At 52.6% G+C, this 68,961-nt stretch overlaps 3 protein-coding genes across 3 annotated transcripts; 2 read left to right on the forward strand and 1 right to left on the reverse strand.

Annotated features, from left to right (window-relative positions):
- Positions 1 to 16,394: 16,394 nt before the first annotated feature.
- On the forward strand, positions 16,395 to 17,028 carry LOC116890230 (dynein light chain roadblock-type 1). The gene has a single exon (XM_032890961.1). The coding sequence runs from the start codon at positions 16,421 to 16,423 to the stop codon at positions 16,709 to 16,711; it is 291 nt and encodes a 96-aa protein (XP_032746852.1). The 5' UTR covers positions 16,395 to 16,420; the 3' UTR covers positions 16,712 to 17,028.
- Positions 17,029 to 18,629: 1,601 nt separating this feature from the next.
- Tmem106c (transmembrane protein 106C) lies at positions 18,630 to 24,420 on the forward strand. Its single transcript, XM_032885746.1, has 8 exons — positions 18,630 to 18,737; positions 19,240 to 19,430; positions 20,652 to 20,715; positions 21,298 to 21,457; positions 21,548 to 21,688; positions 22,071 to 22,120; positions 22,521 to 22,574; positions 23,751 to 24,420. Exons 2-8 carry the CDS (start codon positions 19,250 to 19,252, stop codon positions 23,881 to 23,883), a joined length of 783 nt encoding a protein of 260 aa, XP_032741637.1. The 5' UTR covers positions 18,630 to 18,737; positions 19,240 to 19,249; the 3' UTR covers positions 23,884 to 24,420.
- Positions 24,421 to 28,665: 4,245 nt separating this feature from the next.
- Positions 28,666 to 57,735, reverse strand: Col2a1 (collagen type II alpha 1 chain). Its single transcript, XM_032885757.1, has 54 exons — positions 57,651 to 57,735; positions 53,670 to 53,873; positions 52,320 to 52,336; positions 51,901 to 51,933; positions 51,742 to 51,774; positions 51,588 to 51,641; positions 51,352 to 51,456; positions 50,388 to 50,465; positions 49,723 to 49,767; positions 49,564 to 49,617; positions 49,139 to 49,192; positions 48,383 to 48,436; positions 48,022 to 48,075; positions 47,842 to 47,895; positions 47,522 to 47,566; positions 46,987 to 47,040; positions 44,221 to 44,265; positions 43,780 to 43,833; positions 42,308 to 42,406; positions 42,006 to 42,050; positions 41,816 to 41,914; positions 41,615 to 41,668; positions 41,162 to 41,269; positions 40,750 to 40,803; positions 40,567 to 40,665; positions 40,387 to 40,440; positions 39,683 to 39,781; positions 39,287 to 39,340; positions 38,847 to 38,900; positions 38,501 to 38,554; positions 38,222 to 38,275; positions 37,953 to 37,997; positions 37,710 to 37,808; positions 37,343 to 37,450; positions 36,905 to 36,958; positions 36,589 to 36,642; positions 36,174 to 36,227; positions 35,818 to 35,871; positions 35,427 to 35,534; positions 34,892 to 34,945; positions 34,425 to 34,478; positions 33,586 to 33,747; positions 33,306 to 33,413; positions 32,975 to 33,082; positions 32,707 to 32,760; positions 32,460 to 32,567; positions 32,222 to 32,275; positions 32,002 to 32,109; positions 31,709 to 31,762; positions 31,187 to 31,294; positions 30,597 to 30,885; positions 30,225 to 30,412; positions 29,687 to 29,929; positions 28,666 to 29,248 (listed from the first exon to the last, which is right to left on the reverse strand). Exons 1-54 carry the CDS (start codon positions 57,733 to 57,735, stop codon positions 29,102 to 29,104), a joined length of 4,464 nt encoding a protein of 1,487 aa, XP_032741648.1. The 3' UTR covers positions 28,666 to 29,101.
- Positions 57,736 to 68,961: the final 11,226 nt, after the last annotated feature.

Genomic DNA, 68,961 nt, shown 5'->3' on the forward strand with positions numbered 1-68,961 from the left:
CAGTGGTAGAGCGCTTGCCTAGCGAGCGCAAGGCCCTGGGTTTGGTCCCCAGCTCCGAAAAAAAGAATAGAAAAAAAAAAAGTGTTGCTGTGGTCATGGTGTCTCTTCACTGAAATAGAACACTAAGACTCTCTCTCTCTCTCTCTTTCTCTCTCTCTCTCTCTCTCTCTCTCTGTGTTTGTGTGTGTGTGTGTGTCTGTGTGTGTGTGTGTGTGTGTGTGTTAAAATGGGAATTTATTACATTGGCTTTACACAATCCAATAATGGCTGCCTTACACTGGAAAGGTTGAGAGTCCAGTAGTTGTTCGATTCACGAAGCTGGATGTCTCAGCAGTACTACTCTGGTGCTGATGACATGGAGAGCTGCTGGCCTTCAGTCTCTGTAGAAGGCTGAGAGAGCTGTGTCTAACATCAATAAAAGATGCTGCACTAACAGAATAGATGAACTTGCCTGCAAGAGTGAGGGCAAGCAGGCAAAACTCAAAGTTTCCGCCTTCCCTATCCTTTCATCCCGGCTGCCATCACAGCTGCATTTAGGGTAAGTGAAGTGGAAACTTCTGGTTACTTTGGAAAGTCAGTTGTGTCAGGACGGTGTTTTGCTGGTGCAAACACATGAAAGAGTGTTTTCCTGAAGTGGACACAGGTGAAAAGATCCTTTGCTAAAACAGACACGTGAGCAGACACAGGTGAAAGGATGTTTCGCTAAAGCAAGCACTGAAAGGACACGCGATGGAGGATTCTTCCTGACATGCATGTATTGGTTCACCTTACATGCATTGTTGAGCTCTGTTTGTCAGGACTCCATAGAGAAAAATGCACCCAAAAATCTTCTGGTGCTGGGCTGTGGCTTCTTGCCACTTCCGTGGACTCAGGCTGATTGGCTGAGTCAGCTGAGACAGGTACACATGACGAGACAAGACACATGCTAAGGCAAGAGCATGCATGATATTTAAAGGGAGTATAAAAAAGACTTGACAGTGACGAGGTCTGAACTTGGCTTGCTTATAAAACTAACTATACAAAGCTTGTTGGTCCTATGTCTTCGCTGATCTTCACTTTGCTAAGAGAGTCACAGCCAAAAACCTTTCCTGGTGTTCCTGTTGGCCCGGTCCCTCCTGTTGACTTGTGCTAAGGCTGAGGCCTGGCTATCTGTACTAGGTCATGCCACCGCTGCTGATTTGTGTTTGGTATCCAACTCTACCAAACTGGACTGAGTGTGTATTCGTAAAATATTTACAGATAGATTGAGCTGCTGTTACGGACCCATAAACTGAACTGCTGATTTCCACACAACACAGATAGGAGTTGCTCCAAAGAACCTTTCTAAACAGGTCCACTCCCCCAGTATCCTTTCTTTCCCACTATCTCTGGTGGGTGGTGGGCTAGAAGGGAGGTTAAACCATTTAAGAACCATTATTAAAAATAGGGTTTTTTAAAAATTAAAATTACGGGAGGCAGAAGGACAGAGCCAGAGGGCGTAAGGGCTGCTAAGGCAGAGGCTTTCTCCTCCAGGCCCAGAAGCCTCCAGGCAACCTCCAGGTACCCAACTTAGTGTCTGGGGGGTCATGGGGTCAGTGGTGTTTTCCCTCCAAGGTGGGATCGTGTCCAGAGCTCCCACACTAACACTTGAGGACAGGGGCAAGTATCACCCATCTTTCTACCGTGGGACATCGCCCTGTTGTGGGGCATCTGATAAGCCTGCATGGAAATGAACCACATTCACTGAAAAATCATGGAGAGGAAGGCATCTGTCTGGCTTCCTCGGTGACCTTTGAAGGACAGGGATCTTGGTGCCACGCCAGCACCAGGATCAAGCTCCCTGATTCATACCCAGGACTGTGACTCTCAGACTTCTCTTGTATTAGTCCTTTTGCTAGGACCAAGTACCAGTAAGAAGAAGCTTAACCACTGGTTCTCATGCTGTGGGTCGTGACCCCTTTGGGAATCACAGGAGTGGGGGGGGTAGGATGAGGGTGGGGGTCGAAGGTTGCGTATGAGATAACATGCCTATCAAATATTTACATTCCGATTCATAGCAGTAGCAAAGTTACAGTTAGGAAGTAGCAAGGACAATGTTATGGTTGGGGAGTCACCACAGCAAGAGGAACTGTATTAAAGGGTTGCAGCATTAGGAAGGTTGAGAACCTCTGAGCTTAGGAAGGCAGCCTTTCTTTTGCCCCAAAGTTGGAGAAGACAGACTCCAGCATGGAGGGAAGGCGAGGACTAGGAAGCCGCTAGTCACCTGACTTCAATCGGGAAGCAGTGGAGAGAGATGAATGTTAGTGCTCAGCTGACTTTCTTCTCTTTACTCCCTCTAGGACCTCAGCCTATAGGATGGTACCACTTCCCCTCTACAGTTAAACCTCTGGGCCACCATCTTCACAAACACACCCAGAGGTCCAGTCAAGTTGTCAAAGATGGACCGTCACATTTCCCTCGTGTGTCACAGGTTAGACATACCCCGAGAGGGCCACATGGAAACTGGAGTGGCGAGCCAGGGGTGGAGGGGCCTCAGGACGGACGATGGTTTGGAGCTGCTGAGAAGGCTCAGGTGAGGCAGAGAAGTATTCTTGGGGCAGATGAACTTAATTCAAACAGCGTGGTGGGGTTTTGGTGTGGTTCCTGGGAACAGAATCCAGCACAGATCGTGGAAGATGGCGGTCTGGCAAGATGGCGGTCAGGCAAGATGGCGGTCTGGCAAGATGGCGGTCAGGAAAGATGGCAGTGAACAAGCAGAATAGCGAAGGTCCTCTCCATGGGGAAGAGCCTTGAAGGGGGAATGATTTCGCAAACAAGAAGTAGAGCTTTCTGCCTGCTGCTTGGGGAAGGCTTGGGAGATAACAGGGATTGGTGACATAAAAGATAACAGAGCTAACCTTGTCCTTCGCATGCCCTGTTCACTTTGGACCTGGACTAGGACCCCGCCCTTAGTCCCCGCCAAGGGAGGGGAAGCACCAGGAGGTGGAACCTGCCTTTGCTCTGGAAATAGAAAGTTGAGGCTGTAACTGAGTAACTTCTGCAGAGGAGGAGAAGGCACCGGCAGGAGTTGCAGCCATGAAGATATTCTGTCCTGCTTGGGGAGAGAGGTATCAGATTCGAGGGGTAGAGGCCTAGTGTGCTAGGCCAAGCAGGGTGATTCTAGGCTTGCCTTTCCACTGGCCAACAGTCATGGTGTGTCACACTGTCCTGGAAAAGCCAGCACTTAGAACCACAGACCTGGGTGTGACGCAGGGAATCCTGGGGCTGTTGTGGCACTAGGGTCCCTGTCCTTCTAAGGTCACCGAGGAAGCCAGCCAGATGCCTTTCTCTCTACAGCCTTTTTTTGAATGTGGTTCATTTCCATGCAGGCATATCAGATGCCTCACAACAGGGTCATGTGCTACAGTAGAAATATAAATGATACTTTTCACTGTCCTCAAGTGGTCAGTGTTGGAGCTCTGGACATGATCACACCTTGGAGGGAAAACACTAACCACAGGCCACCAAGATCCATCTCTTCTTATAGTTACATCTGCAGCCAAGCCCACAATGCATAGACAGGTGGGTGGCAGACCGGGTCCTCACCTTGCCCCAGAGAGATAGCACAGGCCTATGAACTGGCATCTAGAGGGAATCCCCAACTCCTGGACTTCCTTCCCCACCCTGACTATACCTGTCAGACCAGCTCCCTCATTTCCATCCCTGGACATCAGGCCCTGACTACCTGGCTTCTCTAGCCTTCCTCTCCCAAGGTTTGCCGGCTTGAAGCACACCTGCTCCAATGCATGAGCACACACACACACACACACACACACACACACACACACACACACACTGTGCCTTAGATTACAAGTCCCTCCTCCCCAAAATGTCAGTTTTCTTTTAGAACTTTTTAAAATATATTTATTTTATCCCGTGAATCATTGTTGCATGTAGACAGAGCCTACATGGGAAGGTCAGAGAACCACTTACAGGAAGTGACTCTCTCGGCCTCCACCCCGAGCAACGGTTCCAGGAATCAAACTCAGGTTGTCAACCTTGCCTGCAAACACCTTTGACCAGAGAGCTATCTCAAGTGACCTGAAAAGTCAGTTTTCTCACGTAACTTAGAGTCTGATCCATCGAACAACTTCTTAACTATGTGTGCGGTGGGTGCCAGGGAAGTGATTGAACCTAACGTCTATTTGCGGCAAGGAATCTGTCTCTACCACTTAGCCACATTCTTTTTAACTTTGTACTTCAAGACAACGTCTCGCTAAGTTGCTCAGGAGCCTTGAACTAGCTCTACGGCTCCTCCTGGCCTTGAAGCCTGGGGCAATGCTTGCTTCAGCCTCCAAAGCAGCTCACAGATGTCAGGAACAGAGGTGTTCTTCTCTTCAGCAAGTCTTTCCAGGTAACGCCAGGAGGGACAGCAGGCCCTGCTCTGTGTTCAACCTGAGCTGCCCTCCTCCCTAGCAGGATGGTGAGGGAAAGAAGGTGCCAGCCCAGGGGAGGGGCATTAGCCTTCCCTTCCTGCCCAGGAAGGGAAGGTGAGAGCCACTGACCCAAGAAGTTTCCATGAAAGCTGACCATGAAGGAGAAAACAGGCGCAAGGCAGAGGGAGCCAGTACCCTCGCAAAGTGGCTTCCTAGCCATAAACTCCTAACTGAATCCATGGTAAACAGAAGCCAGAACTGCCCACAGGGAGGAGAAGGGCTGGGTATCCATTGTCACCACAGGTGTTAGAGGGATAGGCGGCAGCCAGCCCGGTAACTGGGGGGTCAATCCAGGGCAAGAGGAGCCAGTTTGCCGAGGAAGTGCAGCCAGGGCCAGACCGGTCCCATCCCTGCTCCCGGGGCCTCTGGCACAGAAGCGCAGACTGTTGGTGGGTGAACGGCCTGAGTGTAGATGTTTGAGAGAGAAGGGGTCATGTTGGTCCAAGGAAGTACCAAGTTCCTCCTCCAGCTGCTGACTCAGCCTCCTCCCTCCCTCCTTCTCTCCCTCCCCCTTCCCTCCTCCCTCCCTCCTTACCTCCCTCCTCCTTCCCTCCTCCCTCTGGAGCTGATGGGAACAAAGATGCCGAGAAAGTTTCCAGTTGTAAAAATCGGAGAGGAACAATCAAGAACAAAGATCAAGGCTTCAGATTTTCCATGACATTGGCACAGGGGCAGGGGCATCATACCTACCTGGCACCATCCCCGTTCCTAGTGCCCCTGGGAAGCAGGAAATTAACATCTGGGCATGGTGATCCCTGCCTCCCCTTGGTCGGCGGAGAAGGTGTGCTCCCTGGACTCAGAGCATAGCTTCCGAACTCAGAGTCATTCAGCCCCAATTCCTACTGTCTCTTTGAAGTCGGGACCCATGAGACAGGGAGGCCACCCAGAAGACCCCAGACAGGCAACAGGATTCAGAGGTCAAAGTGCAAGAGGTGAGAGGGTAGGGAACAGAAGACCCAGAACAGGTGGAGTTGTTTGGTTATTTAGCACAGCAGAGCAGGAATCTCTGGAAAAGGTTAAAGGGTAGCTAGGCCATAGCTGCTTCTGGTGTGGGGTTCACACTCTGAAGTCAGTTTTCATCTTCCAGGCCCCTTGCCTGCCACACTCACCTACTGGGAAGCTAGGGTAGCTCCAGCACAGGGAGGAGGCATGTGCTCCCCACAGATAGCTCACGAGGCACCCATTGACGACGCTCTCCTGCTGTTCAGCGTGAGACAAACCCTCTCCTCCTTAGGAGAGTCAGCACGGTCTAACCCATAGGACACACTGAGAACTGATGTGTAAACTGTTGTATCTATTTCTTAAAAAATAATAATAACCCAGCTAAGCGTGGTGGTGCACGCCTTTGAAGTCACCCCTCAGGAGGCAGAGGCGGGGAAAACTATGTGAGTGTGAGGCTAGCCTGGTCTACAGACCGAGTTTTAGGATGGCCAGGGCTACAGAGAATCTCTGTCTCCAAAAGCACAATAAATAAATAAATAAATAAATAAATAAATAAATAAATAAATAATAAATACCCTGATAACATTACATTTGGATATGCATGCCCAAGTAATGTAAAGAGCTCTGATGTAGATGCTCATGGTCCTGGGTGCTCAGTGCATGCCCACAGTACTGGTTGCTCAGTGCATGCCCACAGTACTGGGTGCTCAGTGCATGCCCACAGTACTGGGTGCTCAGTGCATGCCCACAGTACTGGGTGCTCAGTGCATGCCCACAGTACTGGGTGCTCAGTGCATGCACACAGTCTGGGGCATTCTCAGATGTGTCCACCCAGACCCAAAGTTCCATTCCATTCCTGACCAACCCCTACTCCTTCTTCCTAAACCCCACCTCATCTTCCCTAGACTTCCATCCTTTATCACTAGGTGCCCACAAAACAGGAGAGTTGGAAGTTTTAGGTGGGCTAAGGGCGCCTGTGTTCAAGTTTCCTGTAGACTCTTGTCTCACCTAGGACAGGCTCCGAGACCAGCCAGTGCTGGCTGTGACTTGCTCCTGACACTTGTTAGCTGGCCTAGGGCTAGTTATTTAAATCTCTCTAAGCCTCAGTGTCCTCATCTGTAAGATGGGAATAATAAGGCCATTGTGAAAGCCGAAGATGATAATATCTAAGAAACTCTAAATGTTTTGGAAGATAAACAAGGAAATGACGGTCTCAAGTCAGAATACCAGAGGGTGGGATAAGACCAAGGGAAGACCTCTGGTGTGAGGCCATGGCTGATCTTGGCCTGGATGGTAGAACATAGGGATTCGTTTGTGATGCTTCATTACACTGTACATAGAGTTTTAACACACGTGTGTGCTGTTTCAAAGAAGAAAGTGTGAAGTAGAAATGCAGGTTAGCATCAGGAAGCGTGTGGTCCCCTGTCTGTTCCCCACAGGGAGCCTCTAGGATGTTTAACTTTTACCCAGCTTCCTAGGGCAGAGAGCAGCGGGGCTGTGGCCTGAACCACTGGCAGGGCGGTAAGTACAGAGCTGTTACAAAGTCAAAGGCTGCTGTTTCCCTTACAGGGGTTTACCTCAGGATGCAGTAGGCCCTGAGGCTGTAGATCACTCAGGAGAAGGGCCAAGGAAGGCTGCTAATCCCCTCAAATTACTGTCACTTTCCCCACAGACTGCCCCAGGGGAGACTGCTGGCATGGCAAGCCCTCTTGCTATGGAAGCCTGGCTTGCTAAATTGAGGTTGTCCTACAGCCTGCTGCCTGACCTGGGCACCATCTTTGTCACACACACCTGCCACCACCCCAGACTCTCCAGTGCTGTCACTCACCTCCCCATTCCCCCACCCCACCCCACCCCACCCCCATCCTCAGCACCAGCGCTTCTGGCTTCCCTCTTGCTTGCCAGGGGTGCCCAGATGAAGATTCCCAGACTCCTCCTAGAGCCAGCGTTCTCCTACTAGGCTCCCCCGGACTGTGAGGAGCTCACCTTTCACAGCTTAAGGCTCCTAAAGCTAGGCTTGCATAAAAGCTACACGCTGGCCAACAGACTCTCCCCAGCCAAGTGGAGGCAGCCCCTAGAATAACCAAACGGTGGAGGGCAGGCCCTCCTGCCACCCTGGCCCAAGACCCCATGCTAGGGCCCCCACACTGGCACCAGGGAGCCCTCAGGGCCGAGCCCACCCTGCCATCAGAGGCCACAGGAATGTCTATGTGGGCCAGCCAGGGCCTGCTTAGTGACTGTCCACTCCCTCCTCCAAGGCTGACTTTCCCTCTGTTTCTCTCTGACTCGGCTTCTGTTTAACTCTGTGATTTAATTCCTCTCCCGTCCTGGGTTTTCTGTGGGGCTCTGTCTCTGCAGTCCATCCCAGCCGTCAAAGGGCAGCGGGCCTACCCTCTTCCTGTAGAGTGGCCAGAGCTTCTGATCCAGGCCCTTGGCCTGTGTCGTTGCCTGCTCAGGAAGTTTGCCTCTGAGAAGCAACTGAGGAGGTTTCCTCAGACAACCCCAAAGTCCAGGGCTGCAGCGGGAAGCAGGGTAAAGAGCGAAGAAGAAGCAGGTAAAGCTGAGGGTGGGAGGATGGGGAGGAAGGGAAGGGCTTATGTTATTAGGTGTATGAAGAGTCACTGGGCTGGGGTCAGCTTGTCTGGGGCATTACAGAGTGCAGGTGCAGAAGGAAGTTGAGTTCTGAAGAAAGACAGGGGCTTGGGTAAAACACCCCTGGTTTGAGGACTTCATTCTGACAGTCAGAAGTTCTCCCTGGTGTTTAACCTCAGTCTCATCTACTTTTCTCTTGTGTGTGAATTTCTCACATACTCAAGATTCAAGCCCGTGGTGAAAGCATCCCCACAAAGCACTTGTAGGGGCCACAGAGTATTTCCCCTGGCTGTTGAAGCCACCAGCGTCCCTTCCCTTAGCCACCAGAGACCAAGCTGTGGGCAGGAGCAGCTCAAGTCATGCAGACAATCTTCCTTTCACACGCTCATGCATTATTCCCTCCCCATCTCGCCATCCCTTCCCCACCAGCTGCTTAAAATATTTCTCAAACAGAAAAACCTAACCACAGCTGGAAGCAAACCCTAAAGTTAGTCTGGAACGTGGGAGCTGCCAAGGAAAGTTGCAGATGGGCTTCGGCTGTCTGTGGGGGGACGAGCCTCTGCCTTGGGGACAGGCCTCCTGCAGGGCTGTACAGGAAGCACCCATGCCAGGGGAGTGGACGAGAGATCCATCCCCACTTCCACAGGTAGCCAGGAAAGATGCCATGTCCCCAGCCCTGTACCAGACCTCGGAGGACAAGCCGACTGAGTGAAAGAGTAATGGGCTTAACAAAATGTTAGACTTGGTTGCAGAGTCGTTAAGGACAGCAGCATGCATTAAGGAGTGTTCCCAGCCCAGGGGATGACCTTGGCCTAGGCATTTCTAAATATAATGGTTCATTTTAACCCCTAGTGTGGCAGAGACAGGCAAATCCTTGGAGTTCGCTGGCCAGCTAGTCCAGTCAACCAGTGAGCTACAAGTTCAGTGGAGATGCTGTCTCTAAAAGTGACATGGAGAATGGAGGGGGAAGATCCTCCGTCATTCACAAACACACCCACCCATGTGCGTGGACACCAACGCACAACACGGGAGCAAAACCTTGTCTCTGGCTGGCTGGGTCCCCAGGCCTTCTGAAACTGAGGACCAATCACATTTGAAACCAAGTTCTTGTTATTATTCCCCAAACAATACAGTGTAACAATCACTTATATTGCATTATATATTATATACCCTATAGAGATAGTTACCAGTGCACGGGATGTGCATGGGCTATTTGCCACAACCACATCATTTTACACAAAGGACAGGGGCATCCATCGGTCTTGCCATCTGCAATCCTGACCCCAATCCCCGAGCATACAGAGGCCCCACTGTGTAAGCAACCTGAGATTTCAGAGTCAGATGGTCCCCGGTAGAGGGTCAGCATCTTTCCCTAGGACTTCGCGGAGGAAACAGCAATGCCATCTGGAGGCACAGTGAGCTTTTTGACCTCTACTCACAGGCAGACTTAGAAAGAGGAAGCGGAGACAGAACCAGACATAGGGCTAACATCCGATGCATGGCGCCCAGCACTAGAAACCCTCCCAGAAGTGCAGAGCCAGTAGGTGACACTCATCCGAGGAAGATGCTCAGGTAGGAAGTACCCAGCCAGGGCAGTACAGCCCTGGGATTTAACCCCTTCCTGCCGTGTCCTGGACTCTTCTCATCTCCTAAAGCCTCAACTTGTCTTGTTTACGATGGTTGGGCCAGCAGGATAGCCACACAGTTCTAAGCCTCAGGACTTGGGAGAGTGTCCTGGGCCAGGGGACTAGAGACTTTCCCTCTCTGCCTTCCTCTTCTGACTCCGTGACCTTTCTGGCATCCCTAGCACCTCTGGACATCATCCCCTTTCAGATCTGAGTGGACAGGAGCTCAGCATGAACAGTGCCCTTTTGCACACTTGAGAGCTAGCCGCAAATGCCCTGCTAAACAGATGCCCAAGACTAACGCCAAAATGAAAGCAGAAACATCAAGACACTAACCTGTTCGCTTCCTGAGTACTTTTAGACGAAAGCTTCAAAGGGCCCGTTGGCGGAAGCTTGGCAGAGGGAAAATAATTAACCTTTATTTAACGTTCGCTGAATGACAGGCGTTGCCCCAAAAGGTTTCTGTGGATTAACTTATGATTTCAACAATGCTCCTAAGAGCATACGGAGACATGGAAAGGGTTAAGGACAGTGAGGGCCATACAGTTGCTGGGGTTTTCTGGGCCAGCATTCATGTCTACACCTCCAAGCTCTTGAGCGTGCCCTTCTAACGCTGGCAGAGTTTTGTCTGTTGCCTTTTGAGTGAAATGCCTGGAGGGCAAGGATGTGTGTGGTGCCTCACTGTGTCCCGGGGCCTAACACAAGGCTGGGTACAGGTGGTACTCAGCGTGAGAGCCAGGGTTCCCAGGCCCCTGGCAGGCAGGGTTGGCCGTGACTAGCTCAAGGTAGAAGGTGTGTGTGTGGTAGGGGTGGATTTAGAGTCCAAGGCTTTGTGTGAATAACCTCTCCATGGCTCATGACCTCATGGGTAAAGGAATTCAAGCCCTTTCCCGGCCCTGGGCTGACTAGACCCCAGCAGTAGCCTGTTTCAAGGTGGCTTTGTCAGAGCACAAAAATGCCTTCCTTCCCCACTGTGCCAGAACACATCAGTCCAGCCCCTGACCTGCTGCTGCAGGAGAGTCTGTGTTGTGTCTCTCCCTGCCTATGCTGCTTCCCCAAACCCTTCTGAGGAGGGGTACACTGCCAGTCCTCTTGATGGTTTTGAGAAAAGAGTCTGTGTCTCCAGGCGCTGTCTGCTAGCCTCCTGCGCCCTCTGGTGGACAGAATGGGGAACGGCGTGTGCTCCTTTGCACTGCAAGCAGTCTTGAGTTCCACCTTCCAGGATTCTTTGCTTCCCTTCTCAGTTTGGCTACCTTTCATTCAGTTCCTGTTCAGTGGCTCCCAGGAACATGACGTGTGACAGGGACGCTGTGTGTGTGACACTGTCCGTGTTCCAAGGTGCTCTCTCTCTCTCTCTCTCTCTCTCTCTCTCTCTCTCTCTCTCTCTCTCTCAATGTGCACTGACTGACTTATTCATTCCTACTCTCTGGTAAACTCTTCTGGAGGTTTCAGGGGAATCATCCCTGGCCTCAAAGAGTTTCTAGCCCAACAGGACACACAGCCTGGCTGGTTAACCAACTGACACAAAAGCGAGCGGGTCCAACAACAGGCGGGCCAGACGTCACAGCAGCAACACTTAACTGAGCAGCAGTGTCTGGTGTGAGCACAGGGGCATGTGTGTTTCTATGTGTGCTCTCTGTGTGCATGTGTGCAGATGTGTGTGTGTGTGTGTGTGTATGTGGAAGAGAGCAGGGGATACATTTGGACACCACAGGGGCTTTGCTTTGACAGCTGTGGGGGAATGTGGAGTGTGGGGTCTATAGGGAAATTAGGTAGTTAGGTGAGGTAGGGTGACTGGGAGGAGAGAATATTTGGTCCCAAGCATGTTTAGGAATGTGCTGCAGTGTGTGGTGAGTGGGAAGAGGGCAATGGGGGAGAGGAAACTGCCTCAGGCTCTGTAGGGTTAGGATTCACGTTGAGGCTGGGAGGAGCCACCGAAGGCTTTAATACAGAGAAAAAGGAGATGACCACACTTCCAGGTTACGAAAGGACACTAGACCAGACCACCAGACCCACTGGACGAGGGGGGAGGACTGAAATCGTGCTGGAGAATCTGCAGTCCTTATATGACAGTTGTGGGTGCTTGAGGGGCCTCATCGCTCTGGGAGCCATAGGTACAGGGTCTGTCAGATGGGGAGAGGACGCCCAGCCTGAAAAGCTGGGAAGACGAAACAAGATGACATGCTGGAGCGCCTTGTCTCAGTGCCTGACCCGTAATGGCCACTAAATTAGCATAGCTAGCCAAGTCAGAGATTGAGCCAAGAAGGCTCTGACGCTTGCCCAGGGACTAGGCAAAGGATGAAAAGGACCTGACGGCCACCACACACTGTGCAATGAAGGGGCGGAGTGGGGGACACCTGAGCATGAGACAGGGACTCTACAGACCTCCTGCAGGTCACCACTGCCCTCATCCTCCAGCTCCTGCACCTCAGTAACCCTCCTGGGTTTGCCACAGCTGCCTCCTCCTCTGTCCACTTTCTCAGAGCGTATCTGTTAATCATTTGCCCTGCTGCTCTCAGGAAAAGGTGGTTGGAGTAGAGGGGAGGGGGCTGGTGAGAGCTTTGCTGACTGAGCCTGAAAGTTCACTGTCCTGGATAGAGGTCTACACAGTTAGGAGTTTACGGCAGGTTTCGGGTGACTCTCAGATAGGCTTCTAGTACTATGTCTGTCCCCAACAGTGAGAAAAGGGATTCTGGGATGGGGAAGACTGACTAGGAAAATGAGCTAACAAACACCTGTCTTTTTACACTCTCTGGAGAGGTGAAATCCAGGGAGCCCGCTTCTGGCCCTCAGGCACAGTTCCCCTAATTCCCCGGTTCAGACAGCCCTTCTTTCTACTCCTTCCTCAGAGGGCCGGCTGTGAAGACGGCTCACACTGGGGAATCTAGTCTAGCAGCCCTGGGAGGAGTGGAAGGGAAGTAAGTTAAGGTCATGGGATTAGTTTGCTCACTATTCTCCTTAGAGAGTGTGGTCCTCAGATTGCCAGCAATGAGAGGTCCTAAAGCTAGGACCCTCCCCACAAGCTCCACCTAGTGACGGCACCTTCCTCACCCTGGGTATAGCTCCCGTTTATAGATTGGCTAATTGTCCCTCGGTCAACTAGCAAGAAAGTCATAAGGTGTTACGGCTTGGGGCTTGCCAGCCCTTTGGGTTTCTTTGATTAGTCTAAGGTAGAGTTTCAGGTTCTTGGTCCAATCCCTTAAAACGTTTTCCATGAATGTTTGTTAGCAGATTAAAGGCCACGGACGGTATCCTGTGCTCCTGGATGCTACTAAGGTGCCGAAGCAAAGCAAGGGGAGATGGAGTCTTGGTAGCCAAGGCTAGACATCAGGTGTGTAAAGAAGGGTGTAGCCTCAGCACCGCTGTGGTAAGGGGGCAGGGCTTCCCAGGGGAGGGACTGTACCACACTAGACATCAGGCGCTCATCAGACCCCAGCGACAGCTCTGCCTGCCCGGGCAAAGATCCTTGGGCTCCGAATAGAGGGACTTGTGGGATGCTGGAAAGGAAGTTCAGTGTACCACAGAAAACACAAGAGGGGTCCTTCTTTGACCTGCCCCCTGGGCTCTAAAGAACATACCCCAGAATCTGAGGGACCTTGGGAAGGGAGAGATGACCTCAAGTAATCAAGGAGTTTAAACCCCAGGCTAGCCACTTGGAGATGGCTCTGAATTGGACATTTATTTAAATAGGATTTCTTCTGGGTCCCCGAGGTTGTGGAAGAATCTATAACACCCGCTTGCAGCTCGGCTACTCAAGGTACACCCCTGAGCTGGGGCTGTGACAGCACACACAACTGGGGCCTCCTTCCCAGTCCAGTACTCAGCTCTGCCCGTGCCACTCAAGTGGCTGAGGATCCTGGTTTGGCAGACTGACTTGGCACTCGGCTTGGGTGGGTTGAGGGGCCTGGAAAGTGTCTTCTGTTCCTTGACAGTTCTCTGTTCCTGCCAGCACAGCTGAGGCCATCGGCTTCCCCGGGTCTTGTTTACTTCCCCAGGGAAAATGGACAGAACAGATGCTTCTACTCTGGGTTCTATGACTGCAGAGTTCCTAGTGTAGAGGATTCTCTCCTTTCTCCCTCCCTTGCCCCTACCTGCTTCCCCTTCCCCCCCTCACTCCCTCCTCCTTCCTTCCTTTCTCCTCTCCCTCCTCTTTCCTCCTTCCTCCCTCTCCTCTCCCTCCCCCTACCTCCTTTCTCCCACCTCCCTCTCTCCCACCTCCTCCTTTCTCCCTCCCTCCTTCTCTGCTTTTTCCCTTCCCTTAAAGAACTGCCCTTTGGCCTTCACTTTGGAGACACCGGAGCTGAGGGCTGCGAGATCTCAGGTGCACATGAGAAAATGACAGTACAAACAATAGAAAAGGATTTTGTGCTCCTTCAGCCTACAACGGCATCAGCACAGGGCGGGGATGGGGGTGGGAGCTAAGGCTCTGCTCTCTGATCTTTCTGTAACGGCCACCAACCAATGGGGAAGCAGTGATCCAGGTGTTTTACGCTTGCTGTGTGTCATTTAGTCTTACCTAGGTTTCTCATCTATGGATAAACAGGGGCAGAATGAAGTGCCCTGAAGAGCCTTTCTAAGTTCAGGCCCTTAGTTCCCATCTTAGAAATTGGGCTGGAGAGATGGCTCAGTGGTTAAGAGCACTGACTGCTCTTCCAGAGGTCCTGAGTTCAATTCCCAGCAACCACGTGGTGGCTCACAACCATCAGTAATGGGATCTGATGCCCTCTTCCGGTGTGCCTGAAGACAGCTACAGTGTACCTATATATAATAAATAAATCTTTAAAAAAAAAAAAAAAGCTTAGAATTCTACAGCATCCCTTGTGAGTAGTGGGGGAGATTCTGTGATGAGCAGGGCTCCTCCCTGACCTCTAGGGTCTCTAGAATGAGCAGTGCTCTCAGGGCTCCACTATCCTCATCTGCGAGGCTAGGACCCATGACAGCTCTGGAGAACCTGAGGAGGATAGGAGTGCAGAGATGCTGGGGTAGCCCCACTCTGTCCTGGCCACCCTGGGAGCCCCAGTGAGCTCACATCTACAGTAACCCCAGTGCTAATAGCTGGGGTACTAAGACAAACCTGCAAGTTAGACCCTGGTGAGTAATGATGGCTGTCTCCTCAGGAATGTGCTAGCCAATTAAGACTCTCTCTATCTCTCTCAGGTGGCTCAGGAAGATGCTGGGAGTACTCCCCGAGGCTGCGCTGGCCAGCCTCCAGCCTGGGTAGTTGTGAAAGTACTTACTAAGGGTCCGCTCCATGCCTGGCTTCCAGGTGCGAGCCAGCATTGACCCAGGTGTGTGGTCTAGCCATCCAAGCCACATTTTCAAAAGCAGACAGTCAAGAGCCTCAGGGGTCTACTGGTGATGTTCCAGGCTCCCTTTCTTGGCCCACCAACCCATCCCCTCCCTCTTCCTGACCATAGGCTTTGTGCTCCCAGGCTTGAAGAAATCCCCAGTCCTTGGTATTCTAGGCTATTCTTCCTGTAAATGAGTTAGAAGTCTTAGCTAACCCGTATAAAAGATACACAATCCAGGTATTTTATTTGAGAGCTGCAAGTCTACACTGGGCAGGTTTGGGGCTATTCTAACTCACATCCCAGCCATACGTGCCTTGTTCCTTGCTGTTTCTCCTGGCCACGTGCTCATGGTCCATGTCCTCTCGTGGTGGCTTCCTCCCCTCTCCATGTCCTTCCTTGTCTTTCTCCCATCTCTACCTGAGACCCCCAGCCAGGTAACTGAAAGCCAGCACACCTCTCTCTATCTACTGTCCAGTCACAGGCTTTAGCCTTTCAGTGTAGTGGGTTGGCCCAATGCAGCTTATATTCTGATGCTAATTTGGGCCCCCAAAACTGGTTGCCCAGATAGGAGAGAGTGACCCCTGCCCCCAGCTAATTGTGATTGGTCAATGAAGTTGCCAACAGCCAATAGCTGGGCAGAAGAGAGATAGGTGGGGTTTAGGTTTCTGGCTTGAAGTTGGAGAAGAGGAAAAAGAAGAACGCACCAGAGGGGGAGGTAGGAGAAGCTGCCGGGGGTCAAAATGTGGCCCCAAGAGCTGCTCGATTGGAGTTAAGGGCCTCCCAGATGGAACATAGTAAATTATAAGTAATAACTCTGCGTTATCGATAGGAAAGTAGGCTTTAACAGCACAGAGGGTAGGCAGCTGCCCAGCCATTGTGCCCTTTAGGGCTTATTGTAAATGAAAAGGCTGTGAGTGTGTCTTTCACTTGTGAACTCAATAACCAAGGCAGGGTGGAAACCCTGGCTGGGATTTTAAATATTTAATACTACGTTTTATTGACAAATTAACTTGGAGAACAAGGTTACATAGTATCACTTGGTATGCATGAGAATCTCTTAGTGGGGACAACCAGATCTCAGGGACCAGTATTCAGTATTTGAATACCTAGCTGCACCAGACCAACCCCAACGGCTTCTTCTTCAGCTCGCAGGTCCAGTTGCTGCCTTCTGTTTCTCTGTCTCCTGACTCCCACCATACTGTTGTTCGTCCATGGTGTGGACGTCAGGTCTATCTTCATGGTAGCACCCAAAGGGTGTCCAGTAGAGGCTGCAACATGTGGTGACACCTTTGTGAGAGTGGACTTTTGAGCGATACACTTGATCCCTTGGTAGAGAACAAGGCCATTCTACAGGTGAGTTACTTACCAGAAGCATCTCAAGCAGAAAAGCCTTACCAGAACAGGGCTCTGACGAGTCCAGCAGACCATACACGTGGGCCTATACCTTGGGGCTAAGGCAGTCAGTACAAACTAAGACCGTGGGCTGTGCGATTCGGAGCTGCTGTGTCTGTCCGAGATGGCAGAGGTGGAGGAAACACTCAAGAGGCTTCAGAGCCAGAAAGGAGTGCAGGGCATCATCGTGGTGAACACAGAAGGCATTCCCATCAAGAGCACAATGGACAATCCCACCACGACACAGTACGCCAACCTCATGCACAACTTCATCTTAAAGGCGCGGAGCACTGTGCGTGAGATTGACCCCCAGAATGACCTAACCTTCCTTCGAATTCGCTCCAAGAAAAATGAAATTATGGTGGCACCAGATAAAGACTATTTCCTGATTGTGATTCAGAATCCAACTGAATAAGGCACTGTCTTGGCTTCCTGTGTCATTCCTTAATTTAATGTCCCCCGAGAATAATAGCGTTAATCATGTCAGTGGGCACATGGTGGCTGCCTGGAGCCATGCAGACCTTGGCATTGGTGAAGGGCAGCTCTGCCCACCCCACCAAGGAGTGCCTCTGATGATCCGGTCAGTCCCTAGAAGAGCTCAGTTCTCTCTCCAGGCTTTGGAATGAGAGCTCTTGATAAGCCCACAGCCAGCTTCCTTCTAACCTTCAGTTCACTTTGTCCCCCTTGGAAAGCTGTTTTTGTTTTTTTAAACTAAAAATAACTTCAACCCCCCAAAAAAAAAAAAAAAAAAAAAAACTAAGACCGTGTCTTTCATTAGACATGGTGGCATGCCTTTAATCCATTTGGGAAGCAGAGGCCAGCCTGGTCTACAGAGTGAGTTCCAGGGCTATCTACACAGAAAACCCTGTTTCAAAAAAAAACAAAAAACAAACAAAAAAAAAAACAAAACAAAAACAAAAACAACCAAAACCAAACCAGATAAACAAAAACCTCCAAAACCAAGACCAATAAGGGGCCAAGTCTTTCCTCTTTGTGCAGGGCTTGTATTTCTTAGGATCGAGTCCCACTGTAAGGACGTGAAACCTAGGAAGATGGGAATTCTATCAGGGACCGGATTTCTTTGATCCTTCTGTCCAGTGTTCCTCATGTCCTCTCCGTCACAACGCGGCTACTTTAATCTCTGACACCAAGCTCCCAGTCCAGAAAGGAAGAGCCGGAGGGTCAGTTGAATTCCCAGCACCCACATGGTGGCTCACAACCGTCTGTAATGGGATCTGGTGCCCTCTTCTGGTTTGTCTGAAGACAGCAATAGTGTACTCACATAAAATAAACAAATAAATCTAAAAAGGGGTAGACACAGAAGTATGAAAATGTCAAAGAAAGAGTTGTGTAAAAACATTTCAGGAATTAGATGAGGGACAAAGTGGAAGCGGGGTGGTTGCTCTCGGATCCATCTAAAGATCCATCTAAAGGCTCCGTGAGCTAACAGTGGCCAGCAGTTAGATACGGGTCTAAACTCTCAGATCAGCCACGTTTCCTACAGTTACACAGGGAACAGGGAGGTAGCAGAGGGCCAGCCTCTCCCCGTTCACACGGGTCCCTCTTTCACCCAGTTTTAGAATATCAAAATAAGTCTTCTCTGATACCCTCTTCTGGTGTGTCTGAAGACAGCTACAGTGTACTCACATAAATAAAATAAATACTTAAAAAAAGATAAGTCTTCTCTTGCAGCTCTTTCTATGTTTCGGTTTAAAACGGGGTCTCACTTTACTGGCTGGCCTCAAACTCCAGTTCTAGGCAACCTTGAATTTGTGGCGATCCTGTATCATCACACGGGGCTCTGGAGGGCTTTAGTCCTCTTTGCTGGCTTCATTTCGATTCTGCGGCACCCTAGCTTTGGGAGGAGCTCTCAAACCCATTATGCCCGTCACACTTTTTTTGTGGATAGTGGTCCTGAAATAGGATCATTTTGCAAAATTGAGCTTTGGGCTTCATGCCTTTTGACTAGCCAGCAGAACTCTGGTGGAAGTTGCCCCGAATCAGGCCCCTTGTCACTGTGGTTCCCCATAAACTCTTAGGCATTCAGCTCCTCTGCCGGGACCTAGGGCAGATTCTGGGTTTGGGATTTCTTTACACTCCGAGTCCCTGTGCGGAGAGAATGGCTTTGGGCGTCCTCCTCCTGCACAGAAGCGCTCTGATCCGGAAGCTCTAAATCTGGGGTACAGAGGAGCGTCGTTGTGTCTCCGAGCACCTCCCGCAGTTCTCTGTCGCTCTCTACCGGTGCTAGGTGTACTGCAGCTGCGCGGCGGGAAGGACGCGCTGGAGCTCAGAGCGCAGGCGCAGGCGCTCGCCCCGCTCCTCCGGCGGGCTTGCCATTCTGCGCCTGCGCACGGGCGGAGGCGCGTCGGAGACTCGCTGGAGCGGGCAGGTGGAGGGAGGAGTGGTCCCGGGAGTAACAGCCAGGAGTTGGTGCGCCACAGGTCCGGGGCGCCGGCGTTCCCCGGGCCTCGGAGGCCTGAACGCGTTCGGAACATGGCTTTTTGCGGGGGCGTGACCTGAGCCCGCCTCCTGGGCTGGGAGAGGAGGAGAATGGGGATCGCTGAGGCCTTTAATTAATTTGGTGCCTGTTGTTTGTTTGCTCGAGGTGCAGCCTGATTGCCTTTTGAGTTTGCAAACAGTGGGGAAGAAGCAGCGGGGTGGGTTGGGGAGGCATGAGGGGAGATGGCGTCTCCCTGGCAGAGAGCCTAATCCGGCGAGGGCTGTCCCATTCCCGGGGGATGGGGGGGGGTGCCGGACACGACACAGGACACTGCTGCAAAATGAGGGCCGCAGTAGGACCTGCCGGTGTTGCGCATAGGCTTAGAACACCAGCTTCTCACTCAGTATTTTACACTTCTTGTAGAAGTGATTTTTTTTCCCCTAGAGCGGCCCCATATGGACACTAACACGCGCTCACCAGCTCCATTCCCATCCCCCATGTAGGAGATGATACATGGGGTCTCAGCACTCCTCTGCCCTCACATTTTGTCAACGAAAGAAGGATGACAATCCGGAGGACTTGCTGGCTGAAAGAGATCAGGAGGAAGCCATCGCTCAGTTTCCCTATGTGGAGTTCACTGGGAGAAATAGCATCACCTGTCACACCTGCCAGGGAGCAGGCTACATCCCAGAAGGTGAGACCAGCGGCCATCAGGGAAAGCGCTCTGGTATCTGCTCCAGCCAGCAGCCCTCCATAGTCATGGCCCTGAATTGTAGCCAGCTTGGCTCGCCAGATAAATGGGCAGATTGCAGGCTTTGTTTTTTGGTCTTATACTTGGAACCCTTTCTCTTCTTCATGTCTACTCCTTTATTAATGCCTTAGGTTTCTCTTCCGGTTGTTCTGATAAAATACTCTGACAGAAACAATTTAGGGGATGAGTTTGTTCTGATTCACAGCTCCAGGTCACAGCCCATCACTGAGGAGATCATGACAACAGGAATTTAAAGTTGCATATATCACATTATCGTCGTAGGAAACTTTGAGCAAGAGGTGCTTGCACCCAGTTCCCCTTTTCATTCAGAGAGACAGCCAATGAAGTGGGCACCACCCACATTTAGGGAGGGTCTTCCCACTTCAAAAAACCCAGTTAAGAAAATCATTCAGACTGGCCAACTGGCCAACCTAATCTCTGTAGCTCATTGAGTCTCCTTCCCGGGTCATTCTAGGCTCCCGGCACTAACCATCAGTATTGTCCCAGCCTTTCTTTGGTTTGGAATATTTTTTTTCTCCACTGCGAGATTTGTTGACAAGGATGTTCCTCTATTGCTCTTGCTCATAAGGACTGCTCCAGCACTGTGGAGGAGCTATTCTGGAAGCTTCTTTACCAAAAAGGCACCAGTGAGCAGTAGTCAGAGCTCAGCAGAATACCAGGGGGGTGGGGACTGGCAATCCGCTCAGGAGCGGGGCCTGGATTATCTGTAGTAACAGCTGCTACTAAATTGACCCTAGAGGTTGGGGAAGCCACAAAGTTTAGAGCTATTAAGAACCTTGGAAACCATGCACTCACCGCAAAGCTACAAAGGAAGAGAGACAGTGGCTTTGAGACGTCTGTGACTTTGTCACAGACAGCGAAGAGCTCCCCCAGCCTCAGTGCCACCGCCCCACAGCGCTGGTAGAAGTTTTGTAGTCTGTGGCATTCTCAGTAGGTTTATCTGTCTCTCTCCCCCCACCCCCTGCCTCTGGCTTTTCTTTTCCTATTTCTACATTTACCGGGTTCTTCTTCATTCAACCAAAAAATGTACATTTTAGTGTCTAATCCCAGAAGAGTCTTTGCTGTGGCAGTTGGCAGGGAAATGTGACGAGAGGGGCTGCCCATACGTGGGATTTACAGAGTGAGTCTTTGCTGCTTTTCTAGAGCAAGTCAATAAGTTGGTGGCTTTGATCCCCCACAGTGACCAGAGGTTGCGTCCTCAGAGAACGTGAGTTGGCCAGCTCTCATCTGCTAACATCTGTTTCTGTTCCTGACTCCTCTCTGTGAAAAAATGCCAATTAATTATTTGAGAAATGATGTCTGTTCTTGTATCTGTCCCATTTCCTTATTTCCTTTATCTACTTAATATATGATTGTTACCTTACTCGTTTGCTTGTTTGTTTATTCAGTGGTGATACTGAGACTTGAACCCAGGCTCTGTTGCTTACTAGACAAGCACTCTTCCGCTGAACTGTAGCCTAGCCCTTCCCCATTTCCCCTAGAACTTTTGCTTAAGTGAAATATCCCGGTCTGTGTTACAGTCTGGGCAAAGACTTAGAAATGTCTTAAGGGTCAAATAGAAGAGGGATCGGAGAAACAGGCCAGCCTGGGAGATGAGCAGGTGTTTGGAGGGCGAATGGTATTCAGATGGGTTGAAGAGCCTTTTCTTACCCCATTGCTCCGTACCCAGCCTGTGGTTCCCGATTCTGTGGGCTTCCTTTTCCTTTCACTGCCTCAGATTTGTGTTAATCGGGACCATTTAGGCTCCGGTATCTGACTGCCCACCGTGGCCCTGTGCTGTCGTTTGCAGGAAGCAGTACGTCCTCCTGTCGGTCCTGCTGTGTCTCCTGGCATCTGGCCTGGTGTTCTTCTTTCTGTTTCCACACTCAGTCCTTGTGGACGATAATGGCATCAGAGTGTCGAATGTCACTTTTAATAAACAGGACTCCCTTGTGGTCCTCGATGTGACGGTAAGATGTAGGGCCTCGCTTCCAGACGTGTGCTCTTGCTGGCCTCGGACCAGGACACTTAACTCGCGCTTCCTCCCTTTCCTTCCCCAGGCCACCCTGAAAATCAGGAACTTCAACTTCTATCCTGTGGCCGTGACCAACCTGTTCAGCCAGGTTCAGTACATGAAGGCTGTGGTTGGCTCATACACGGCTGCGAATGTCTCGCTCATTCCCCCTCGGAGTGAGCACCTGGTAGGTGGTCGCTGACGGGGCTCTGCCCGCATGCTAAGGAGGAGAGTAGGTGCTGTGGGAATGCTGTAGTTCCTTTCCATTCCTCTCTTTTGCCCGCCCCATGAAGACCTGGTGAACTCTGTAATGACGGGCAGTTGGGAGGGGATAGACACAGCTAGCATTTAAGTCCTTGGACAGTGAAAGAATTGCTAAGAGAAAGACAGTCATCAAATCAAGAGGAGGAGCCTGAAGCCGGAGGCCTCTGGGGGAAGGGGCCTGAGGTATTTATTCCAGGCTCCTAGGCTGCTTACGGGAGATGCTTTGTATGTGATGAACGAATGATCCAGCGTCTGTGGACAAACCTGCTCACCGCAGGCTGATGTGGGTCTTGCTTTATTTTCAGGTGAATTTTACGGTGAAGGCTGAGGTGGGAGGACCGTCTTCCTATGTATAGTAAGGACAGAGCTCGCTATATTGTGCTGCCCGTGGACCCTCTAGCTTTCTGCAGGGGTTTTGGGGAGGAGATGTCATTGTGACGTGACTGCAGTTCTGGGCTTTCTGAAGAGAGCATTAACCACTAGAAACGTTAGAGCCCCAGCGTGTAGACAGTGGCTTTAACAAACAGGGGGCGTGGTGTCGCGGGTGGAGAACGGCACTTCGAGGGGCTCAGAACCTGTGTCCTTGGCAAATATTGCAGTTTGAAGGGTAGGCATGGGAAAGAGAAGGTCCCCTACGCAGTCCAACAGCGTACCTCCACACTGCCCTCTACGTCCCCTGGAAGATGGCACTGTTCTTGCGCTGCTCCGTTTTCAATCAGGTGACCGTGTCCCGTGTCTGTGTTTGCCACCCACAGCTTCTACTGCACACTTCCTGCCATCCTGGTACACAACATTGTGATCTTCATGAGGTAAGTCCCCTGTCCTCCCTCCTACGGCCTCTCGCCCTGAGCCTGGGCCACTTGAGAGCTTCCCACACCCTCTGGGGGCTAACAGGAGACCCTCACCCGCCTTGTAGCTCAGCCTCAGGAGGTGGTGGTCTCTCAGGGTGGAGTCCAGAACCCCTGCATAGGCTGCCAGATCCCCAGTGAAGATTTAAACAACCCCTGTGGGAGGGGGGCTGGAGAGACGGTCAGAGCCCTAGCTGCTTTTCCAGAGGACCCATGCTAGATTCCTAGCAGGTGGCCCCTCACAACTGTCCGTAACTCCAGTTTCAGGGGAGCAATGTGTTCTTCTGGGTACCACACTTGCACCTTGTGTACAGACACACACGCAGGGAGAAACACCCGAACACATAGCTGTTTTCTAAAGAGTTAGAAGAAACGTTGTGCGTGAAATGGGTTCTAGTTTAACTAAACGGGCAATCCTGTCAGAGCCCTCGAGAGTAAAGAGCAGCCCAGCTTTCTCAAGGCATACGTAGTCTCTGGCGACAGAGCCTCTAGTCTGGGACCACGGCTGTTCGGAGTGAGGACGACAGGCTCTAGCGCAGATGTCAGACATCGGAGGATCGGAGTGAGGTTTCTCAGCTTTGTCGGTGACTGTGGGTGCTTAGGAAGGGCATCCTTGTCTCTGCTCGCTTCCGGGAGCACTCACCTCAGTTGTGATGAACCAGAAGTGCCCAGAGGCTATACCAGAAGCTCCTCTATGGGGTAATATCGTCCCTGGTTTAAAAAAAAAAAAAATCGGGGTTGGGGATTTAGCTCAGTGGTAGAGCGCTTGCCTAGCAAGCGCAAGGCCCTGGGTTCAATCCCCAGCTCAAAAAAAAAAAAGGAAAAAAGAAGAAAAAAGAAGAGAAAAAAAATCTGGGGTTGGGGATTTAGCTCAGTGGTAGAGCACTTGCCTAGCAAGCCAAGGCCTAGGTTCAGTCCCCAGCTCAAAAAAAAAGAAAAAAAAAAAAAATCGATCCAGAAGGTCGCTTCATGACGCAGAATTTGGCGATAACCAGAAAGGTCCTCTGGCCTCTTGGCTACGTAACCACGAAGACAGAAGCCTGGGCCCCAGGTGGGCGGTATCCCCTGGGCTTGTGAGGACTTAGCTGGGCAGTGTTTCCTGTCTCTTTACTCTCTTCATGGTTTTCCTCTTGCTAGGACTTCTGTGCAGATTTCATACATTGGCCACACATCCCAGAGCACCCTGGAGACGCAGCACTACGTGGATTGTGGGGAGAATTCCACAGCCGTTCAGAGCCTGCTCTTAGTTCCCTGGGGGCCACACCTATAGAAGGAAGCCTAACATCTGTCCCTGTGGCTGGCCCAGTGCATCTTCCCATGCACCTGGTGTTTTTCTCTTGGAACCAACAAACCCACTGCCCAGTGCCTCGTCTGTGCCCAGTGTATAGTTAGCGCTCAACCTCAGGCTGAAGAACCGGATTCCGATATTCTGGCTGCTCTTGAGTCGTTATAAGTTGAGATGAACCAGGGTTCTAGGTTTTCAGACCCGAGTAACACGAAGGTAGGATGCTCGTGCAGCTGCAAACTCGGTGTGAGAAGCACCAGCAGGGCAGGGTGTCCAGGACACCCGTGAAGAGCCCCCCTCAGTGGCTGCCTTTGCATCTGCTGCCTAATACCCACCCCCACCCCCACCCCCTTCTCCCCCCAGCTTTTCAGAAAGGTTTTGGCATTTCTTTTCCTTCCCATACAAAGTGATTAGTTTTCCCCCAAGGGTCTACTGAAGGGCTTGACGGACCTTTGATCCACTGGCTGGATATTGGATTGGGAATTTGATAGAGGAATAAACGCTGCTTTTGATTGATCCGCACTGCCTCGGACTGCCTGTCTGCCTTCGTAGGCGCCTGCGAGAGAAACTTAGAAGAGCAGCTTCCTAAGGGGAACACCGAAGGTGTGTTGAGGGAAGAAGAGAGAGGGTACCCCAACTGTGTCTTCCTTGCCGCTCCCCCTCCCCCTCCCAGGAGCACCTTCAGAGCAGCCTCAGTCCCGTGTGCCCGCAGCAGGTCTCAGTTCCGGATCAGAGCGCACAGTGCCCCCTGGAGGCCGGAAAGGGCAGGCAGCGATGCCTGAGGAAGGAAACTGCTCCTGGGGGGAGGAGCAGCAACCTCTTCCAGAGTCCTCAGGCATAATAGGAAGACCTGATTGGAGGTTTCTTCAGGCGCACTGCACTCTAACCCAGCCGGAAGTGGTCGGGTCCTGCGCTCTGCTGAAGTGGCCTTCAGACTACCAATGCACGCCCGCTAAGCAGCAGTTAACAACAGTGCAGCTTAATCTTAGGTCTTCCATCCCTACCCCCTGTTCTTGGCTTCATTTCCAGTATTTGCCTAATGACTCCCCTCTTTGAATCCTCAAACTAAGATTCCATGACTAGTCGGCTGATAACAACCACGATGTAGTTACCAAAAGCAGGGCTTAGTATTATAGCTATGCTAATTGAGTTGCTGGTGGGTCCGAATTCTGGTGACAAGAAGAGGTACAGATCAAGCACACCAGTTTAAAAATGACATCCTTGGGGGCTGGGGATTTAGCTCAGTGGTAGAGCGCTTACCTAGGAAGCGCAAGGCCCTGGGTTCGGTCCCCAGCTCCGAAAAAAAGAACCAAAAAAAAAAAAAAAAATGACATCCTTGGGCTGGAGAGATGGCTCAGTGGTTAAGAGCACTGACTGCTCTTCCAGAGGTCCTGAGTTCAATTCCCAGCACCCACATGGTGGCCCACAAGCATCAGCAATGGGTTTCAATGCCCACTTCTGATGTGTCAGCACAGTGTACTCAGATAAGCAAAATAATAAATAATTCTTAAAAAAAGAAAATAAAGAAAAAAATAAAAATGACATCCTTAAAACAGGACATATCCACCTATGAGACAATGTTGACACTGAATTTTTCAGTTTTCCCATTTCCCTTTCTAGATTCTGTCTGTCCGTCTGTCTGTGTCTGTACATGTGCACAGAGGCCATGGGATGTCAGGTGTCTTCCTCAGTTGCTTGCCACCTTTTTTTCTGAGACGGTTTCTCACTGAACCTGGAAGTCACCAGTTGTCTAGGGCCTGAGCAGAAAGCCCTGGGGCCCACCTGTCTCCACCTCCCAGTGCCCGGTTATAGACAGACACCAACATGCCGAGTCTTCACACGGTGACAGGGACCTGAACTCATGCTCTCGTGCTTCTGTGACAGGCACTTTGCCAACAGAGCCATTTCCCCAGCCCTGGTTTTTCTCATTTACACAAACATCGCCTGTCATCTCTCTTGACCTCACACTGCTGATGCAACACCTGACAGAGACCCACAACACACAGAACTCTCCGTTGATAAGTCTACACCGTCCCCAAAGCATTGAGGGCCACCGTGTGCACCAATTGCACCGTATGTGCGGATTGCAATTCCTGACGCAATTCATGGGTAGGGATTTCTATCACAAGCCATTTATGCTTGTCAGGCCCCATATAGGCCACAGTTTATCTATCTCCAGGGGTTATTCTGCCTTCCTGGTTACCCTACGCCCCCTAGGACCTTCGAGATCTCTGTCAAGTATCCTGAGGATTCTAGCCCAAAGTTTACAAGAAATCATTAAAAGAATCTGCCTGCTTGTTCTGCATAAATCCACAAGCCGCAGACTGTTTCCTCTGAGCAGAATAATCTTTTTCTTTATAAATAAGATACCATGTTCCCCCAGTTATTCAGGGGGGACACTCTTTTTTTTTCTAAAGATTTATTTATTTATTTAATGTATATGAGTACACTGTAGCTGTCTTCAGACACAGCAGAAGAGGGCATCGGATCCCATTACAGATAGATGGTTGTGAGCCACCATGTGGTTTCTGGGAATTGAACTCAGGACCTCTGGAAGAGCAGTCGGTACTCTTAACCGCTGAGCCATCTCTCCAGCCCCAGAGGGGACACTCTTTCAGGAAGTGTCCAGTGCTTTACTGAGCCCAAGGAACTTGAGAGTAACTCTGAGCTACAGCTTGGACATCTGGCTCCTAATCCCAAGTCCTTAAATGGGAGATGCTTCCAGGGAAAAGAATTGCGAGACGGGAACGGAACGGAACCTAACAGAGTCCTGTGATCAGTGGGCCTCTCTGCTCTGTCCTGCTGGCTCCAGAATTTACCCAATGCAGTATTCTTCCTGGAGAGAACTGCCCTCCTGGGGGCACCAGGAATCCAGGATTTATTAATGATCCAGGTTGTCTCCACATCCCTTTGGGATGCAGAGGAAGAGACCAAGCAGGGCGTGTTCTCTGGACTCCCCTTTTAGCCTCCCCCGATGCTCCACCAGCCATTCATTGAGAAGCAGTCCCAATCTTGTCTAGGTTTTCCTGGGCAGGTAGTGGGTAGGCTACAAAGAATTACCCAGGTACCCTTCGGCTTCCCACAGAGCTCTGAGCCAGCGTCAGGGTCTGCTGGATGTTTTACTCAGGGAATGAGCCCGGGAGTTCTGATTCTCCAATTGGATTGACAGGTTAGAGGTGAACTCAGCAGCTCTTCCGCTCCACCTGCTGTCCTAGCCTCACAAGTGCTCACCTGATGGGCGGGCCTCCCTTTGCTGTCACCAGCTCTCCACGGATAGAGGTTGCCTTTTTTTCCTTATGAAGTAGATATAATTATGTGGGAGGATGTGTATGGCACTGGGACTCAAACTCCGGGGATTTGTGTGTGCTAAGGAAGCACTCTGGCCTTGAGCCACTCTTCCAGCACCAATCCTGTGCTTTTAAACACCCCACCATTTTACTTCCTTGGGTGTCACAAGCGCTTCATTCAGTTAATTTTACATCACACTTGGAATACTAATGCATGTAATTTCCCTCAATTCTTTTTATTTATTTTTCTAATTTCTTTAAAAGAAAGGATTCCAACTTTAAAAGAAGGGGACAGAGCGGGAAAGGGGTCAGAGAAAAGCGTGGGTGTCTCGTTTACAAGATGTACTAGGTACCTTTTGAAATTTGATTCACAAAATACCGCTGTCGTGGAGTGTTATCTCCTGCCCACTTCGCACAACCTCACCACTGTGTACCTCTAGTGGAGAAGGGAACAGCACACGCTCATTTCTGTTCATTTCACACCCAAGGCATTGGAAAAAAAGGATATTCAGCCATGGGAAAAGGGAAGTTTTCTATTCCGCGTCTGGAGTGCGGAGAAGGTCAGTAGGAGCTTTGAGCACCGGTCTACAGAATGACGGATAAGGGCGGGGCCAATGTGAGTGGTGGGCGGGGCCATGGAGTAGGGGGCGGAGCAAGGGAGGCAAGGAGCCGAGCCTTTCCCCTCTCCTTGTCTCAGAAGCTTAGAGAAAGAACGACCCCTGGGGATTTATACCCCTCCCCTTTGTATCCCCTTTCCACCCTACTTTCCACAAGGAGCATCCCCCAACTCCCCGACACTAAATCTCAGTGCGCCCTGCCTTTTCTCCAGCCTGCAGGTGAGGTGCGCTCTGCTCTGCGTTTACTCTCAAGAACAAGGTCATCCCTCTGGTCCCTCAGACTTCTCAAACTATGGCTCTAATGGTCGAGTGTAGTCTCCTCAAAGGTGTGCGCTGAGGTTTGCTCCCAGGGTGAGGTTCTCAGGTGGTGGAACTTCGAGAAGTAGGTCCTAGGGGAGGTCCTCAGGTCACTGGGGACGGACTCTCAGAAAGGTCTGTAGGACACTGGTCTCTCCCTCCTCCTCTGCTTCCTGGCTTACAGCATGAGCAATGGCTCCTGAGCTCCCACTATGACCTGCTGCTACCTTCCGCTAAGGTCCAGGTCAACACAACTATCTAATTTTGTAAAAAAAAAAAAAAAAAAAATCCAACAGAAGAACCATTTTCTAATCCTCCTCTGATTATGTAACCCACGTCAGGTGTTAGCAGGAGACTAACAGATACGGTTTGGTTCCTGGTCATCACTGGATTCCGCGAAGTTCCTAAGTTTAGAAGGCAGGTCTTACGTGTGTGTGAGAGCACCAAACCAGACAGTATGACTGAATTCAAAGGTCCACAGACAGTCTCAGGACCACATTTGGGCATGCAACAGGGCCAAGGACTGGTAAAAACAACCGGAAAAACAAAACACACAAGTCACCGTGTCCTTTCCAATGATTTTTTTTTTTTTTTGGTTTTTAATATCAATTGGTGTTTTAAAAAATACAGAGGTGTTTGACACAGAATAGCACCATTGTGTAGGACACACAGTTCCTGCGCCCAGCACCTGTAGGGGTCTTCTGGCTGGGCTGGGAGCAGTCACTCGGGGGGCGTCTGACTCACACCAGATAGTTCCTGTCTCCGCCTTGACCCAAAGGTCTTACAGGAAGACAATAAATAAATAGAACTTCGAGATTTTATTTCGCAGTCTGCCCAGTTCAGGTCTCTTAGAAAGGGGAGAATGGTCCGGACTGTGAGGTTAGGATGGTTGAATATCAGGTCAGGTCAGCCATTCAGTGCAGATCCTAGAGTGACTGCGGTTGGAAAGTATTTGGGTCCTTTGGGTTCGCAATGGATTGTGTTGTTTTGGGGTTCAGGGTTTTACAAGAAACAGACAGGCCCTATGTCCACACCAAATTCCTGATCAGGCCCTCCGATGTCCATGGGTGCAATGTCAACAATGGGGAGGCGTGAGGTCTTCTGTGATCGGTACTCGATGATGGTCTTGCCCCACTTACCGGTGTGTTTCTAGGCAGAAAAGGAAGGGCGTTATTCAGGTGATGCCTAGCAACAAGGAACGGCTACCCAGCACCCCCAAACTAAGCAGCCACAAGGTGGGAACGACACTAAGTGGCTCGCTAGACTTTCTCTCCGTTTGCCCAAGCCCCCTCCTCTTCGATCGTCTCCTTAATGGCAGAGCCCTTCTCTGCTTCTCTCCCTTCTTCCCACCCTGTGACGGTCTCTCCTCTCATAGGCTAATTTCTACAAATACTTCTATGGGAGTCGGTACCCCTGCCTGCATCTTCGTTTCCTCCGGATGAGGAAGCGAACAGGCCTATGCAGTATACACACCCCTCCCCTGCCACTCAGCCGGGCTCCCACATGCCTCCTTGTCTCAACCCTCTGATGGGTCTCGTCGCCATAGGAACGTGACCTTTGTCATAGGCCAACCTCAGCCCCACTCACCGTGCAGCCGTCCTTCAGGGCAGTGTACGTGAACCTGCTGTTGCCCTCGGCCCTCATCTCCACATCGTTGGAGCCCTGGATGAGCAAGGCCTTCTTGAGGTTGCCGGCTGCTTCGTCCAGGTAGGCAATGCTGTTTTTACAGTGGTAGGTGATGTTCTGGGAGCCCTCAGTGGACAGTAGACGGAGGAAAGTCATCTGGACGTTAGCGGTGTTGGGAGCCAGGTTGCCGTCGCCGTAGCTGAACTGTAGGCAGAGGGGTGAGCGTGTGAGACCAGGGGCCCAGCATCTGCTGGAAGCTGAGGCTAATGGTGCATTCAGCTGACAGGGGCTCAGAGTGTCTGTGAGGTACTGGGGTGGGTGTGGAGCAAGCTCAGAGGACCTCTTCTCCAGCTCTAATGGAGAAAATACTTTCTCCTCCTTCCCTCCTCTAAAGCCCAAAGGAACACCGGTGGAGGATACAGAGAAGGAGCTAAAGCATCGGAGGGCAGAGAAGGATACACGTAAGGGGCCAGCTGAGCCTAGACCACCGGGCACTCACGTGGAAGCCGCCGTTCATGGTCTCTCCAAACCAGATGTGCTTCTTCTCCTTGCTCTTGCTGCTCCACCAGTTCTTCCGAGGCACAGTCGCTGGGTTGGGGTAGACGCAAGTCTCGCCAGTCTCCATGTTGCAGAAGACTTTCATGGCGTCCAAGGTGCAGCCCTGGTTGGGATCAATCCAGTAGTCTCCTGCAGGAGAAAGAGGTAGCATCCCATGAGGCTCCTACTCAGACCTGAGGGCCAGACTGACTGTTAGAGGCAGATGGCACTAAGGTACAATGGGTGTGCTTTCCTGGCCCTTCTCTCTGGGGCTGGGGGTGGGGCTGGGGGTGGGGCTTGGGGTGGGGGTGGGGAGCCTGTCCTCCAGGCTCACCGCTCTTCCACTCTGGGTGGCAGAGTTTCAGGTCCTGGCAGGTGCGAGCGGGATTCTTGCGGGAGCCGTCAGGGCTGCGGATGCTCTCGATCTGGTTGTTCAGGGACTTGAGCGTGGCGTCCACCTCGACATCGTGCTGTCTCAAGGTACTGTCTGCCTCGTCGGCCCGCATGTACTGCAGGGGATCGGGGCCCTTCTCTCTCTGTCCTAAGCCAGCAAAGGCTGACATGTCGATGCCAGGACCAGGAGGACCCGGAGGGCCAGGGGGACCAGGATTTCCAGGAGGACCCTGAAACAGTGAGTAGAGAAGTCAGCCAGGAATCATGGGACGAGGCCCTCGTCTGTGTCCATCTGCTGGAACTATGCCAGTGTGTCCACTTCCTGTTCATTTAACAGGGACAGAGGGCAACAGGACCAAGAACATCACAGCAGCTTCCCCACTGCCCCTCCTGGCTCTTCTCCTTCCCAGAATCCATCATGAGCCCTGAGACCCTCTAATGGGCCCTCAGCCTATAGGATGCCTTCACCACTAGCTGCCCTATAAAATGCTGGGAATACCTCTGACGGCAGGGAGGGGACAGGACACTTACAGCAGGGCCAGTTTCTCCTGAGCGTCCACGGGGACCTGGAGGCCCGATGGGGCCAGGGATTCCATTAGAGCCATCTTTGCCAGAGGGACCAACAGGGCCAGGTGGACCCTACAGACCAAGAGAGGAAATGGTAAGAGAACAGCGTACAAGTAATGTGGCAGAGCAGATGCGGCTATGTAGGTGGCCAGCCTGGTAGCGCTAGTCACACCGCTCTGCCTCCAATGCCCCGCGTTGCTCAGCCAAACTCCCTTAATCCATCTCCACTTAAGCCAAGGACCAGCAAGGTACTTCCATGTCCTTCCTAAGTCATGTTTATAAAAATCTTTTTATCAGACTTGTCTTCCAGTCACTGTGACCTCAGATGCTTATACCCACAGCCAGTGCAAAAGAGTCCCACTTTTCTTAGGGAACCTCCTGTGAGGACTGCTAAGTCCAAAGCGTCCTGAAGAAGTAAGGCCCATCCCCAGTCAACTCCTGGCTGAGGCCTTAACCCACTTCATTCCCCAAAACCATCTCACTTACTCTAGGGCCAGAAGGACCAGCAGGGCCAGAAGTACCCTGATCTCCAGAAGGACCCTGTGGAAAAGAAGAAAACAGCAGAGGTCAACACAGCTGGGTATAGAAATTCATCACCTTCAGAATGGGAAGCAATCACGTGCCCACCCTGTCTCCTCCTCTTCCACCCACCAAGAGAGTCCAGGGTCTTCTTAGGAAGACCCCAAGCCTTTTGGGTAGCAGGAGATGCTCAGGGGGCCTGAAAAGTGGGAGGTTTTGGGCAGCCCACTCATGGACAAATGATATGCAGTGATACCCACCGGGGGGCCAGGCAGGCCCTGCAGTCCAGTGAAACCTCGGTGTCCCTTCAGTCCTCTCTCGCCAGGCTCTCCAGCTTCTCCTTTGTCACCTCGGGGGCCTTGAGGGCCCTGTGAATGAGAAAGTCACAGATTTGGTCAAATCTGGTCTAGTATGTGTCCCATCTGAGACCTGGTGTCCCTTTTCCAAGGAGGACTCCATACAGGATATTCCAATACTTACAGCAATTCCACGGGCTCCAGCAGGTCCTGAGGGGCCCATAGGACCTTGTGCACCCTGGGAGGGGAGAGCAAGAACAGCGTCAGAAAATGAAGTGTTAGGACATGAAGCCACTCCTCCACATCTGCCTAGAAGCCCAGAGACCTCAGACTACCTCTAGATGCTCCAAACAGGAGAAAGCAAACATGGAACACCCCCTGCCACTTGGTCACCCTCTTCACCCCCGAATCAGGATACTCACAGCCTCTCCTCTGTCTCCTTGTTTGCCAGTTGGGCCAGCAGGGCCAGGAGAGCCTGGGGGCCCAGGAGCTCCAGGAGCACCAAGTGCACCAGTCTCACCACGATCACCCTGTAGGAGCAAGGTATCAGATTCAGCAAAGAACATCTCAGAAGAGGCAGGCAGAGATCCTTTGTTTCCCAGAGTGGCGCTTAGGCCCAGCGCAGTCCCCTCCCCGGCCCCCATCCCAGAATAGACACCAGTCACTCACCTTGACTCCAGCAGCACCATCTCTGCCAGGGGGTCCATCAGCACCAGGGCTGCCCTGGACAAAGGACATGAGGTTTCACTTAGAGCCGCTCCCTGTTTACTCTCCCACTCTGGTCTGAAGCATAGACTTGTTCACTTCTGCCCAACTGAGACTTCAAAGCTTACACATCCTCCAAGCTTCCATCCACCCTCCTCCTATACACCCAGTCCTGGTCTCTCTGTGTGTCCTTCCCTCAAGACCACTCCGACACACCAAGCTAGGGGCTCACCTCTCGTCCAGGTTCACCTGCAGGTCCTGTCAAGCCAGGAGGCCCCACAGGACCAGGAGGACCTCTGTCTCCAGATGCACCAGGTGCACCCTGCTTGCCGGGCTCACCCTGGAAGGATGCAGACAAGGGCCATGAGTGTACACGCTAAGCATCCCTGTCAGGGCTCCACCCCATCCCCTTCATGAGAATCAGCTGACAAAGGGTTGCTTCCAAGGGAGCTGAATTGAAGGAAGACCTAGGATAGCACTGCAGTAAGAGCTCCCAATTAAGAGTTTTGAGCCTGAGCCAGGCCCGGCCTAGCGGGCTGAAGGAAGAAGCTTTCCTCACTCACCGATGGGCCGGGAAGGCCTGGGAATCCTCTCTCACCACGCTGACCAGGCAGACCAACAATGCCCCTTTGACCAGCCAGCCCCTGGGGACCTGGGGGACCATCAGAACCCTAGGAGAAGAAGAAAGAGCTGGCTCAGGGCTGGGCCTGCCTGCCCGTACCTCTTCCCACCCGTTGAATCCGTTCTGTGCCGCTCCCCTCCCGCGTCCCCCACAGCCCCGCATCCTCCTCCCAGTGCTTAGAGGAACTCAGGTGCCACTCATGGGCCGAGGAGGGCACGTACAGAGGGACCGTCATCTCCAGGTTCGCCTTTCTCGCCAGGAGCTCCTGCGGGTCCTTGAAGTCCAGGGTCACCAGCTCTGCCAGGGGCACCAGTGTCTCCTCGAGCACCTTTGGGACCATCTTTTCCAGCAGGACCAGGGGGACCGGCGGGCCCAGGGTTGCCCTAGGAGGAACAAATACAGACAGTGATAACTCGCTGTCCCCCTCAGCCAAGTTACCGACACCTCTGTGGCCCCCTCCACACTGCCCACCCCTGGTCTCCTCTCCTGTGTGAGAGCTCTGGGCAACCGGCTGTGGCTTCATAGCCCTTGGTTAGCCTTTCTCCATCCATGTGGAATTTCTCCTGTTGGGCCAGCTTCGTCCTCCATGATAGATTTCTCCAGAAACAGCTCCAACCTTGACCCTCTGACCTGAGCCTGCTGTTCACCCAGCAGCCCCTCCTCCACGCTCAGTGCTGGTGGGTGGGATTTTTCCTTATCTCCTCCCTCAGTTATCTGTTCTGGGGCCCATAGCCTTTTCACAGAGTGAAATCTGTGGGTCTAGATGCACTGGACATGTTTAGGAAATGTGTCCTAGGTGAAGGGTATCATGCTAACCCTTCCAGCATACCAAGTCTGAGGGTGAGACCAAGTCAGCCAGGAAGGCTGGGTGGTCTCCCATTGCTCCCAGCTACCAATGGTCAGTCAGTTGCTCCTCCCATTTGGTAGGGGTGGAGAAAACCCAGAGCCATAGGGGCGCTCTTTTGACCCCTATGTTTGGTGGTTTGCTCCAGAGGTCTCTGACCCTATCTGGGTCTCCCACGCCAGGAGTAAGGCAGATCTAACCTGGAATGACACTCACATTAGAACCTGGGGGTCCAACTCGGCCAGCAGCTCCAGGGAATCCGGTGGCTCCCTGTGGGCACAAAGCAGTGGATGAGAGAAAGGCCCTGGATACTTCAGGCCCTCAGCAGAGAAGAGAATCAAGTTGGTAGGTCTAGAGAGCTTGTTTCAGGACAGGGGAATCCAGAAAGGCTGAGGCTACAGAGTTGCAAGTGAACGTTGAGGAGAAAGAGCTCCACTGCACCTGGCCACACAGTCAGGCATGGGTCCCGGTGAGAAGTGTGGCTAGCCTTCAGGGAGCCAAGTGGCAGAGCTGAGGGCTGGGGGCTCTGAGGTGACTGTGCACACACAGCAGAGTTAGATGCCCCCTCTCCTGCCAGGCTGTAGTAGGATTGGCTTAGCCTGGGCATGTTTAAGGCTGGGGAGGGAGGAGGTAAGCCACTGCAGAGAGCAAGGGCCAGAACGTTTTGCATGGGATTCACTCACCGGTGGGCCTTGGGCGCCTCGGGCTCCCTTAGGACCAGTCACTCCAGTAGGACCCTGTGACAGGAAGAAGATGACAGTGAGGGCTGGTGAGCCTGGGGAGGGTGGTAAGCATCTGTCTGAACCCTGAGGTTCAACCCGGGACCCCTGTGGACCAGGCTGTCCGAGTACAGCTACCTAACACTGGGACGCCATACAAAAGCTATTGAATGTGTGCCTTGCCAGTGGGAGACTCGAGGGCTGGACTCTGCAAGGCTTCTACAAAGACAACCCCAACGTCTAACCTCCTGGGAAACCTGCTCCCCCTGCTGCCCCAGGAGACCGACTGCTTGTCTTGGCCGTCTGATCAGTGGTCATAGCCTAGACTCAGTGCTGGAGACCTAATACCCAATCCCTGTGCCTCACGCACCGTGATCTAAGAAAGCTTCTCCCTCCACAGCCGAGGTGTCCACTGGGTTCCCAGTTAGACTCTGCCTGCATGGCCTACCAGGGTCCTGTGTCCTGGCAGCCTCTGCCTCGTGAGCTCAGTAATATTCACCTGTGGCCCGGGAGCTCCTGAGGGGCCTTGTGGGCCGGGGGCGCCAGCGTCACCTTTCTGTCCAGCTTCTCCTTGATCGCCCTTGGCACCAGGCTGGCCATCAGCACCCTGCAATACAAAGAAGGGGCAGACAGTTGAAGGAGAGGCGAGCCGACCACCCCAGGTTCTGCCAAAAGGTTCTGGGAGTTACATGAGTACGGGTCTACCCTGGGCCTGAAAATTGGGTTTAAGACTGGGTTGTTCTGTTGCCGTGGAAACGTGAAGAAAAGAATCCATGTCTCCCTTTACCGCCCTCTTGCTCTCCCTTCCTCTCTCCCCATCGGAAGGCGCCCTTGAGTCCTGGGTGTGGAGCCGGGCTGCATGCATGAATAAGGTAGACAGAGATACTCACAGGAGGGCCAGCGAATCCAGCAGGTCCAGGTGGCCCAGTCTCTCCGCGTTCACCCTGTGAGAGGACCAGGAGGTGTCATGTCCTGTCGCCTGCTCCGTGCTCTCCTCAGAGTGAGAACTCACTGCCCAGGCCAGCTCTAAGTTCAACTCCCCACCCCACCCCCAGAGAGGAGGCATCTGAGTGAGCTGAGTCCCCTGGAAGCCAGAGCACTGGCCATGCCTGGGCCTGTGACCTCTGCCTTTCATATCTTCTCTCCTTCCACCCCTAATCCCAAGGCACAGGGCTAGGCTGGAGGACACATCTGGCTTCCTCACTCCTGGGGCCAGGGAGAGCCTGATTTAGAGGGAGACACTCACCGGGGCGCCTCGAGCTCCAGTACTTCCTGAAGGGCCAGGAGGTCCGACTTCTCCCTAGGAGTTGAGAAGATAGGGATCAGAGTGGGCCTGTAGAACCGAGTGTACCTAGGAAGCCCCGATATTGGGAAAGGGGGTCTGGGTCTCTGGACTCCATTCCTCATCAGCCTTCGTCCCAGTCCCAGCTATTCCCACCTTTCTCCCCAAGGCCTTAGCCAACAGCCCCACCTCGCAGGCTACACATGTCACACTCTAACTGGACCCTCCACCCTCCACTCCGGCCACCACTGTGGTGGGTGACGGCCGATGAGTGAACTATGGCTGTCTAGTAGGAGGTAAGGGGAAGACATTCTAGGGTTGGTGGACAGAGGGACGGAGGTCAGACAGACAGAGGGACAAAAGGTCAGCCACAACTCACCTTCTCGCCATTGGCACCTGCTGGTCCTGGGGGCCCGATGGGCCCAGTAAGACCCTGGAGAGAGAAAGAAGGAGATAAAGGAGGCAGAGAGTCAGGCCAGCATCATGGGGTTCCTCAGGGATTCTGCGGGCCCCATACCCTACATAGACTTTGGTGCGCCCTCCCATGGTCTGAGAGCCCCCACTCACTGTCCACTCCCCAGCTCTAAAGGGAAAACCCCTGAAGTTTCCAAGCCCCTTTTCTGAGCACTAGAAGCCACATGGGAACACCTGTGTCTGTACCCCAACTCCCGGTCCTATAGACAACAGCCACTTACTCGGCCGCCATCTTTTCCAGGAGCGCCCTCTGGGCCTTTCTCGCCAACATCACCCTGCAGGAGAGAACGCCGGGTACTTTAGTGGGCTCTTCAGGACTGATTCCAAGTTCAGCCCTGCCTGGCTAAGGCTCTGGCACCCAGTCCCCGCCTAGGAAGTATTTTCTGTGGGCTTTGTTCAGGCTGGTGGCAAGGAGGAACCAAGGTGAGAAAAGAAGGGGAAGGGGTTGCAATAGCAGAGCAGTTTGGCTGGTTGGATGGATGGATGGATGGATGGATGGATGGATGGATGGATGGATGGTTAGTTGGTTGGATGGTTGGTAGGTTAGTTGGTTGGTTGTGGGGAGGGGTTACTAGTGGCCATGATTCTCCTCTTCAGAAGTAGGAGTGTGAAGGCTGAAGCCTGGTGGGTATGGCTTTGGGGAGAGACCCATTACTTACTCTGTCTCCCTTGGGTCCAGCAATACCAGCTGCTCCCCTCTCACCAGGCATTCCCTGTAGACCTGGAGGGCCCTGAGCCCCAGGGGGACCATCTGGGCCAGCCGCGCCCTAGGGTAAAAGACAAGCAGAGTCTGTAGTAAGCAGCACCTCTCCCTCTCCTTCCCCTACTCTGCCTCCCCCCCCACACACACTATATACAGCCTGGGAAGCCAGGACCCTGAACCCCTATCCCTACTCCCTTCCCCCTTAAATTCCCTTCCCAGCGCCACCTTCCACAAGTTCCTCCTGGCTGGCCTTCTGTGCCCCCTCTCCTCCCTCTCATCCCTCAGTGAGCTTCCCTAGTGCTGCGGGACTTGGCCTCACTTACTTTGGGACCATCAGTACCAGGAGTGCCAGGGAGGCCTCGGGGACCCTGGAGGCCCTGAGCACCGGGAGAGCCACGTTCACCTGGGAAACCTCGCTCACCCTGTGGAAGAGACACCAGGCAGGGATCAGGCAAAAGTGGCGGAGAAGATGAGACAGGGAGAGAGGGAATCCCCAAGCACCCAAGCCAGGCTTCAGTGTTGGGAGAGAAACATGGATGGGCCAAACTGAATAGTGAGACACTCACCCGGGGACCAACGAGGCCAGGGGCTCCAGCTTCACCAGGAATACCCTAGAGAACAAAAAAGGATGTGAAGAGCGAAGGCTGGGCGCTCCGGATCCAAGAGCATGCCTCCCACGGTGGCTGAGCACGTCCGGAGGGCTGGGCTCAGACTTGTCTATAGAGAGCTGGTCTCAGTTCTGGGGTATTCCCAGGCTTCACGGGGCTCTTCATTCACTACGTTTCCCTGGTCTCCTGTACATCAGCTAAACAAGGTCAAAGGGCTCCGCACTCACCTGGTCACCTTGCTTTCCACCTTCACCCGGGGGACCAGGAGGGCCAGGAAGTCCCTGGAAGCCAGAATGACATGGATTAGCAAAGAAGGGAGTCTGGCGCCTCGGCCTCCAGGAGGGCGCAGGACAGGACAGACCCAAAGGAGATGGCAATTAGGGCCAGGTACGGGAAGCCACACTCTGGCACCTCATGAGAGGAGTGGGCTTGCTACCCTTAGCACCTGCCCTGAGAGCTCTGGATATGGGAAGGGAATGCACGGAGAGTCTGGTCCAGCCACCTACCTGGAACCCTGATGGCCCAGGAGCACCCTGCTCGCCTCGTTCACCAGCAGGTCCCTGCAGAAGAAAGAAGAGGTGAGCCAGGCCTGGAATTCCCAGAGCCTTCCGCCCTGGGGCATGGGTTAGAAGCCTTCCTGAACTGACTAGCCAATGCCTGGCGGGCCACCTGACCTCCACCCTCCACCCACGCTTCCCTCCACTTCCTTCCCTACTGCCTCCTAGGACGTGTCCTCTCATCCGGGGATGCTTCAGTCCAGATCCACATCTGTCACCTCTATTAGTCAATGGATCCAAGGTTCCTTGTTTCAGCTCCCACAAGACCACATGGAGGAGCTGGCTGGATACTTACACTAGGGCCGGGGGGTCCTGCGGCTCCTGTCTCACCATCTTTGCCAGGAAGACCCTACAGGGCAGAGGAAGAGGAGTTGTAATGACTTATGTCTGGGGCGTCACCTGAGACCAGCAGATGTAGTTTTCGGTCAGGGGTTTTCAGATCAGTAAGGTCCTCAATGGCTCTCCTCCGCCCTCACCCTTCCCTGCACTTCCTTGTATCCCTCGTTTTCCTCAGCCTTTCTTCACATAGGCATCTTCCTCTGTACCTCAGCCTTGGCTCTGAAACCCACCAGCAGCCATAGACTCTCTGGGTGGATCCCAGAAGTCACAACCTCACATGTGCTCAGACACAGGGATCAACTCTTGATAACCAAGGATCTGGGGGGCACAGCTCCCCTGCTGCTTCTGTTAGGAATTGCACCAACATGGAGCCAGGGCAGTGGGGAGGACACTTACTCTCAGACCAGGAGCACCAGCCAGTCCTTTCTCACCAGCTTTGCCAGGCTCGCCCTGAAGGAAGGGAAGAGAGGACCATGAGGTGGGTGGTTTAGGATGGGGTGAAGCAGAGCAGGCTAAGGAACCTCAAGCCCCAGTGTGTACAAGAGAAGGAACCCTAGATCATCAGACCCTTCTTTTATATCAGAGGCCTCCAGGGCACAGGGCTCTATGGCATAATGTCACAGTGGGTTTTAAGGTACCCAAGTTTACCCCAGGTCACATGCATTCCTTGCAGGACATGGAGGGCAGAGCTCAATGACACTGAGAGGCCACTGGTCACCTGCCCTGGGTTAGCTCTTTCTCTGAAGGATACAGGAAAAGACGAAGGAGACGAGAAAGCAAACTATCACTTACATTGGCTCCTTTGGGGCCAGGGAAACCCATGACGCCAGGCTGCCCACGAGCTCCCTGAGGACCAGGAGGACCAGGGCGACCGTCTTCTCCAGGGGCTCCCTGAAAGACAGGATGCCATTCTCAGAACGCTTGTATCTCTCCATTAATATTTACTAAGTGCCTGCTGTGTGGCAGGCACTGAACAAAGTACCAGCCATATAAATGCATCTAGGGTTGGCCAACCCCACACACAGACCTATCTACAGACAGGTACACCTGGTTCAGAAGTCTCTCCTGAACTTCTATCTTTGTCATCGCTCCTCCTCCTCCTCCTCCTCCTCCTCCTCCTCCTCTTCTTCCTCTTCCTCCTTCTCTTCCTCCTCTTCTTCCTCCTCCTCCTCTTCCTCTTCCTCCTTCTCTTCCTCCTCTTCCTCCTCCTCCTCCACAAAGATGCCCAAATCTATCTCTCTCTCTCTCTCTCTCTCTCTCTCTCTCTCTCTCTCTCTCTCTGTGTGTGTGTGTGTGTGTGTGTGTGTGCGTGTGCAGTGTGTGTGATTTTCAGGGTACAGGTTGCATCTGGCCATGAAATCTATCATGTATCTCTTACCCATTCTCAAAATGTACAGAGTCCTAGGCTACCTTCACCCAAACTCCTTCCCCCTTCCCACCATCTCCTGAAAGATAATCCCTTATTCTCCCAGGAACCTCCAGGGAAATAGACTTACAGAAGGACCAACTTTGCCTTGAGGACCAGCATCACCAGGGCGGCCAGTAAGACCCTTGGTTAGGGAGAGAGACGAGACTGAGGTCATTCAGGGGCGGGCCCCAAATCTCCCAGTTCAGGCAGCACAGCTCAGAGGATGCAGGTGGGAAGGGTGTGGGGGTCTGCGTAGCATCCACCTTACCCTGGCTCCAGGAAGACCAGGTTCTCCAGGACGACCCGGGTCACCATTGGCACCCTTGGGACCAGCCAGGCCACTAGGCCCTCGCTCTCCAGGGGCACCCTACACCAGAGGAGACAGAAAGTCAGTGGAATGCTCTGTAACCAGGGAAACAGGGAGGGACCAAGCGCCTCTTCCTCTGCTCACCTTGGGACCTGCCAAACCATCTTGACCTGGGAAACCACGGTTGCCAGGAGCACCCTAGGGAGAAAAGGGGAAGAGGCAGAGGGTGAGGATGGCTTTTCACCAGCGCGCCCGGAAGGAGTCGCACCAGGCTCCAGGGGTCTATCCACCTCCACCTCCCACCACAGGGGGCAGTAGACACCGCCCGTGAGTCTAGGGCCTGCTCCCACCTCTGTGGGAGGAAGCTACCATTTTATGCCATCCTTGGGGCAGAGGGTGCAGACAGCATAAGGATGCTGTGCCCCTGGTGTTGGGTGGGGAAGAAGAAGAGCCACATTATCCAGAAAAGTCACCGGATGTGGCCAACTCGGTAGGGAACCTGGAGCCACCGTAGCCGACCTGCGAACCTGGGGGGCGGAGCTCCTTCCCTACTTACTCTCTCTCCAGGGGGGCCGATAGGTCCAGCGCCACCGGGCTCTCCTCGAGCACCTCGTTTTCCTTCTTCACCAGCAGGGCCAGGGGCTCCCTGGGGCCCAGCAGGTCCCTGAAGACAAGCACAAGAGAAGTGGGTTAAGGCCTCCGCCTAGCCTCGGGGAAAGCGCTGGCCCAGCGTGCAGAGGAAGCGGCCTTGGGAATGTTTCAGTGCTTGGGCAAGAGGGTGATGGGGGTGGGGGGCAAGAGGAAGAGATGACTTGGAACTCAAGCTGTTCAGACTGGGAGAGGAGGCCGGTCAGGGTCTCCTCTACACTCTCTTGCTCCCTTCTCCAGGAACAACAGGAGAGGGCCTGGGATGGGAAATGGCTGGGGGAGTGGGCACAGCGGGGCAGAAGGGGGTTCTGTGAGGCAGAGCTACGGTAAAAGAAACAAAGTCTTGAGGGCAGATACTCACAGTCTCTCCCTTGGGGCCTTGTTCACCTTTGAAGCCAGCGATGCCAGGCTCACCCTACATGAGAGAAAGAAACGTGCTCACACTGGCTTCTCTCCAAAGAGTCTGCTCACCCCCCCACACCCCACAACCTCCTGCAGCGATTGGGGGGCACAGAAAAGAGGGGCCCGTTGGTAGGCCCTGTCGATCATTTCGGGCTCTTACCGTCTGACCTTTGGGGCCCAGAGGACCAGTTGCACCTTGAGGACCGGGAGGGCCACGGGGCCCAGGGAAGCCAGGGGCACCAGCGATTCCAGGAGCGCCCTGTCGGCATGAGCAGAAGAGAGGCACATGAGGAGAGAGGATGAGGAGGGGCTAAGCCATCCCGAGGACGCAGCCCAGGGTCAGTACTTACAGCAGATCCTTTGGCTCCAGGAATACCATCAGTCCCTGGGTTACCCTGACAAGAAGATGGCACAGCGGTAAAATCAACAGCCAAGAACCATCCCAACCATTCCTACCATCAGGCCGCGGTCTAGGGGTCAGGGACAAGTGCTGTCTGCTCCAGGCACATTCCTCCCGCATGTCTCATGGGGGTGGACAATGGGTGGGAGGTGATCGGAACCCAGCGATTGGGACTTTACAAAAGATGTGCACTCAGGAGGGCCAAAGCCACAGATGTCATTCATGCCTTCCAGGCCACAGACGTGAACTTACAGAAGCGCCTGCGGGCCCGGGGGATCCGGGATTGCCGGGTTCACCACGAGAACCTTGAGCACCTTCAGGACCACGGGCACCAGTGGGACCAGCTTCGCCCTGGGAAGAGAGTAGGGGGTTGAAGCGCATGGGGGGGTGGTTCAAGGCCAGTGTGCTTGGGTCTTTCGTGTGCTTACACACCGTGAGTGAGCAGTTGCACACGCCCGTGAGTCTGTTGTTCCCACCCGACCAAACAGAATGAGATGATGACCCACCCCTGCCTCCTCTGTTGTGCACCTCACCCCTGCCCTGTAACCCCCACCCCCATCCCGCACACAACTGCACATCTGCCTGCACTGGGCTCCATCAGCCTGTAGCTCGCTGGTCCTTCAGCCCACCACAAAGGCCTGGGTTAGGAGATGTGCCCTCTTAGGGCCGTGGGATGACAGACAGACTGACAGACAGACGGGCCGCCCCCTCCCGCCCCCTCTTTGTGTTTTCTCTCTGACGGAGGAACAGAAGCCAGAAGGGTGACTCTGTCTCCTCCAAGCCTCAGCTCAGAAGTGGCTTCGTTTCTGGCTGCTGGGTGATCAGAGCAGCTCCAGGCACCTTCAGCTTCAGCCTGTTTGTGGTGCCGGGAAGCCAGGGCCGAAAGCAAGCTGGGACAGGCTCTACTATTCTCTCAAATTCCTTTTTCTTCTCTCTCTCTCTCTCTCTCTCTCTCTCTTTTCTTTTTCCTAAAAGTCACAGCTCTGTGTTCTGGCTCTCTGGAGCCTCCGGGGAAGGCTGCTGACCTGGAGAGAGGTCAGCGCCTCCTCAGGTTTCCTCACACAGCATTCTTACTTCACTTTGGTAATTATTATTTTCTAAAGGTCAGCCCCCCCCCCTCACCTTCCGCTGTCCCTCTTCACAATGGCTCTCCTTCACCGGGCTCCCAGGGGCCTCAGACAGTGTCTGGTTGCCATGGAAACCCCCAGGAGTGGAAAAGCAACCTGATGCCAGTGACACAGGGAGGCTCCGTATTCACTCCCAGGGACGTTCACACTGGAATCCCTCCTGGGCCACAGGGGCTTTTCCCTGAACTGGCTGGCCTCCCGCTGGCCTCTATTGATCCTCGGAAGGACCACGTTAACAACAGCCCAGCACCCCAAACGCAGTAGAAATAAGAAGGGGCAGGGGATGCACAGAAACGTTGCCTTGCCTCTACCCCTCCCCCGCCATCCCTTTAAGCTCCTTCTGGGTAAATCAGTTTACCTAGGCTTGTTTTCTCCTTCCTCCCTTCCTAGTCTTCTTCTCTCTGTTTTCCCATCTTCAACTACAAGGTGGACTTCAGGCTCTGTTCTCAAACCTTACTCTCTGTCAGTGAGAGACTCTGGAAACACCAGAGAGGCTAGGGGGAGGGGAATGTGTGGCAAAAGGACCCTTAGCCAGGACCACAGGAAGACTGAGTGTCTTGACCCTCTGAGATTCTCAACTTGACCAAGATCACGCACCTTGGCACCAGGAGCACCAGGGAAGCCAGGACCACCTGCAGGACCAACAGGACCCTGGGGAGAAGAAGTGGGCAGAGGGTGAGTGCTGGATGTCAGCAAACTGTCCAGGCCTCGAAGAGAGACGCCCCTACCTCCCACTCCTTCCACCACTGTGGCTAGAAGAAACTGCCACTGCTGCTGTCCCTGGAGACCTCCAGAGAGATGCCTTTCTCCTCTGGGCAAGTTTCTGAGTCTACATGTCAGTTATCAGAAGCCACAAGGCTTTGACCTCACTCCTTAAAAGTAGAGGCCGCTAAGGGCGGATGGGGAAGTCAAGCTGCAGGGTTAGCAACATGCTCAAGGGGTGGGCCACCTCCTTCCTGATGCCAAGTACAGGGGCAGCCCCACAGACTTCAGGGTTGCATAGCAACTGTCACCTGCTTAAGAATGACAGGAACTTACCGGAGGTCCAGCAGGGCCTGGCTGGCCGTCGTTGCCTCGAGCACCCTGTGAACAACAAGGAAAAAGGGAGCCAGTGTGAGTGATGCCCACAGATCCAGCCATACCCACTACGTGGGAACACAGGGTCGGGGTGTCCTGAGCTGAGCGTGAACAAGGCATGTGTCTGCAGCAGGGATATCTGTATGTGTGGACAGACAGAGGACCGCAGGGGGCTGGCTCTGTGTAATGAAGCCTGGGCAACTTCCCAGCAGCCCAGTCGCTTCTAAGGCTTCGGTTAGGTCTCTGGTGTTCCCAACATTAAGCCGAATGACCATTCAAAAACCCCGTGGACTGGGCCAAAGTAAAATGGCAGAAGCAAAGAGCAACCTGCTTCTATGCTGGGTAACCTGGGCTAAGTAAGGCTAGGCAAAGCCTTCTCTCCTCCTTAAAGTCCAGGTAACCTCTGGTCCCTCCCAAGCCAACTGCTCCTCAGGACAGCAGAAATACCCCCAGGATGTTTTCTGCAGACCAGGAACCTGCCCCAGGATGAAGACAGGCCACCAGCCCTGTCCACAACCGACCTGAGCTCCTATCTCGGAGACCCTTGTGTTTGCAGGGCATCTGAGTTTGTCCCTTCTCTAAAGGACTCGAGCTCTGAGAGTTCCACTGGTTTGGGATGAAAACATCAAAGGTTGAGTTTTTTGGTTTTTTGGGTTTTTTTTCTCCAGTGCCCTTGAGAATTTCTGCTCTAACTTCAAAAGCCATTATGTTATACGCACAGCCAGATCTAGGACTGGGCCCCTGCCAGACCCAGAAGCCTAAGCCAGTGGTTCCCAACCTTCCTAATGCTGTGACCCGTCAGTACAATTTCCTCACATTGTGGCAAGCCACGGCCATAAAATTATTTTCATTGCTCCTTCACAACTGTAATTTTGCTACTGTTATGAATCATAATATAAATATATTCGGAGATAGAGGTCTGCCACGGGCGTCACGACCCACAGGTTGAGAACCACGGGGCTAAGGGGAGTCTTTCTGAAGCGTGAGGGAAGGATGCTCTGTGGTGCTCAGCCTTCTTCCTGGTATGAGCCATCTCTCTTCACAGAGCCTCTCCCCTGGAGGCCAGGAAGAAGGAGAGGGGTGGCAAGACTTAATGGAAGGAATGGTGGAGAAGATGAGTCTGATCTGCAACCCTTTCTGGCTCACCCAGGCGCCCTGGAAAACTCTGTTACTAAGGTAGCCCTACAGTACCTTCCCTCCAGGAGCCAGTCAGCAGACAGCAGGGCAGGAGGAGGGCGGGGCCAGTGTCTATCTTAGGCTCTTACAGGAGCAAGGCCGGGGGAGAGGACCTATGTGGGAGAGCTCTCACAAGAGCTGCCTGTGTCTGAGGCCTACATGGACACCTTCTAGTCTCAGAAGGCCTTTGGGAGACCTCACAGCAGACAGCAAGGCAGAGGGAGGAGGCCCCCTCCCCCAAGGCCCAACACAATGTAGAGATCGTTCTAAGCCGGATCTCCTAACAGCACTACCAGCATGCTTGCTTTGTGGACCAGACCACCAAGGACAACCAAGAACTAGGGCCTGGTGTGTCTGGGAAGGAGGAGAGACAAGCGTGGGCCAGTTTGGCTTTGAGCCTCATTAAAATCCCCAGGCCAGGGTCTCCCGATTGCAGGAGCAGCAGGCCCGGAGCTTCTTTCCCTAGTGCTCAGCCCTTGGCCAGCTCTGATTGGCAGTGGGAGTGCAGGCTGCTTGTTTCACGGACCTGCTCCTGATGGAACATTCTGCAGCCAGGTCTGGAAAGCAGCTGCTTACAGTGAAGCTGATTTCAGTTGCCCTGCAAGGACCTAGGAGGAGGGGCCTCTGAGCTTGGCCGACCAATAGAAAGCCGCAAAGCTTGGTTGGCTGGGATGCAGACCAATAGAAAACCGCAATCTTCCTTAAACACGCCTTTCATCACATCACTCGCCTGACCAAGCACCTACAAGGCCTCTCTATCACTTGGGGAGCCAAGCTAACCCCCTCTCTCTCTGGCGCCTGTGCCCTCCACGGTTTCCCACATTCACTAGAGGCCAGCAGAGTTGCTGGGCCCTCAGTACACAGACGGTCTTAAGCTATTTAGTCTTCCTGAGACTCAGTCCCCTGTTCTCTAAAATGGGAACAAGAGATTCAAGTTCACAGAACGAGGTGGAAGATTAGACAAAGTGGAGCACTCCAGGTCCTAAACCAAGGGTCATGAGGTGGATGCCACTGGTGTCGCATCTCGACACCACTCAGAGCCGCATCAAGGGTGCTGCCATCGGAATCAAGAGAGAGAGCAGAGTGTATATAGCATAGAGAGCTGGCACCATCTAAGCCTGTTCCTGAACTCCAATTTGCATGGCTCAGGAAGGAGTAGAGACCATTGAAGGGAAAGAGGGCTCGCACCATCATACTCTCCCATAGTGCACCCTCCTTCCGCCCTGCAGGCCCCACCCACCTGAAGATAGGAAGGAGGAAAACTCAGGATGGAAAGTTCTGGTATGATGACTCTCCTTAGTCCTCACCAAGTAGGGTTTTGGTGTGTGTGTTGCGGGGGGGGGGTTGAGAAAGGTCTCATGTACAGCTCAGGCTGGCCTTGAACTTGTGATTCCCCTCAGGTACTCAGCTTCTCAGGTACTATGATCATAGATAGTTATGTCCCTCCTGGCTCGGGTTATCCCTGAGCTGGTTTTGTTGTTGTTGCTTTTTGTTTTTTGGGGGGGTCAAGTGTTGAGTATATGGTGGCACCCGGCTTTGGGGGTTACTCACAGCAGCACCAGCAGGACCAGTCCGTCCTCTCTCGCCAGGCAGGCCACGGGGACCCTGCAACACACAGCAGCGCAGTTTAAGTGTGAGTTAGCATAACGGTGGGTGGTTTGCATGATGACTTCTTTCCACCCACGGAGGCCCTGTCTCGCCCCTAGGTCCTGCTCCCAGGGCACACGGTTTCCTCCAGGGAGCCCCATGTGTGTTCCTGCTACTTCCTATGGAGAACTCATCACAACAGATGAGTGCCCTAAAACATTGAGGCAAACAATTAAAAACAAACAAACAAACAAACAAACGACTGAAAGGTGCTTGCAGTGTGTGTGTCTAACAGTTCCTGTTTCAAGGACGTGCGGGCAGAATGCTGAGCAAATCCGTATGCTGTGTGCTGGGTTTGCTCATAAATCTGCACAGATATCTGCTTTGGATGAGTGTATGAAGGGGATGCTGCTGTTTTCAGGGTAGCCATCTGACCAGTGTTAGGGGCGGGGTCTTAAGAGCAGGGGGTGACTTTCCTATGGGTGACCCTCATACTCACCATTGGGCCTGGGGATCCGTTCTCACCAGGGGAACCGCTCTCACCCTGGAAAAAGAGACATATAGGGTCAACGTTTGGACTCCTGGCTTCCAGAAACTTCCTAGGTAAGTCATTGAAAGATCTGGCTGGCTCCATCAGGGCTGAGACATGCCGGTTTCAGTTCTGGGAGAGACGGTCTCCCCAAGCTCTAAGGCCTGCTGCTCATGATAGGGTGTTTCCAGCTACGCTGTAACTCCCTAACCCCACCAGCACCGCCTTGACTGGACAGTCTCCGCTTGTCCCCCATCGCCAACCCCTGTGTGTGTTTTGTAGTTCTTTACCTTCACACCTGGAGCACCAGCTTCTCCCTTAGCACCATCGAGGCCTGGGTAACCCTGGGAAACAAGAGAAGGGTTCCGTTACACATCTGGGAGCCCACACAGGAAGTAGCGTGCATAACCCCAAAATGTTTCCTCTCCAGGTAGCTCCTGCCTTACCACATCCTAACCCACGATACTTACTCTGTGACCCTTGACACCAGGAAGACCGGGGGTTCCCGGGAATCCACGAGCACCCTGCAGTACAGAGAGGAGATACTCAGAGGAAGGCAGAGATCGGGTGATGGCTGCTGGATAGCCTGCAGATCCAGCTCCCTCTGGCCACCAATAAGAAACAGGCGCCCAGGCGTGTCCATAGCTCCTTCAGCCAAACCCAGACCACCATCTTGTGCACATACAAACACGGCCGGCAGCTTGAAGGCTTTAATGCGCAGGTACCATTAGAACCCGGTTTTACATTGAGCTAACCAAGCTGAGTGAGCCGTATGGACCGTAGGAGAGAGACTGGAAAAGCCTTGTGAGAGCAGAAAAGGTGAGGCTTTACCTGAGGACCAGGGAGGCCTCTTTCTCCAGCCTTTCCGGGCTTTCCAGCTTCACCCTGAACAGAAAGAGAGGCATCTCATTCTTCTTGGCAGACCCATGAGTATGAGTAGCAGGCCCCAGGACAAATCCCTCCACAGCTGGGGATCTGCCTCGGGGCCCACCTCGCCCACCTCCTTCCTGCAGATGCGCCTGACCTAGAACGCCTCTTGCGATTTATTCCTTGGCAAGTTCCTCGGCCCTCACTCGACTGTCCCCAGCAAGCTTCCGGTCTCCTCTCCAGAGCTCTGTGGACCGGCCTGTTTGCCCTGACCTTGAGAGGCTTTACTGTGGGATGCCCTTCATAAATACAGCTCCAGAAAGCCAGCTCTTGTCTCTGTGTTTTCCCCCATCCTCTGCAGACATCCAGGCTCAGGCTGAGCTTTTCCCTCATTTACAATTGAGATGATGTTAGGCTGTTTGTTGACCGGCTCTTCCTCTGTTTTTCTACCCTACATCACTGTGCTTTGAGTCCTCCCGTCTGATCTCTCCTTTCTCCTTTCTCTTCCCAGAGTTAATGATGTTTTAATTGCTCTCCTTCTCGTGGGATCTGAAGGGATCCCCAGGGACCCAGTGGGCTGAGTTGCCAATAATGGGTATGTGGGTGGGTGGTAGATAACTGGAATTTAGCACCGGCCACCCTTGTTCCTCAGGAAGTGTCTCTACCCCAAGCCCCAGCACATCCTCTCCCTGGGCTCTGGGACTTGTTGGGTCTACTCACATCATCACCAGGTTTTCCAGCAGGACCTGGAGGACCTCGGGGACCCATGGGACCCTACAAATAGAGAATTTAAGACATGGTTGGAAGGGAAATACAGTGGATGGGAATGTGAGATGGTCGCTTCGGAAGCTAGTTATCCTACAAGGAAGAAAAACCAAAAGGTTGGAACAAAATTGTAAAGTAGATCATGGTGGGAGGAGGGGACTGCACAGGCTGGTGACCCCTGAAGAACTCCCCCTAAGGGTCACAATGGAGCTCCTGTGATATTGCTTCTCTGCAAGAGTGTCCCATGGGTAAGAGTGACATCTGAATTTCCTATGGCACTCCCTGTTGTGGGAAAGCCCTGTCAGTCAGAGCGACAGTAGCTTGGGTCGGAGAAGACTGTTCCCAGAATCTCCTGGGAGAGGGTAGCCTGTGGTACTCACAGAGACACCAGGCTCGCCGGGTTCACCAGGATTGCCTTGAAATCCTTGAGGGCCCTAAAAGGGAAAATAATGACACCATGTTGACCCCAAAACTGTGCTGCCATGATGTAGACGGTGAGCATCTATAACGCCCCCAAGAGGAGAAGACTGAATACTTACGGGGGCACCAGCAGGGCCTGGGGGTCCACGAGGTCCCATGGGGCCCTGCATTGGAACAGAAAAACGAGATGCTTACTGGCCTGCTTTATCATGGGCCTCTGGGATTCCATCTTCTAACCAGCAAAAGGACAGAGAAGATAGCATGGGAGCAGGAGGGGGAGGGGCGGAGGGCCTCCAGCGGCTGCTCCCTCTTCTTTCCCCACTCCCCACTCAACCACCTATCTTTATTTATAGGCCCCATTTGGACAGAGATGCTGGCCTTGCTCTCTCCTGGCTGGCGGCCATGTTTACTAAAGTCTGAATTTCATTTAGCATGTGCCAAGCCAGCCCCGCAGGGTGAGATTTCCTGCTGGAAGCCTGGTGGATGCTGGAGAACAGTAGCTGCTGTCTGCATTCTTCAGTTCCCCTTCCAAGAGCAATGTCGACTGGCCCTCTAATCCATCAGCTCTACACATCACCCCGTCCTCATTCTTCCTAGCCCCTCTAAAGCATCATCAAGACTAGCATCCATCACCCTGAAAACCCAAACTCCTGGGGCTAAATGAGAGGCTTCACGTAGCCGAAGTGAGATGCTTCAAGTCATCTGCATGGCAGAGGTTGTTGGGTGTCCGGCTCTGCGAAAGGTGCCCTCCCCCGATGTGGGCAGCACAGAACTGGAGTCCTACCATGGGGCCTTGCATGACTCCCATCTGGGCACCACCAGCCTTCTCGTCAAATCCTCCAGCCATCTGGGCCGCAAAGTTCTGCAAAGCAACACAACTAGGTTAGGGGGACTGAGAGGTCCTGGGTCATTCCTGACTCTTCAGAGCTCTGCCAAGTCTCTAGTTATAAGAGACTAGCTGAGTGTTGATCGGATTTGCCAAAGAGACCCGACGAAGTTCGCTTCCTTGAGAAGCCAAGTGTTATTTGTGGTGGTCTCAGTCCCGCATGCTCTGCTTAACTAACTTTTATATTCTGAAATGTTACATAAATAAAACATGACTTTACAAAGGCATTCTTTGTTCCCTCCAATGTTGATGTCTGGCAAAGGTCTGAAACCTGGTCCTGAAATATTTTGGGGAGGCTTATAGTAGGCGCCTGTGAACCCGCTTAAATTGAAGAATTTAAAACACAGTAGACCTCCAAATGGCACACCTACAAAGTGGGCAGTCATATAATTTGTTCGTTGGTGTGATTCCAAACACGACAGTAGCCACACACCTTCCCTCAGTGGGGCCCTTTCATGAGAATGAATAGTTGCTTGGAATGTACTTGGCAAGGACTGTGGATAAACGTCTTCCAAGGACAGTGGTCACTGCTCTTCCAGAGAAACACAAGTGCCCAGTCATCCTTTTCGGGCACCACTACACCCACCCCCGAGAAGTAACCGCACGACGGGGTGCCAGGAAGCCAGATAGCTGAAGGCCTTCTTTACAGAAACCCAGTGAGTGAAAAAAGCCAGCCCTCAGCCCCACAGCCTCGAGCCTCATGTGTGATTCTCCTCAATTAAAGACCTGAGGTGAAACCCATGAACAGGCTATGTACAGATTGCTGGCGGCTCTGGGAGACAGCCAGGTAAGAGTGAGTAGCAATTTAGAAGCCGCAGCCTGGGAGGGTCGGCCTGGAGAAGGGAGAACTAAGGACACTTACTCCTCCACCAAGGCCAGGGGGACCAGGGGGGCCTGGAGGGCCAGGGGGACCAGGATTTCCAGGGGTTCCAGGTTCTCCATCTCTGCCACGGGGTCCAGGTGCACCCTTGACAGGAAGAAAAGAAAGGTATCAGCGAAGCAATAACCTTAAGAACCCCAGGGCAGCACTCGGGAGCTACCCAGGCCTTTAGAGGACCCAGGGAACACAGAGGTCAGGACTTATTGCTGTCTGCTCACCTTCTCTCCCTTCTCACCACGGTCACCTCTGGGTCCTTGTTCACCGGCAGGTCCCTGAAGGTGAGGGGCAAGGTGTGTTGACATGAAAGTAGAGGGCACGGTGACTCAGATGCAGTGGGGGAAGAATGGAGAGCGGGATCTCTCCCTTTCTTACCTGAGGGCCAGGAGGTCCTTTAGGTCCTATGATCTGTGAGAGAGAGAGAGAGCCACAGGCCCTCGGTTAAAGGGGTGCATTTAGGACAGAAGGTGCACAGGTTGTGGCAGAGGTGAGTCGTGACGGGAACAGGTCATGGCAGGGATAATTTGTACTCACATCTTTGATGTCTCCGGGTTCTCCTTTCTGCCCCTGCGGTCGTAAAACATTGACAGGAGTAAGCTTAGCCTGCTGAACCCCAGTGCAGAACCCCACCGACCCCACCACACTATCCTCCCAGACGGACACCTTCTGAGGTCTAAAGAAGAAGCTCGGACCAGATTAGCATCTCAGTGCCTCTGAAGAAGGACACGAGAAAGCAAAACACGGGGCCAGCGGAACGGCCCAGTGGCTAAAGCTCTTACGGAGCCAGCCTAATGCCCTATGGTGGGAAGAGATAACCAACTCCTCAGAGTTACCCTCGGGCCGCCACACATGCACCACAGCCCCTGTGTGCCCACACTCACACATACAATCACGTTTGACAGGGAGTGAGAATGTAATAATTAAATTAGATAATTAAAAGCAGGGTGCCTTACCTTTGGCCCTAATTTTCCTGCAAGGGAAAACAGAGAAGGAAAAGGTGAGACAGAGACGATATTTTGTCATTCAAACTCTCTTTGGAGGATCGGAAAGGAGAGGACCACAACCAAGGAAGGAAGAAGACCCCTGTGGGTCCCCGGAATCCCTCTGTGGTGGGGTTAGGATCACAGAGCCCTTTTGTGACTGGGGACTCATAAGGGACGGAGGCACCTCTAACCTTGTTAGTCAAGAAGCATGCATAGTGTACAGGAATGGGTTGAGAGCAGGAGGGAGGCAGGGGGTTGGGGATGGGGGTGGGGGGCCAAAGCACAGAAGACCCAGAGGTCAAGCAGTCCTTCCCAACCCACACCCCTCCCAAAGAAGAGTCTAAGGAAGCCTTACATTAGCGTGGAGTCTCCTTGAAGTAAGCACAAAAGAGAGCAGGACACATGTTACAAAGAGGGTCGCAGCCAAGGCCACCCCAGACCGATATGCCCCTCCCCCGCCACAGCAGCAAGCTCCTCTAGGCCTTCACACTGCACTGGTATGGGCCCCTTGGACTCCATCTGAGAGCCGGCGCCATACAAGGCAACAGTGTGGGGGAAGCATGCAGGAAAGACGACTTCTCAGTTCCGGTTCAACCCTCCTCTCCATAGGAGTAGGAAGGGACAATGAGCCATCCAAAAGCCTGTGCATGTGACCCCACTTTCTCTGTAGGGAGGTGGGACACTTGTGTGGGTGCTGGGAAGGGGTCAGCTGCACTCTTTTTTAGCACTGGTTCTAGCTGGGCGTGGGTGACCCCATCAGCTTGCAGGAACATGAGTGAGATCTTCCTTTCAACTCCCCGAGTCCAGCAACCCCTTTGGTGTTTCTGCTTCTGTAATGGCGGCCCAGGCCAAGCAGGGCTCAGTGCATTGTGCACTTCTCCAATGTGGGAACCCATTCTGTCCTCCTTACTGGCAGAGGTTTCTCCACATTAATGACCATGTCCCCGAACATTTTCCATAGAGAAGACATGATGTAGGTGACCTGGGACTAATTGAGCTCGTGCTGTACCTAGACATAGCCCGGTTTCCACTGTTGCTCTAGTAATTAGCAGACTTGACTCATGAGGGGAAACTTTTGTGGAATCATTGCTGTATTTCCATAAATATCTCCCTGAGGTGTTGGGGGGGGGGCTCTGTGGTGATTTAGGCTCACCAGGCTTCAACCTGGTTGAATTGAGAAGTGGCCTTGCCCCTAGGGGCTGGGATCAAATGGATTCACAGCTTCTCTGCTTCAGAGAGAAGCCCAGCATCCATGGAAAGGCGTTTGCTGTGTCTGCAAGTAATTTATTTATGTTGAATAATAAATAAATAAATTACGACCACTGGCAGTGGCGAGGTCAGCTGGGCAGATGGGGCAGCACTCTCCGAAGGGGATCTCGGGGTTGAGGCAGTCTGGGTCTTCACAGATTATGTCATCGCAGAGGACATTCCCAGTGTCACACACACAGATGCGGCAGGACGAGGGCTTCCATACATCCTTATCTTTATACCTCTGCCCATTCTGCAGACAGCTGCCAGCCTCCTCTGTTACCACCAAGTGGGGTGGGAGTGGCGGCGGGCCAAGCAGGGAGCGGGGAAGAGTCAGAGAGAAAGAGAAAGAGGTTGTAATAAACTGGACATGGTTTAAATGCTAGGGAATGGTGGGGGGGTGGCAGGGTACACCAGGCAGACTGAACTTACAAATTAGTTTTGAAAAACATTAAGTTCTTCTGCGTAGTCTACAATACCTATTATGTCTGGCACTGTGCAAGACCGGTATGTTGGGGGGTGGGGGTGATCATGAACCAGCGATAAAGGAGGGCTGTCGCCCTATGTCTCTTCTTCCCGGCATGTGGGGAGGGGAGCTGGAGATGGGGAAGGATGGATAGTTGGAAGGTGAAACTGGGTGGTAGGGGGAGTTGATGCTCTGAGCAGGAACCCTGGGGTAGTAAAGATGGAGAATACAGGGGGAAGAAAAACGGTGAGACACTCTGATGGAGACTACAGGGGGAAGAAAAACGGTGAGACACTCTAGCGGCAGAGCAAAGACGTCCTTGGCATCCTCAAGGGATAATGAGATTTTCTAAATACAGAGAATTCTACCTACAAACATTAGAAGACACAAGAAATACATAAACAATAATCTGAAAGGCAAGCCCGGCCCTCCTGCCAGAAGTCTTGCTTCTGAAGATGGCAACCACAATATAGGTGGCAGAAGGCTCTAAATGCGTAGCCGTGGCTAAGACTGACCAGTCTAGACCTGCGTCCTCCAAGAATGCAAAGAAGTAGCTCGGGCTGGACCCTCTCCACCAGCGCCCTGCCGTCTGGAATTCGCCCTGCGCATGAGAACTGTGCTGACAAGAGAGCTTCTCAGAGCGCCAGGGACTGAAGAGCCCGCACCACGTGCTAGGCAGCGCCCGGCGCTGTTTTTCTCATCAAAATCTCAAAAGCAATGGCAAAAGTTGAGAGTGAATAATAGCGAAGAGCCACAAACCCAGTGGGCGTGGGTAGAAACGGGCCTGCCCTCTGCTCTTCAAGGAGGGCGAGCATCCAAAGATCAAAGTCTCCCTTTTCTTTTCCACTGGAAGAAACCCATCTATCTAGCCTTTAGATAAGACAATCGAGGGGGGAAGATGAGGAGATCCCGTGGCAAAGGTTGAAGCTGCTGGGATACTCCGATCCCTCCACCCTATCCCCAGCGGCGCTAAAATAGCTGGAGGTGAGGAGAGGCTAATGATGTCCTGTCCTGACTAAGAAACAGCGCTCTGTCGCCCAAGACTGCCTAGGGGAGCCCGAGAAAATCCTGGAGAAGGGAGGGGTGTGCATCGTGAAAGCAGATCGGGTTCCCCAGAAAGGGTGCCCTGGAGCCGCGCGGGCCAAAGGCAGGGCGGATCCAGCCGGGTGTGAGAGCTGCTGGCTGACTCTTTGTGGATGGGGCTCCGGACACAGCCCTCCATCAGACAGACATTCGTAGAGTAAAAAGTAGGATTAAATGACTGCCCAAGAAAGGAGCCAACAGTGTAACCAGATCGCCTAGGTGCGGTCGGAGGAAGCCAGCACCACCCTAATTGTGGCACGAAAAGGGCTACAGATAGCATCCTGGCCGCCCGATCCGGTTCCCCTCGTTACGGCCGTGCGGCATAAGTGATTCTTTGTGGCTGGCCAATTAAAAAGCTACCTCTTTCGGGGAACTGTTTTGCTTCGTCGCCGCTGCGCGCGGGGCCGGAGCCCGGGAGGTGGCGGCAGGCGGGCACAGGGAGGGGGGGATGCATTGTGGGAGAGGGGGGGCGGGGAGTCGGGGGGACCCACTGGGCCTTGCCTCTCATGAATGGGGCTTTTCTCGAGCGCATACAGAGCCCGATTCACAGCTCTCCACGAGGAACCAGTTTAAATAAATACGGGCAGGGTTTCAGCCCATCTGGAAGCCATCGCTGCCAATCCCCCAACGCAAACAAGTCTCACAAAGGAGGACTGAGGTCTCCCCTCCCGAACCTGCAGCACTTTTGGAAGCTGGGGCTGAGAAATGCAGATGTGGGTCAAAGTCTTCGCGGCCAAGAAGTTTCCCAAACTCGTGGAAAGATGGAGAGGAGGAGCGTGGACTCTAGGTTTCTGACTTTCCTAATGTCCACACAGGCTACGCCTTCCCCCACGTCAGGTCCTTGGTCCTGTGGACCCAAGGCTGGGGGGGGGGTTGCGTTGATGAGACGAGCCGGGGTGTAAAACCAACCGGTCGGATACAGAATCGTAGGAGACCGAAAGTTTTAGACACCCCCTACACCCTACACACACACACACACACACACACACACACACACACACACACACACACACACACACAGCTGTGGAATTCACTCTGCCCAAAAGGTTGCGGACATGAGGCAGCTCTTCGCCAATTAGGAGAGCGCCTCTGCTATCAGATGAATTAGGGAAATCGTTTAGACACTCAGCTCACTCCATTGCGCTCTATAAAGAATACCGGTCAAGACCGCAGCTTTGTGGGTGTGTGCTTGCAAATTTAGGACAAAAAAGTATAGTCAGGCCGATCTCAGACCACATACAAACACTTCGATGTTCCTCCCAGAGCTCCAGTGCTCGGCTCTGGCTTAGCTCGCCACCCTGCCACCCTGCCACCCTGCGCAGCGGGGTCAGAAAGTTCTATCCTGGGCTTCACACTGCTGCGCTCTCTGCTCCAGCCCTGCCCCCGCCGCCGCGTCCGCCACGCTAAAGAGCAGAAAGGCCGCCCGGACCCGCCTCCTTCCAGAGCATCTCTGGAGACAGGCTGGTGGCAGGGGAAAGCGCCTAGAGTCTCACGGGCGGAGGGTCTTTGATCCCCACCTACTGTCCAAACAGTTTCACCTGCGATTGATTTACAGTCTGTAACATACAAAGACAGAGCTGGAATCCTAGCTGTCGGAAACGTGCCCAAACACGTGGAAGAAAATTCTCTACCTAATACACTTTCCAGGCTTCGGTTGTCCTGAATATAATCCCAGACAGTGGATCCTACCCAGGGAGGAGGTGGAAAGGTGCGGGAACCGCCCTTGGACCGAGGCTGTACAGCTGCCCATCTCTAACTGCCATACACAGTCCACTAGCCTGACCCCATATCCATCCACGGCTACACACGCTGTAAAGTAACTCATTGTAGGGTAGACAGGGGAGGGGGGTGCTCTCGGAGATACGTTTGGAAAGCAGGTCTGCTTGGAGTGTCAACGTTTTTCAGATGTCAAGTTCCTACAGCCCAAAGGAAGCGAGGGGAGAGCCGAGTTTCGGAGAAGGGCTGGCCGATTGTACCTTCCTCGGGGTCAGCCTGATAGCGGAGGGAGCTGGAGAGCAGCGCTGAAGTCGCAGAGAGCCGCTTTTTCTTTGTGGCCTCAGATTTCAACCCAGGAGTGTCAGAGTTAGTTCTTTGTCTAGCGCCCCTTTGAGCTCTGCCTCATCAAACCCCTAGACCTGGCTGATAAATCAACCCGTAGGCGTCTCTCGGTGTCTCTCCTACTCTTAACTGTGGGGCTTCTTTCACGGAGCTCGAGGCCTCCTGATCAAAACTGGTGGAAAAGGGTGCGTTACATCTGTGTTCAAACCTGTGGCAGTCGACACTCTGCAAGTTCATACCCTTGCTTAACGCAGGGACCTGAGAATGTCTCCACTCGCGACTCTGACTGAGGATGCTGCGACAGAACTCCTCACTAGCAGAATTAGGACTAGGATCAGTGTTCTCCTGTGCACTACGCGCCTAGGACTTGGCGCCCTAACTCGGACGGAGGGAAGAAGAGAAGGGTCGCAAGTCAGGGAAGCAGGCAGGGGCGGTGGGCGACTTACGGGCATCCTGGCCCTGACATTGTAGGACCGTGGCGATGAGCAGCGTCAGCAGCACCAGCGACTGGGGAGCCCCGAGGCGGATCATGGCTCACCGCGAGGCCTGGCAGAGCCTTGGCCCGGGCGAAGCTCGACGAGGCGGCAGAGCACGGAGCGGGTCCGGGTCTCTACCGCGCCCTCATGCAGGAGGCTCTAGGAGCAGGAGGAGGAGGCAGGAGACCCGGCAGCCCAGCGGCGCTCTGCGTCTTCTCCCAGCAGAGGCTCCGGTTATATGCTCCCGGTCGCTCCAAAGGCTGGCAAACCAGCCCAAACCGCGGGCCGCCCCCCAGCCCCCCGCGGGGCTGTAACCTGAGACCCCGCCCCCGGAGCCCGCCCAGGCCGGACCAGAGCCCACACCTGCCAAGGCCAGTCGCCCCTTTCGTGAGCCCAGCTTCCCGCCCCCATGTGCCCAGTGGCCTGATCGGGCGGGGCACCGAGACGGCCTCCGGTCGCCCCCACTTGGGACTGCCACACTGCCCCCTCTAACCACAGGCGAGAAGGGGGGCCTCCGGCCCCTTTCCTCGGAGTTCTGCTGGGGTTAGAAGGGAGGGGGTTGTTTGCAGAGGCATAAGCATGGAGCTTTAGACTCAAGGCTGGAAAGGCGAGGGAGGACGAAGTAACGGGAGAAAGGAAGGTGGGGATGGGGAGTTTAGGGGGCGGGGGAACCAAAGTATAAGCTGATGGAAGCTACCCAGAATCCTAAATCTGGGGGACAGTTTTCCAGACCTGCCTTCCAGCTCCTTTGCGGAGTACCTGTCGGTGAACTCCCACCTGGAGACTCGCAAACCCAGCCTCCCTAACCCATCCCCCATCCAACTAGCTATGAAAAAATCTAGGTAGACGGGGGACTGGAGGTGTGTGTGGCTAAGACAGAGTCTGGTGTATTCCTACACAGAGGGGGACCTGTGTGGAGGTGTAAGGGGCAGGCCAGGGAAGGGACTAAAGGAACTGCAGACAACCGAGGGACACCGCAACAAAATCCGCACGCAGCCGGATTGGAGACACTTGTCTAGTTCGGCTCTTCCTGGCCCAGGTTCAGGAATCTCCAGGGGAGTGGGTGCCCTTAGCCTGGAGAGAGCAACGCTGGCCAGGGACTGTTGACCACTCTGAGGCCCTGGCCAGAGAGTCTGGAGGCGGCTCCAGCTGGACTCAGTTTTGTGAGGGGAGGAGAAAGCGCCAGAGTTTCCTAGTTGTCCACCACCACCACCCCCGAGACACACACACACACACACACACACACACACACACACACACACACACACACACACACACACATCTTCCCCTATCCCTGGGCCTCCAGCCTCACTTGCCTTCCTTGCTCCCCCCAACCCCAACCTTAGCCCAAACTTCCCCGAGGCTCAGCCCAGCCCTTGCTCTGTTCCCGAAGTCTCCTTCCATAACAAGGAGGTTGAGGATGGGTCCCGGAGTACACCTTTGCTTTAGAAGTGAGATGGTCCTCTAGGGAACTTTAAGCAAAGGGAACCTTGGAAATTAGGGCCTGATTTAAGCAGTAACTCCTTTGTCTCGAAGTGGGATTTCTGTGTTGCCGCTGGAAGTCCTTGGGAGAAGCTACCTCCATGGAACTCCCAGGGAATGTTGGGGGGTGGGGGGATTACCCAGCATACCACACCACCTCAGACTTTGGAGCTTCTCAGGATGGAAACAAAGAACTTCAAGTGTAAAACTTAATTTCTATGCAAGTGTGCTGGCTGGAAAAGGAGAGAGTGTTTTTTATGTAAAATGCCATTCTTGCATCTTCCCAGCCTATTCAAGTCTTTGCCTTTGGCTCTAGATCCTTCTGCCTCTGCTAGAAAGCTGGTTTTGAGTCTGCAGTGCCCAAGTCTTCTTTGAACCATGGCTGTCGGATCTTAGCCCGGAAGACATTTTGTAACTCTCACACATTTTTACGGATCCCCATAGGGTCTCTGAGCCGCCTTTCTTAATATAGAGTACAGTATTTTTCTGACTTTCAAGCATTCATAACCTACAGTTGTACCCCAGGCCCTCTACATTTTTTGTATAATTTTTACCTGCCTCCCCCTTATATCCACTGAATTTCCCTCATCGAGTAGTGTGGAAGGTCGGTCATAAAAACACAGCTAGCTGTGCCTAGCACAGTTTCAGCACAAGCGAGGACCAACTTACTGGGAATAAAAATATGATTTATTTCACACTCTTAAATGCATGTTTTCAGGTGTGTGTGCGTGTGTGTGTGCGTGTGTGTGTGTGTGTGTGTGTGTGTGTGTGTGTGTGTGTTCTGGTTCTGTCCTTCTCACACATGGGGAGGCGGGCAGGGCCTTGTTGGCTGAGCAATCTCCCCAGACCCTGCAAAATAGAATGTATTTTATGATGCAAGAAACACATGGGTAAGTATAAGGTTAATCAATTAAATAATGGTGCCCAATGCAAGCGATCACAAAAAAACGAAACAGTAGAAGTTTTGGGGAAAATGCTAAGTGGGTGAATAAAATGGAGACCTGTATGACAATGACCTGGCTCAGTGAGCAGCAAAAGGGGGAGTTCCCGACAACATATGTGTGTGTGTGTGGTGTGTGTGTGTGTATGCGTGTATATATGTATATGTTATGTGCATGTATATATATGCACATATACACACATACATATATACACATATATACATACACATATATACATACATATATATACATATCTGCATATAAGAACAGTATCTGCATATAAGAACTCTAGATTCAGTTCTCCATTTCCTGCAACTAAAAACAAAATTAATTCCCAGAGACAGGAACTAATCAAAGCAAAATCGTCTACAGTCGAAATTGACAATGCCGGAATAAATGGAAATTATTTAAACTCCCTGGCCAACTCTAGTGTCTCCTTATGCAGAGCATAGAGATGGGGACTGAAAAGAACGGGAAAAGGAACTAAGTAGCCAGAACTCATGAGTCCTTCTTGCTGGCCGTTCATGGTTAACACACTTCATGGTTAACAAAGGTACCCGACCTTGCCAACTTGATGTGCCCAAACAGAGCAGCTGTTTCGAGAGAACGCAAGGAAGGCAGCAAGGGAGCTGGGATGTGGTTCGATGGTGGAGAGTTTGCACGGCATCGTGAGGTTCCAACACTGGGAGGCGGGAAGGACCACGCTGATAAAATAGCGGATGAGGGTTGAGATGAGACAGAGAAGCAGTATGAGGTTGACATGGAGTGTGTAAAACAACAGTGCCTCGGCCAGTGGTGGTACAGTGTGCAATGGTAGTGAACATCTGTTTTATAGCCTCCTGCGCTCCCTTATGGTGAAGTTGGACTCAAAACCTCGTTCCTGAGGGCTAGCTTGCGTGGTAACAGAAGGGACAATGCAAACTTCCAAAGGAGGGACCAAGCGAGACTCCTACATGCAGCTATGAACACAATGGCCAGCAAGGCTCGATAACCCAAGGGTACAGGATGGCGAGAATGCCTTGCCAGTAACCAGCAGCTCTACGTGGACTTTCGACCTTCTTAACAGGAGGGAAGCCATGCCTGGTGCTGGAAATGTAAGCTAACTGCACGGGCCTAATGAAATCATGGATCTTGGAGGAAAACTTAACAACCACCACTTTACGAAACCATCATAATTTCTAATTACATTCTAAATATTTGTCCTCACACCCGCAGATAAGTGGAGTCCTCCCCCCTCATCGAGGAGACTTCTCTTTGAGACAGAGAAGATCATTGCAGAAAACCGCAAGCAATCAGAGTGCAGAGCTGTACAGCCTAGTCCCAGTGGATACATCTATAATACAAGTTCCCCACCTAAGGCTCGGGGATCATTTGCAGAAGAGGGGGAAGAGAGATTATAAGAGCTAAAGGGATGGGGGGAGGGGTTTGCCGTGAGACTGTGTGTCCTGGGAAGGTCAGAAGTTACACTCAAAGTCTCAGCAACATGGCTACCTAACAAGGTCTGAACAGGGACAACAGCAGACAGGCTTACATGGATGCAGTGGTGGGAGGAGAGGAAGCTTCGACCCTACACAGAGAACTACAGAAAACTAAGGAATCCTGAGAGCAGGAGAAGTAGTCTTCCCTAGGGAAGGGCACGCCAATTGGTTACCCAGTACCAAACGCTCAGCCCAGAAAACATATGTGCAAGTAACATTATACAGACTGAGCAGGTTGTAGATATGTATTTAGGAATATACATTCCTAACACACGGACACACAGACACACAGACACACATAAACACACAAAGACACACAATTTTGTTTGTTTGTTTGTTTGTTTGGTTGGTTGGTTGGTTCTCTGAGACAGGGTTTCTCTGTATAACATCCTTACTCACTCCGTAGACCAGGCTAGCCTCAAACTCAGAGATCCACCTGCCTCTGCCTCCTGAGTGCTGCGACTAAAGGCATGAGCTGCTATGCCTGGCTTACACACACTTTCTTTTTCCTTTATTTTTTTAAAAAAGATTTATTTATTTAATCTACAAGTACACTGTAGCTGTCTTCAGACACACCGAAGAGGGCATCAGATCCCATTACAGATGGTTGTGAGCCACCATGTGGGTGCTGGGAATTGAACTCAGGACCTCTGGAAGAGCAGTCAGGGCTCTTAACCACTGAGCCATCTCTCCAGCCCTACACACATTTTCTTAATGTGGAAAACTTTTATGCCAACATCGGAGGGATGAGAGGAACAAAGACTTTTGTCTTCCTCGCTGGGTAGGGGACCGGACCTGATTGTCTGAGAACGAGGTCCCTTTGGAATCACCATCTCCTCACACGTTAGGAGTTAGGATTATTAAACAGACACAGTCTGTATCTACCCAAATTCACTATTTCTCTCTCTTTTATGAATATATTAATTTAGTTTTTTGGGTTTTTTTTGTGGTATTGGGGCTTGAACGCAGGGCTTCACACATACTAGACAAGAACCCTACCACCAAGCTATATTCTCAGCCCCAAATTTAGACTTAAGTAGACACCACCTTATTGGGAAAGATATTAATAGGTAGACTGTAAAGAAAAGATCTCTTTCTTCTCCTCTACCTAAATCCACTTTAAAACGGTGATAAAGTAAGGAAGGCCCCACGTTCTGAGGAGGTAATCCACCCCAAATATGGCAGGTGGTGAATGACGTGCTTCACACGGCCAGGGGAGGAGGACTAGGCCTGGCTCCCCGACACTCGGCCTCTGTTGGTCCGGCTCATTTCAGACAGCCTTTCAAGACGTGTTTGTGTTTTCTTTTGGCATTTTTGGGCCAGAGTAACAGGATCAGGACTGTCCAGGATAGGGTTTTTCCAGATTTATGGTGTGCATTCCATTCCATAAGGGCATAAATGCGCCACTCTGGGTTCTCGAATGCAAACAGCATTGAGAATCCCACCCAGACTCGGGCCGGTCCCGGTGCCACGCAGACTCAGTTTGGTTCTTAAACTAGACATCAGCTTCTCCACAAAATGGAAGGCACGGAACGAATTTAGATGCTGCCTCTGAGTCCAAGGGGATGCAGGAGAAACATGATGGTGAAAATGTCCGAGTGAGGGAGGAGGGGCAGACAAGGAACACTACTGCGGGGGAGGGGGTCCGGGGTCGAGTGCAGGAAGGGGAGGGGGTGCGGGGTAGCGGTGGGGGGCGGGAAGGAAGGGAAATGGGGACGGGGAGGGAAGAGTTACAGAAAGCAAGGGATAGCAAAAGTAGGCTTCTTGAGGGAACTGAGTTTGAGGGTGCCCGGGGCTCGGAAATCCACGCGTCCGTCCATCCGATGAGAATACAATCAAGCCCTGTGTGAGAGCACAGAAGAATGGAGCAAGCCAGAATCCATGGCAGGGGTCCAGAACAGTGTAAACTACAAGGGTGGGGGTGGGGTGGAGTGGGGAGAGGACGTAGAAATAAAAGAGGAGATCGCATATAGACGCGGAGAACTCCTTGAAAGGTACCGGTTGCCACCGAAGCTCAGGCTTCACTACTTCCGTTTTAGCCCCTTCTACCTATCGCTTGTGAGCCAGACCTTTGGATGGGGTTGGGCGACTAAAGATCGGAGGAATGCCGGTGTTCTACCCTTCCTTTAAAAACAAACAAACAAACAAACAAACAAAAACCCCTGCATTTTTGTTCATAAAGATTTTCCCGTGTATGTATGCATGTTATGTACACACTTTAAACAAAACCCTTTCATATCAAACCTTGCACTTTCTTGAAGCAGATTAATAGCCCTCTGGTTTGAGGACTGTGTGTCTCTCATTGGCTCTTGAGGGTTCCGGGGCAGAAGGAAAAAATGCCTCACAAAGGAGAGACACTTGGAAGCTCCCAGCAGAGGCTGCACATGAAGGAATTGGTTCTGCATCAAACACAGTGGTTTCCTAGAGTCCGGAAGCATCAAGCAACCACGTGACATGGTGGCTCCAAGAGACACCTCCGATGGGTCAGTAACTCATGAGACAGGACCAAACAGGTTTCTATTTGCCATCTCGCTGGCTTCTTTGAACTCTTCGTGCACTAGAGCATGACAGGTACCACGGAGCTGTGCCTTAGGTCACCCTGTCTCCTTCAGTTTGGTTAGTAAAATGCTTGCCCCACAGTGCCGAGGACCTGAGTTCAATCCCCAGCCCCCCATGTAAAATCCGGGTGGGATGGCATTGGTGTCTGTGACTTCACCACTGGGGAGGCTCCCTGAGGCTCTGCTGGTGAACCTGACGAGACTCAAGTTCAGTGGGCAGCCCTATCTCAAACAACAAGATGGAGATTAGTAAATAAATAAAGAACTTGACCTTTAACCTCTGGCCTCCACATCCAAGCTTACACACATTTTATGCAAATCTGCACACACACACACACACACACACACATGATGGGGGGGAGAGGGGGTGAGGGAGGGGAGGGGAAGGAGGAGAGGGAGGGGGAGGGGGAAATATCCAGGAGGATACGTAGACATGTGGAGCTCTGACAAGAGAGAAGGTATGGTTTGCATGGCCAGCAGTTAACAAACTCAGTTACAAATGCCCAGGGCTCTAGATACAGGCAGGTCAGAGAACAAGGGCAGGAAAGAAGAAAGGAGTTAGGAGAGAGACCTGCGATTTGAACATGACTTGTCCACCTGAAGGTCACGAGGTTCGTCTTGCATCAGTGTTTGTTTGGTAATGGGATGAGCCCTTAGGAGTTGATGAAGTTTGTCCTTTCAGGAGAAAGCCATCATAAAGAGAGGGTGCTTCTCGTTCTCACCCTCACACCACCTGCTAAGAGGCATAGCAGCACTATGCCTCCTTGGTACCAGACGCTAGGACTCCCGAGGCTCCAAAACAGTATTTGTTATAGCGGCTCAGGAATTTTGTTATAGCAACAGAAAGTGAACAGAGATAGGGTGTTAAAAAAAAAAAAGGCCTATTTCAGAGGCGCCGCCCCTGTGACAGCTCTCACAAAAGTCCCTCCCTTACAAATAGGTGAGAGGTCATGTCTGTGTTCCCGTTCTCCAGTAGGAAAGGGTAGGTCAATGCTGGGAGAGAGACTGACACAGGATGAGACCTTGGCTTGTATATTCCACAGAGTACCAGGGAAGGAGGAAGAGGAGAGAAGATTCTTCTGTAGCACCCTCCTTCCCACTGCGGCCAGCTCTCATGAAAGCATCTTCATCCCACTCCAGGGGTGGGGTGTGCCTTCCCGGAAGTTCCTAAAGAGCTGGAGAAACATTTCTCATGGATTCCATGGACCAAGACAACACAGAAAGGAAGCAGGAGGTCACAGGATCCCAAACTCAGGAGGGTGCCTCGCCTGTTTTTACCCCAGGCACCTCTCTGAGGCAGTCACTGTTACACTGTCCTCTGTCCCCTCAGCCAGATCCCAGCCCTCAGGATTGCACTCACAACCCCCCCAGTGCCCTAACACTCCCTCCTGGATTGTCTCTTCCATGCTGTCTTTTTTCCTGTCAGCTCCCTCCCCACACCAAGCTTCACTGTGCAAGGCGCTTACCTGGAGGTGTGGGGACACATAGAGCAAACTGTTAGAAGTGAATCTCTCCCTCAAGGCCATTAGCCCTCTCAGGGGAGGGGACATAGTCGCACAGAGTCTAACTTGGAGGTCGACAGGTTGTAACATATCTTATTGTGAGTGGCATAGTTTGCTCTGCTACAGGGTACTTTCAGTGTCATCTACAGACAACGAGTAGCCTCTGAGCTGAAAGATCTCTTCTTGACACAGGTTGGGCAGTGAAAGAACCCAGTTTGCATTTTGTCCCCTGGGGTAACTGAGTGAGAGCTGCTTTCTCTGCATGCTGCCCTCTGCGTGTAATATTGGGCCACCAACAAGGCCTTCTCAGTACCTTTTGCTTCTTATCTCTTGGGGGATCAGACCTTACCCTTTAATTCTCATCCGGTTGTGTCTGGACTCCATTCTCATGAGGACGAGGGCAAAGTGCTCTGTGTGTTTCGGCTTTCCTCTCCTGATACTGTGCGATCAGTGTGGAAGCAACAAGTGATGCGTCCACCGTTTCCACACAGTGCTGTGCCCGGGAGGCTCACAGGAAGGCTTATAGTCATTAACACCCATTTCTCTGGTCAGTACTTCAACACGACTTTCCTCCAGGAGCGATGACAACTTTCAAGGTTGTCCTGCAGTCTAGGAAGACCAAGATAACAAATGGTGGCTGACAGCTTAAAACAAGATGCACTGTTAAAACTGGGAAGATCCGGAGCCTGGAGAGATAGCTCGGTGGTTAAGAGCATTGACTGCTCGTGCAGAGGTCCTGAGTTCAAATCCCAGCAACCGCATGGTGGCTCACAACCATCTGTAATGGGATCAGAGGCCCTCCTCTGGTGTGTCTGAGTGTATTCACATGCATAAAATAAAAATAAATAATTCCTTAAAAGTTTTTAAAAAAAATGCCCAGGGAGGATCCATTGTGAGGAAGAGAGACCTGCAAGGATTTTTGTCTGGTAAGAAATTTTAGAGGACATAATTCAAAGGAGGGGGAGGGAGAGAGGGAAAGGGGAAGGAAGGGAAAGACAGAGAGAGGAGAGAGAGAGAGAGAGAGAGAGAGAGAGAGAGAGAGAGAGAGAGAGAGAGCGCACAGAGGAGAGGAGAAGACTCCATTTTTATTTCTACTCTAACTCGCCCTGGAATCTTGGTCAACTTGCTTTCTCCTGTGCCTCAGATTCCCCATGGATGAAATGAGGTTGCCGAGGGGCTTTGTGATGAGAGGCACCCGCTATGTTTTCTGTTCCTTCGCCTTTACAACCCTGATGGGATCTTGTTGTGCTCTCCTCGGTCATCCCTTGACTAAATACTCAAAATGAACCACGGAGAAGCTCAACCGTGTCGTCGCTTGGCCAAAGCCGTGATTCCTACCTAGTGTGGCTCTCCCAGGCCATTCCTTGCACTTTAGGACTCACTGTCTCTGTGACTCACCACACACTCACCTTGCATCTGCGGCACTGGCTCAAGGAGGGAGAGCAACCAGCTAGGAGCCCTCTCCCTCCTTCCACGGTCCAAAAGAAATGCCTCAAGGTACACAGAAAATTCCAATTGGCTACACCCGTCATCTCGGCCACCTCCTGGGCCTTCAGTTACTAACAATGGGCAGATGCTTTGGCAGACAAGACCACTCACACCCCCTGAGAGTTGTAGCCTGGGCTACAGACCTGCCAGGACAAGATAGGCATCTCCATTGTGACCTCACCACTGGCCTATGTAAAGCTGAGACAGCCACCAAGCTGTGTCCCCCTGTACAACTCCATTAGCATGCTAACTACTGTCTAAGCCAGCAGCTGCTAATTAGCTAGTGTTTACCCAACAGCACTCTTTGCAGACAGGAGCTCTTTGCAAACACCCTAACAGGGAGCTAGCATCAACTACAAGGCTAGCCACTTTAGAGTAGTGTGAAAGATCCATTATAGAGTCCCTGCAACAAGAGTTCTTCCTCCCACAGTCTGAGAGACAACTGGTGGGAGCTGGGAGATGAGGGTGCCAGGCTGGAGAGATCTCAGTGGGTAACAGCTTGTGCCACCAGGCTTGGGGACCAGTTGGATTCCTGGAGCCCACCTGGTAGAAAAAGTGAACGGATTCCCGAACGTTGTCTTCTGACCTCTACCCATGCACCCGGGGACTGTGCATGTCCTTCTGCATGAATAAATGCAATTCTAAAAATTAAAGAGGAGGTGGATCACTGCTCTAAAGCATGGCAGCCCGAGGGAACTTTTTGATGACATACATCTCTTTGTGCTGCCCAGTAAGATGACTCCAGCCGCGTGTGTTCTCGAGCCCCTGGAATGCGGCTACGACCACTGAGAACATAAGATTTTAAAGCATGCTTAGTGTCCGTTGCTTCTCATTGGAAGTAGCCATACGTGGTTGAGAGCTACCATCCTGGGCCATGTAAGATGCTCTACTACTCGGTATGGTTTGCAGACAAGATTATCACCTTACCTCAAGATGGTTGGCCCCACTTTGGACCTACTAAATCAGAACGTACATTTAACAAGGCCCTGGGGTCATTCGCTTGCACACTAAGACTTAAGCATGGGCTAGGGTGGTTGTTTGTGTGCTAGAACTACTTGGAAGAGCTTTCAGAATCCGTATACTGTAACTGAACCCCAGATTCATTAAACCAGAATTTCTCGGATGGGTCCTCCAAGGCACAAGCATTTCTGAAGGGCCCCAGGAGAGCACAACTTGTGTCCAAGGTTAAGAATGGTTGTTCTTGGGCCCTGCAGCCAGTTGGGGTTACTCTAACGGATGAGGCCATGTGAGAACCAGCGACTTCCCCCCTCGCCTCTGAATTCACTTGTTGGTCCCAGCCAGTTGGGAAGTCAACAGGACTTATTCATCCCTCGACGAGTGTAAGAACTGGCTGGGATCTGTGTTCGTTTCCAGTATCTAAGCGAGATGTTCATTAGTTTTTGACAAAACATGTCCAAATACCACACCAGGAAAGGGTACTGAACAAGCTGGGGTGACTGAAGGCTGATTCACTTCCTCCCTCTGGGGCCTGCAGAACCCTGGCATCCCCAAGCAGCCAGTGCCCATGAACAGAGCCATTCTTCCCATGCAGGGTGGAGGGAGGCTGCCTGCTCCTCCTCCTGCACCTCAGAAAGTGTCCAAGGGCCCAGAGCGAAGAGCTGAGTTTTCCTGAAGAGCTGGGTTCTCCCATGGTGTTGATCGGAACCAGGCCTTGGAGGCACAGGCGTGCTTTCTAGTGCCGAATTATATTTGCCTGGACCAGTGTTCATCCCTGAGCTGGTGAGGGCTTGAGAAATTTGTGTCTGAAACAAGCTTTGAGGAAACTGAGTCCCGTGAGCAGAGAGGGTGTCCCAAGGGCTCAAGCTGCCAGT

Source organism: Rattus rattus, chromosome 1 (assembly GCF_011064425.1).
Source record: "Rattus rattus isolate New Zealand chromosome 1, Rrattus_CSIRO_v1, whole genome shotgun sequence".
Taxonomy (NCBI): domain Eukaryota; kingdom Metazoa; phylum Chordata; class Mammalia; order Rodentia; family Muridae; genus Rattus; species Rattus rattus.

Excerpts from the sequence above, each read along its gene's own strand:
- LOC116890230 (XM_032890961.1), top strand. The coding sequence starts at position 16,421 with ATGGCAGAGGTGGAGGAAACACTCAAGAGGCTTCAGAGCCAGAAAGGA.
- Tmem106c (XM_032885746.1), top strand. The coding sequence starts at position 19,250 with ATGGGGTCTCAGCACTCCTCTGCCCTCACATTTTGTCAACGAAAGAAG. Across the intron at positions 21,689-22,070 it reads CCCCTCGGAGTGAGCACCTG|GTGAATTTTACGGTGAAGGC; the intron begins GTAGGTGGTCGC and ends CTTTATTTTCAG. Across the intron at positions 22,575-23,750 it reads AACATTGTGATCTTCATGAG|GACTTCTGTGCAGATTTCAT; the intron begins GTAAGTCCCCTG and ends TCCTCTTGCTAG.
- Col2a1 (XM_032885757.1), bottom strand. The coding sequence starts at position 57,735 with ATGATCCGCCTCGGGGCTCCCCAGTCGCTGGTGCTGCTGACGCTGCTC. Across the intron at positions 35,535-35,817 it reads CTGGATTCGCTGGCCCTCCT|GGTGCTGATGGCCAGCCTGG; the intron begins GTGAGTATCTCT and ends TTTGTATTGCAG. Across the intron at positions 34,479-34,891 it reads GAGGCGCCCAAGGCCCACCG|GGAGCCACCGGATTCCCTGG; the intron begins GTGAGTGAATCC and ends TTGTGCCCACAG.